The following is a 72,089-nucleotide window of genomic DNA, read 5'->3' as shown; positions in this document are numbered from 1 at the left end:
AAGCATCAGGGAAGACTGAGATTTAGATGCACAATGAATTACCCTTGATCTGTAACCTAAGTTTACAGTGAAACATACCCTAGGAAGGTCTGGCAACTAGAAGGAATTCTTGAAATCTAGCTTAATGCTACAGCTGCTTTCTCCACCCAGTAATTAGGAGGCAAAGTCAGACCAACAGTTTGGAGGGAGAAAGGAATCAAGAAAAGGGCACTTGCTTTTTTCTTAAGCCCTCACACCTTGCTCTAGCCCCACCATACTGGAACAATCAGCTCACACTGATTCTTGCACTGCGAATCACATCTCTCCAGATGAACAACAACAAAATATTAACCCCTCTGGTCGGGCGCAGTGGCTCACACCTGTAATCCCAGCACTTTAGGAGGCCAAAGCAGGTGGATCACTTGAGGTCAGGAGTACGAGCCCAGTCTGGCCAATATGGTGAAACCCCATCTCTACTAAAAATACAAAAATTTGCCGGGCGTGGTGGTGCACACCTGTAATTCCAGCTACTCAGGAGGCTGAGACAGGAGAATCACCTGAACCCAGGCAACAGAGGTTGTGGTGATCCAAGACCACGCCACTGCACTCCAAGCAGGGCAACAGAGTGAGACCCTGTCCCCCTCCCCCACCCCCCAAAAAATTAACACCTCACTTAAAATAAAAATATTCTATTTTTAGGCAGATACAGACTTACTCCCTAGGCAAAGTCATCCAAAATTTAAAGTTTGGCTTTTATTGTTCCAATACAAGAACATATTTTTATTTTTACCTTGAAGCCTCAGTGGCTTGTGTCATGTATCCTCTTCTCCATTTTGAAACACTTTGGAAAACCTTCCTTTTACAGTGACGCCCTCTGACTGCTGGCTTCCTTAAACATCAAGCCTAGAACCTTGTTCTACTCTGTTCTATAATCTCCAGCTATTCCATACTCATGAATCAGTGACAAACTCTCCAACTCAAGCCTCCCCCCACCAACTCTGTGACACTGTTCATTTCAACTGCAGCTCTTTTCCTAAATGAGTGCAGCAACCACATGGAGCATCGATAAGCCTGACTTGCCCTATCTCCTTCTAAGAACTCAGTGCCTCACTTATGACAGTGGAAATGAGAGGGAACTGGGGGGAGAAAATTTCAAGATGAAATTACTTTTTGTAGAATCTGCCATCAGATTTTAACTAGAGAATTTCTAGGGCCCAATAGGCTAGGTCACTGGCGATATATGACAGACATACATGGCTATGTCCTAGATTATGAGGCCATGATGAAGCCCAAAACCCCCAACACACGACAATATGGAAGAGCAATGTTTGCTAGACTCTTCATCCTCCAGTACACCAGAGATGACAGTAGACAAAAAAAGAAAGGTGAAAAACAGAGGCCTGGATGAGAGGCAGGCCTGGTGCCTATGCTCCTGGGGAGATGGTTTGTTAACAGATGGGGAAAAGAAGCAAGTCCTGCAGGACCATGAGCCAACAGAATTATTTCCTGGAATCTCTTCTTGACCAGTGTCTCCACATCTCTGCAGCCCCCGCAACACACCAAGCTCACAAGTGCTGCCCTTGTGTCTGTGGGAACCAGGTAGAAAACGAAACCCCTATACATGGGAAAAAAGTCCAACCAACCTGCTTAATAAGCACACTCACCTTGATCCCATTAAAATTGTCGACAGCCAGAATTGTGCTCCTCTGGTCTTCATAGCAGAGGAAACAGAATCCTTTGGATTTCCCAGTTTTCTTGTCCCGCACGAGATTAATGTTAACAATCTCCCCATATCTATTTATTTTATAAAAGAGTAAGACACTATTGACTTAAAAGGCAAAAACTTGCAGATAAGGTAATTAAAACAAAATTCAAATAATATAGTGTAAACAACAGATGCATCTAGAACAAGATGACATAGAAAGGTTGCAAAGAAAAAGTCAGACAAGAACAGGAACCCCCAATTAAAAAATGGGTGGCAATATCCAGAGCAAAGACTAATTCAAGGCCAAAATAAAAATATCACGAGACTAAGAAGATTATTTTACACTGAAAAAGGCCTAAATACACAACAAAGGTATAAACCAGGAAAACTTTATGAGACAATTAAGAAATCAAAAATTTTAATTAAAAAAGCTATTAGAAATGCAAAAAGAAACTAATAAAGAAAGTTATGGGAGAATTTAACACATCACTTTGAAGTTTATCACGCACAAAGTGGACAGAAATAAACTAAAATCAGATTAATTAATACACATAACTACTCTATTATAACAAATATTAATGTAGGACTATTAGATACATAGATATCTTTGACTCCTACAAGATGACATTTTCAAGAATCCATGAAGCACGTATTAAAATTGACTATGGATTAGGTCTCAATGTAAACCTCAATAATTATACTACAAAAGACAGAACAGACCATGTTTCCAGTTATAATGTTATAAAGCTGGAAATGATATTTTAAATAAAAAACATGTTACCTAACTAGAACTTGAAAGCTACTCTCCTAACAACTGCATGAAAGAGAAGACGAAGCAAAATTAAAAAAAAAATCAATGGCAGACTATTTAGAAAACAGCAAAAATGAGAATATATACCAAAACTTATGAAATGTGGCTAACGTCATACTCAGGAAAAGTTGTAATTTTAAAAGAATTTTATTGTGAAGAGAAAGGATGAACATAAAAGAAGAAAGCAAACCTAATGAAAGCAGACGGCAGTTAATAGAAATAAAAGCAGAAATTAGGCTAGGCATGGTGGCTCATGCCTGTAATCCCAGCATTTTGGGAGGCCAAGGTGGGAGGGCTGTTTGAGGCCAGCAGTTCGAGACCAGCCTGGGAAACAGAACAAGATCCTGTCTCTAAAACAAACAAACAAACAAACAAGGCAGAATTAAATAGAAAAAAAAAGGCCAGGCATGGTGGCTCACACCTGTAATACCAGCACTTTGGGAGGCAGGCGGATTGAGGCCAGTAGTTCGAGACCAGCCTGGGTAACAGAACAAGACCCTGTCTCTAAAAAAAGCAAACAAACAAAAAGGAAGATAGAAATAGGAAAACAAAAAGGAAATAGAAAAAAAAGATCAGGCACGGTGGCTCACGTGCATAATACCAGCAATTTGGGAGGCCGAGGCCATAGGATCACTTGATGCCAGGAGTTTGAGACCAGCCTGGACAATACGGCCAGACCCCTGTCTCTACAAAAAAAAAATTTTTTTAATTAGCCAGGCATAGTGTGCACCTGTAGTCCCAGCCATTCAGGAGGGTGCGTGGGGCGGATCACTTGAGCCCAGGAGTTCGAGGCTGCAGTGAGCTAGGATCATGCCACTGCACTCCAAACCTGAGCAAGAGAGTGAGACCCTGTTTCAAAAAAAAAAAGAAAAAACATTAGAAAAAAAAACTACCTTACTCCTTACAAAAAGATAAATTCCAGGTAAGTTAGAGGTTTATAAATTTAAAAATAAAGTCATAAAAATAAAATAGGAATTGATAGATATGTTACATAATCACATACAAACACTTCAGCCCAAAATCCAGCATCCTGCTTAATGAGAAATACTAGAGCCAATTCAACTAAGTTTAGGAACTATTTAATACTAAATTGGAGGTATAGGCCAATGCAATTAGATAAAACAGATACAAGAAATGAAAAAAGGAAGTAACACTACCTTTTTGTAGATTACATATGACAGTAGCCCAAGAGCTCAAGGCTACAGTGAGCTACGGTCTTAACACTGCACTCCAGCATGGGTGTCAGAGCAAGGCCCTGTCTCACAACAATCAATTAAATTAAAATGCTAACAGCTGGGGGATCTGGGTGAAGGAGATACAGGTATTCTTTATACCATTTTATAATGTTCCTATATTAAGCCTGAAATTATTTCAAAACAAGAATTTAAAAAAAAAAAAGAATACAGGCACTGGCTTGAAGGAACTCATGTTGACCCTCAAATAGGGAAAATTTGAGCATCAAGAAAGAATAATGATAAGTATAACATATCAAATTAAGAAAAAATAAGTCCATAGTACAGGCTGAGCATCCCTAATCTGAAAATCCAAAATTCAAAATGCTCCAAAGTCTGAAACATTTTGAGCACCAGCATGATATCACAAGTGGAAAATTCCTTATCTGACACCTTTAATTTCTGATGGTTCAATGTACACAAACTTTGTTTCACACACAAAATTATTGAAAATATTGAGGGTATAAAATTACCCTCAGTCTATGTGTATAAGGTGTATATGAAACATAAATGAATTTTATGTTTAGATCTGGGTCCCAGCCCCAAGTTAACTCATTACGTTTATGCAAATTGGAAACACTTCTGGTCCTCTGGTCCCAAGCATTTTGTTCTTTTTTTTTTTTTTTTGGAGACAGAGTCTCACTCTGTTGCCCAGGCTGGAGTGCAATGGTACTATCTCAGCTCACTGCAACCTTCACCTTCCCAATTCAAGTGATTCTCCTGCCCTGGCCTCCAGAGTAGCTGGGACTACAGGCACCCACCACCACACCTGGCTAATTTTTTATATTTTAGTAGAGATGGGGTTTCACCACATGGCCCAGGCTGGTCTCAAACTCCTGAGCTCAGGCAATCCACCTGCCTCGGCCTCCCAATGTGCTAGGATTACAGGCGTGAGCCACCGTGCCTGGCCCCAAGCATTTTGGATAAGGGATTTTCAACCTGTAATACAATACACAACAAAGTACTATAGCAAAGAGTTAATATCCTTCATACATGAAGGGCTCATGTAAAATCAACAAGAAAATAAGGAAAATACTTCTAGAAAAAAGTTGGCGAAGGATATGAATAGACAATTTACAAAGAAAAATAATGGGCTGCAAATCTATAAACAGATGTTCAACCTCACTGATGATAAAATAAATGCAAAGCAAAGTAATAATGAGAAGCCCTTTGGCAAATATTTTTTTAAATAGTCACTGTTAATCAGGATTCAGAAAAATGGGCATTCTAATGAGTGTGGAAATTGGTACAACCTTTTGGAGAGCAATTTGGCAATGTTTATAAAACATCTTTAAAATGCTGACGTATTGATCCATATTCCTCTTTCACTAAAGAGACCATGAGGGGTGCATACAAAAATTTATATACTATAATGTACATTGCAGTATAATTCATAATAGCAAACCATTGGAAATAATGTCCAACTTTTTTTTAAAAATGATAAAGAGATATGCCAAAACATTAAGGTTTTCCTTAAGAGTATGTTCTATTTTCTTCTTTATACTTTATTTTGCCAAATGTTCTATAATGACTATATATTACCTTCAAAATCAGAAAACAAAGTATTTTTTTTTCTTTCTTTTTTTTTTTTGAGATGGGGGAGTCTCGCTCTGTCCCCCAGGCTGGAGTGCAATGGTGCGATCCTGGCTCACTGCAACCTCCACCTCCCGGATTCAAGCAATTCTCCTGTCTCAACCTCCTGAGTAGCTGGGATTACAGGCGCGCACCACCATGCCTGGCTAATTTTTGTATTTTTAGTAGAGACGGAGTTTCCCCATGTTGGCCATGCTGGTCTCAAACTCCTGACCTCAGGTGATCCGCCCACCTCAGCCTCCCAAAGTGCTGGGATTACAGGCATGAGCCACCGCGCCCAGCCAACAAAGTAGTTTTTTGAAAGGCACTGTTATCAGCGGCAAAGGCAATCGTCACGGAGAGCAACGTGCGTAACCAGAATAGAGAATAGATAATTAGAATAAGCAAACACGCACACATGCTAGCTGATCATTACTCAATGCAAGTAGAACAGCTCCAAGATGGAAGGCTGAGTAGAAGTACCACAAAGGGGTAGAAATTATAGGCTGCACCTGCTGTGAACTTCCCACCATCCAGAAGTTGGAGGAAGCAATCTTTGTCCCTGCCAGGACCCTCCACCTGTGTGGGTTGCCCAGGTTCTCTATCACAGCCTTCTTCTCACGGGTATTGCCCAATTCCCTTCCCATGTCTTGCTGCCCCAAAAGTGGCCCAACCACTCAGCCAGGGCCCTCTGTCCATGGATGGTCCCATAGCAATCCCTCTGCCAGTGTATGCTACCTGTGTTCACTTGGCCAGCCCCTTTTGCCATGGTCCGCTACCTGTACATGCTGTCCAACTTCTCTGAAACAGTACTATGCTCCCAAGGCCTACAAAACCCAAACGTAGTCGTCCTCTGCACCTATGCCAAGGTCCTCTGGCTCTGTGGACTAACTGTGCTGTTTAACTCTGGGGTTGCAGGCCAGCTGCCCAGCCCCTCTCCTACCAGCTGCTACTACCAGTATGAGCTGCCAACACCCTCTCCCATGAAATGCTGCTGCTAACACCTCAGCAGAATGAAGAATATACAGGTCTCCTATTCATTCTTGTTCCCTTCGGGCTGTGATTCTCAGTCTCCAGGTAGAGATTGCCTTTGCTCACTAACGTTACACTCATCGAGAAACAAAGAAAGCAAACTACAACCTTCTGTTTTTTACCCCAATTCCTCCGTGCTTTGCCCCAATCGTATGATGCCACACAGGTAAGGGCCAGAAGGGCCCTGTGACCATGGGTTACCCCTAGTTTGCAAGAGCCCAAGGAGTCCAGTCTGTTCCAGTCTAGGCCCAGGCTGAACGAGCCTTAGTGAAAAACAACAGAAATAGACTAGAATCCCCAAGATGCCCTCCCAAATTAACAAATCTCTTGGATCTCCCACAGGAGAACATTCTAGAACCATGTCCTGGGACTGATCTAGAGCAGAAGCTCCAGCCCTCCCATGCAGGGATGCCATTCAGCCTAGAGTGAAAATAAGTGGTTTTTGTGATGCCACAAAATGTATTACAGAAACAAAGTACTCTGTTGACTCAGGAGGCAGGAAATGAAAGGATACTTACTGTGAGAACACACAGATGATGTCCCCTTCAGTCAGTTCATAAGGAAGCCCTCCTAGAAGAGAAAACCACATTTCAGTTCCACCAACATTTACCAAGTGTTTACTACATACCATGCACTAGGCCAGGCACTAGGGGTGGGAACAGTAAGCAATAGGCCCTGCCCTTAAAGAAATCAAGTCTGGGCTGGGCACCGTGGCTCACGCCTGTAATCCCAACACTTTGGGAGGCCGAGGCAGGTGGATCACCTGAGGTCAGGTGTTCGAGACCAGCCTGGCCAACATGGCGAAACCCCGGCTCTACTAAAAATACAAAAAAAAATTAGCCAGGTGAGGTGGCGGGCACCTGTAATCCCAGCTACTCAGGAGGCTGAAGCAGGAGACTCGCTTGAACCCAGGAGGCAGAGGTTGTAGTGAGTCGAGATCGTGCCATTGCACTCCAGCCTGGGCGACAAGAGTGAAACTCCAACTCAAAAAAAAAAAGAAAGAAAGAAAGAAATCAAGTCTGATGCTATGACAGAAGTACATGTAAGGTGCCAGTAGTACAGGAAAAGGAGTGATGAATTTTGAGTGGAAGTCGGGGTCACCATTAACGAAACTAATCTGATCACTCAGTCGTCCTGGCACCCAAAATACTATGGACAAAGCAGATAGTTTCCATCACAAACCTCTGCTTCCACAAACATGTTGAATTCATCTGCTCATTACCCACAAATTTACAGCTATGATACAAAATCAGTCTACATATGTCATGATTAACCCCACCTACACATAGACAAAGGTTATAAAGACACTGTTAAGCACTTCCTAGGGAATAATTTCCCCTCCAAATGTTTCTTTCCTCATTTGTAAGATGGGGATATTAGCATGTAACTCGCAAGATTATTATAAGAGTTAAATAAAACAATGTATATAAAGTGCTTAGCACAATGTTTGGTACAATAACCTCTTTGAAGCATCAAACTTGTACAATTACTGATTGTGATATAAAGTGAATACAGTAATGGTAATGTGGCCATGGACTAGAAAGCAGGAGCTAGAGGAGCAAAGTGAATTCTGGAAGGGAAGGGGAATGGGGGAGGGTGGTGGTAGCAATATGGGGCTGTGGCTAAGACCATGAGTTCTAGAATGCTATAGTTCTGCCTGTTGTGCTTACTAGCTATGTGACCTTAAGGAAGTCCCTCAACTTCTCTGCACCCCAATTTCCTCAGCTGTATAATGGGTCAGAGAGTGAGAGAGAAATAACAACAGTCCCTGAACCTTAGCACAGCAAATGGCAAACAGTAACTCTCATGAGCACTGATTTGGCAGGGAAGGAAAACTAAAAATGGGGCAGAAAAGAGATGGAACACGGATTCCCGGGCAGACAGCAGATGGATATAAAGGTGGGCGATGAATGTAAGCAGGAGTGAAGGGTGAAAATGCTGAAATAGTCGGAAACCGAGCAGGAGAATCTGGAGAGCACTGCGGAAGAAAGATGTGGACCTCACCCAGGAAGATCCAGGCGCTGTCCTTGTACTCGGAGTGCCAGGACACCTTATCGGCCACTCCAAGCTGGACCTCTCGTTCATTCAGCTCGTTGATCAGCTTCACCTTAGTTAAAGGGCTTCACGGTGGCGGGGTGGGGGGAGGGGAGAGGAGGCAGAAAAGCAGACAAGTAAGTGCGAACCGGCCGGAGCTGAGGAAGAGCAAAACTAGGGGACGAGCTGTTCTAGTCCCCGCGCCGCTCCCGCCCCTCGGCCCCGCAGACGCTCTACCACCCCAGCCCCGGTGGACCACCCCCAGCGGCCCGCTGCTCCTTCCTCAAAAGGAATCTGACGCCTTACTTCATCTCCTCGGGTTCGCGCTCAGCATTCAGGAATCAGCGCCCGGGAGAAGCAGCGCAGCGCATGCGCGGCCCCGGCGCCAGTGGCCAGTAGATTCGGTGACCTCGCGCCGGAAGAGCCGGGGTGTACCGGGGCATAGCGCCTGCGCACTAGCAGCCTTCCGCGCTCCGTGCGGTTACGTCTTGTAGAGATGGTTTTTCTCTAGTTTTTCACTTTTTCTTCTCTGTGAAATGGGATAAAGGCACAAGCCTGGGCTGTTGCAGGACCCCCAGCTCTTGAACGATATCTGAAACTGGTTAGATTAGCTATAAATATTTGCTGAGTGAACGGAACAAGCAGCCTGATGTGGCCATTTTAGTCTCAGCCCTCGCTCCCAGTCCAGAGTCCCACTTGGACCTTCGCTCCTAGTCAGTTGCTAACGCACAGACCCATCAAAGCATCCCTGTCATGGCAGAAAAGTGAAGAAGATAGGTGAAAAGGTAAATCTTCTGTTGTCCTTATCCCAATACATAGGCAACAGACCAGTGTGCCTCTATAGGCTGAATCGAATACCTACACATTTGCAGGAGAGCTGCTGCACTTACTCTTTTCCATAGGCTCTCTCCTAGTTGAGCAGGAGGCGGAAATTAATATTGTTAAATTAATAGCTAACAATTGAGCAGATGATGTACTATACGATGCTAGAGTATGTACTAAGCAATTTACATGTATTGTCTCTCCACCCTCACAACAACCAAATAAAGCAGATAAAATTACAGTCCCTAGCGGGGCACAGCAGCTCAGCCTGTAATCCCAGCACTTTGGGAAGCTGAGGTAGGAGGATTGCTTGAGCTCAGGAGTTTGAGACCAGCTTGGGCAACATAGCAAGACCCTGTCTCTAAAATAAGGGAAAAAAAGGGGGAGCCAGGTGTGGTGGCTCATGCCTGTCATCCCAACACTTTGGGAGGCTAAGGCGGGTGGATCACCTGAGGTCGGGAGTTCAAGACCAGCCTGGCCAAGATGGTGAAACTCTGTCTCTACTAAAAATACAAAAATTAGCCAGGCATGGTGTCACACGCCTGTAATCCCAGCTACTCAGGAGGCTGAGACAGGAGAATCACTTGAACCTGGGAGGCAGAGGTTGCAGTGAGCTGAGATCGCACCACTGCACTCCAGTCTGGGCAGCAGAGTGAGACTCCTTTTTATTTAAAAAAAAAAAAAGTCTCAAAGGAATAAATTAACTTGAAAGGTACTCTACCTGCACCCATCAGGTCAGGTTGATTTAATCAGTCCTTACTGAACATCTAGATTTGTCCTGTACAGCTAAGGTCTGTAGACAGGAGTATCAGGGTGGGTCCTCTGCCTTCAAGGAGCTAATATTATAATTAAGGGGACAAGATATATTTGCTTGATAGATTTCAACCAGAAATATCTAGAAACCAGTGGAAGAGATTATTAACATATAATATGTGATTTAACCCATATTGACAGTTTGAATCCATTTTGCACGTGTCCAAATCAATACCTGCTCTTGGACCACGATGTTCTAAAAGTGAAAGTCCAGAGCTGTGCGGCCTAGCTCAGAGCACCAGATATTATGTCCTTCATAAAAGCATTTTGATGATGATAACAACTGTACCCTCAAGTGGCCCACCATGTAACCAATGTCCTGCCAAGAAGGAGAACAGAGGCTGCCCACCAATGACAGTTCCTCCTCATTCATTCTGTGTCTGTTCCCCCTTCCCCATTCCAACCCAGCTATTCATTAACTTTGTAAAATTATCTTGGCAATGAAAGCTAAACAGTGACAGATTGCACATGGGGTTTATCTGCTCCTAGGAATCTCAGGTTGCTTAGTTGTGGGTTGAAGTAGCCATTGCAGAGTGGTAAACTAGCATGCAGCATTATCTTGCTGACTTCTTCAAATGGCTGTGAAATGAGAGAGTTAAGACTATACCTGGGGATTAGTCATCAGTGTTCCGAGAGAAGCTGGAGCAAAAGAGTAGAATAAGACCAATTTAGATTGAGAACATGAGAAGGCTATTATTACTATGCAGCTGGTAGGTTCAGCAGAGGTATTCTGAAGGTGAGAGAGCTGAATATTGCTCCAGTTTTCCTGGAACTGAGAGGTTTCTGAGACTTCTGACTTTTGGAGCTAAAATTGGCAACCCCAGAACAAACCAGGATGGTTGATCACCCTAGGAGATCCTGAAGTAAATAACGAAGCAAGGAAGTCAGATTTTCCATAGATGTACTTGCATTTGGCAGGAATTGGTAGGTAAGATGATGCCTAGAGATATCCATAAGTCTGAGTTGAAAAGAGGTGGGGATTCAGAGGACCCTCTGAACCTAACATCTGAAAGTAGAACCAGGGTTTGGCATCCAAGGTGGCTATAAGTGATCTCCACCAATAACATCCATTTAGCAAATATTCTATGCAGTATTTAGTTCTAGCTTCTGAGGGTAATGCTAAGGTAGTCAAAGGCAGTCCCCACATTCAAGGAAAGGCTGAACTATCTAGCCAGAGTCATCTCCCAACTTCCCACCACCACACCACACCCCCAAACAGTTTTTCCTCCAGACTTCCCTATTTTGGGCAATATTATCACCATTTTCCTGGTTGCCCATGCTCAAAAACATGGGTTTCACATTTCAGTCTTCCCTATTCTTCACCTCAACATATCCATTCACTCACCAAGTCCTAACAATTATACTATTGAAGTATCTATAAAATGTGTCTCTTCCAGTCACAGTCCTATCTGAGCCATTAGTACATGCCTCCTAGCTCTTTCAGTACTCTTCTAGCTGCCCCAGCCCCTATTCTCCATTCTCTTCTGTCACTGCTCCCCCACTAAAAAACTCAACTTAAGCCGGGCTCCACTTCTATCCATTCCCTCGAAGGCCCCTTTCATCATCCCACCTAGGCACCTCTGCTGAGAGAGCCTCATACCCCTGGGCCACCCTCCTCTCTCTCACTGAAATCTGCCCAAGCCCCAAGCCCCCAACAAGTCATTCATCATGCAGAAAACCTTTCCTGATCTTATGTGCCCACAGTGATGGCTCTCACTTCTGAACTCTGTAACACTACAGAACTCCTTTATGTTCTTCTCGCAGAAAGACTATGAAATCCTGGAAGGTAAAGGCTCTGCATTTATAAGCCCCTCAGAACCTCAAGCCTCGAACATTTTCCTACATACATAGAATGCAACCAATATACTTACTGGTTAATGAAATTGAAAAATCACACAACTATGATTACCTTTAGGAAAACAGATGAGGGTAGGGGTAGAGAAGACTTTATTTTATTTTCCCTTTGTTCTTTTCTATATGGTTAGAATTTTCCTTTTTTTATTTTTATTTTTATTTTTATTGATTTATTAATTTATTTTTTGAGACAGAGTCTCACTCTGTCGCCCAGACTGTAGTGCAGTAGTACAATCTTGGCTCGCTGCAACCTCTGCCTCCCAGGTTCAAGCGATTCTCCTGCCTCAGCCTCCCAAGTAGCTGGGACTACAGGCATGTGCCACCACAGGAAGACAGCGAGAAAGCCATGTGAGCGTCTGGGAAAACAGTATTGTTCTGAGACACTCTTTTGAGTGTATTTCAGAAACAGCAAGGAGGCCAGTGTGGCTGGAGAGGAGTAGGCAAGGGGGAGAATGATAAATTTTTGTTTATTTGAGAAAATCTTACTTAGTACCTACCATGTACCTGACACTGTTCTAGGTACTTTACATGTATAAATTCATTTACTTCTTGCAACAACCCTATGAGGCAGATATTATTATCTTCATTTGGTAAATGAGAAAACAGAGGCACAGAGAGGTTAGGTTGCTTGCCCTAGGTCACACAGCTGGTAAATGGTAGAACCAGGATTTGAATCCAGGTCATATAGCTCCAAAGTCTGCACTCTTAACCCCTATCACAGGATAAGTTGAGGTAAGGAGAACAGATCAAACATGGCCATGTTGGGTACTGGCTTTGGAATTTACTCAATGTGAGGTAGGGAGTCACCAAAGAACTTTGATCCGATGTACATTTTAGTAGGTTCACCTTAGCTGCTGTGTTGATAACAGACCAGGGAGGGGGCAGGGGGTGCCTACAGTAGAAGCAGGAAGACCAGTTTGGAAGCTCTACAATAAATCAGACGACGGATGATGGTGATTTGTCTCCAGGTGACAGCAAAGAAGATGGTGTTCCATGCTGGTATTGTTCCAAACTAAAAAAAAAATTGTATTTTTAAATAAAAATAAATAAGAACACACATGGCACCAACATAAAGGCACATCCTATGTTTTTCAGTGCCCAGACACTGGCCTAGATGCTGGGGATACTACAGTGAATAAGACCACAAGACCCAGTACCTGCCCTTGAGCAGCTCACAGTGTTACAAGATAGTTACAGATATAAATAAGTACTTTGTATTCAAGGTGATGAATGTCATATTGAATGTATGAGTGAAATGCCTTTAGAACCAGCTGAGGGATAATTAATTCTGATGCTGGGGGTCAGAGAAGCTGGGGGTAGAAAGTAGATTGTCAGAGAAAGTCACATAGAATCAGGTGACTGTTGAGTTGGGCCTTGAAGGCAGTCACATGTAGATGGAAGATGCGGGATGGGTACCACACAGAAACAGCATTTCAAGCAGTGGAACCACCAGAGGCAAGAGCATCAAAGTGTGAAAAGCATATGATGTGACCAGAGGATGGGATGGGGCAGAGTGGTGATGGCTGAAGATAAGGATGGAAGAGTTCTGGCCATTTTGTTAAGGGCCTTGTAGATGAAGCCAAGAAGTTCTGATTCTAGCTAGCAGGCAATGAGAAGTGATCATATAGCTTAATCATTCAGTCATTCAACCAGTCAACCAGCTGACCACTTTTGTTGAGGACTTGCTATAGGCAGACACTGCTTTAGGTGCTGAGAATATAAAGGTGAACATGCTCACCCTATAAGGAAAACATATATGTGGGGACAAAAACATAATCTGAGCATGTTTCTTTAAGCCTGGGAGTGACATGGTCAATTTTCTCTTTGATCACTTTGGAACCAGTGTGGGGGATAGATTGAAGGCATGCAAGTCTTGATGCTGGGAGATCAGTTAGGATAGAAGTTGGCTGTGATGAGCAGGAGCAAACAAAGTCAACAGATTTCATAGCCACAACATGCTGATTCAAGTAGATGTGGGTAGTGAGGAAACATCTAAGGATAATGCTTAGGTTTCCAGCTTGAGACACTAGCTGGGTGTGACACACTTTGCTAAGGTAAAACAGGCAAGAAGACTGGTTTGAAAGAAAACTAATGAATTCAATTGGTAAATCAGTTAAAAATACCGGAGGAGTCAATAAAGGAGACTGAGAAGGAGGATGACAGAGGAAGATGAAAAAGCAGGAGAACGTGTATTCTAAAAGAAAAGGGGAGGAGCCCGGTTGTTCACATCTGTAATCCCAACACTTTGAGAGGCCAAGGTGGGAGGATTGCTTGAGGATAGGCATTCGGGACCAACCTGGGCAACATAGTGAGGCCCCCATTTCTACAAAAAATAAAAAAAAAAAAATCCGGGCATGGTGGTGTGAGCCTATAGTCCTAGCTACTTGGGAGGGTGAGGTGGGAGGATCACTTGGGCCCAGGAGGATGAAGCTGCAGAGAGCTGCGATTGTGCCACTGCACACCACCCTGGGTGACAGAGCAAGACCCGGTCTCTAAAAAAAAACACAAAATTATATTAAAGTAAAAGGAAGTGAAAGGTGATCATTATTGTCAAACACTGCAGAAAAGTTCTCTTGGTAGAAGCACCTTTAATTTTTCAGTGTTTTCACCCACTTATTTCAATTGATCCAAAACAACATCACCATCAGGAAAACTGATTTGAGAGGACCCATAAATCTAACCAGCATGCCATCGTGTACTTACCTTCTCCCATGCTGAAGACTTAAGTGTCGGATGGAAGCAAAACACAAGTCTAAAAGAGTGGATGTGGGCCATTAAGAAAGCAGATGAAGTGTATGTGTTTATAAGGTCTGTTCCTTAATTGTAGGTTGCCTGGGAATAAGAAAATAAGAAATGATGCATTGTATTAACAGAAGATCTTATCAACTCTTCCAGGGATATTGACTTAGGATACATGCATGATCTTTAGGGAGTCTGTGAGGACCCTGAATTTGTGTGTACGATGTGTTTACATGTGAACATGTGCATTTTTTAGAAAGTCCATAGCTCCCATAAGATTCTAAAACAGTTCCGTAGTTCTAAAACAATAGCTAAGGACAATTGATTTAGAGCATCTAATGATTACCTATGAATTACTGTCATCCACAGATAACTGAGAGCAGTTTGCAAAGCTTAGCAACCTGGTGTTGTAGTAGAATTCTCATGAGTTATGTGAGTCAGAGATAGATAAATTGGAAGCACAGTTGCACTGCCTTGAGCTCCCCCATGGCTAAGCACAGCTGCTTGCTCCCAGCAATTTGATGCTTATGTAGACTCTTGAGGGATTGGAAAAAGAATCCCAAACTCTTGAGGAGGAGGAGGCCAAGTTGCCTCCAGGGGTGAGTATGCCTTCTAAAAGACGCACAACAGATGTCTTTTACCACCTGCCTGTTATCGTTCACCTTTCCTCCACTGCCTAAGCCAATGCAGCGATTTTCCATACCTCAAGCAGCACAACTTTCAGAAGCTGCCAAGATTCTTGATGAGCTGATTAAAAAGCAGAATCTAGTTCCAGGGAAGAAAGGGAGAAAGTAGAGAAAAAAAGTGCTGGAGGAGCATATGACTCTAGTTCTGGTAGAACCCACCTGTAATCACAAATCACATTTACTCTAAATTCATGATGTGAAGTTCCCATTGGCATGCAGGCCTAAAGGGCATGCTAGCTGGACTGAACCAAATGGGACAATCAGACCCGGTGGGAGGAGAAGTAGCACTGGGCAGATCTAACTGGAGCTGAATGTAAAAGTATTTTTCAGGGATAACAGGAACCTACCTAGAGCAAGAGTTTCCCAAATGGTCATCACAATTTCACCTAGGCAGGTCAGTCCCCCCAAGCCAATGACTAGTGCCCACTCCCTGTTCTCCAAAAGATTCCTTGCATGGGCAGCTTTTACTCTCCTCTTATTCATTTTCACTGTTCTGAGCCAGAGTTTTCCTGGGGTGCTCTGTTGCCTGAGGTGAAGAAGCCAGTTACAGGGAGTGCTAGATGAAACACTGATCCAGGATATAGGAGATGGTCTACAAATTAGGGAAAGGAATGAGTGGGCCACAGCTCAAAGAAGCCAGATCACCGAGACATGACACTGTAAAGACCAGAGCACATGAGTGCTTGGGGACAAGCTGACGGACAATGCTAAGCTTCTAGAGAAGAAGCACAGGATGGGTCTGTCTTGGCTCAAATCACAGTGATGTTGCATGAAGGCTGGCAGCATTCTACCCTGGAATGGCAGGAGGTGGCATCCTTCTTGAGGGTGGATGCAGGTTTTCAAGGCTATAGGATGATGCCACATAGCTTGCATTCCATCTCTGGTCAGCAACTTACATTCTGGAGAGAACAGATGGGACACATAGAGCTTGGCAGACCTGAGTTCAAATCCCAGTTCTACCACTTGCTAGGTATAGAAACTTGGGCAATTTAATTAGCTTCAATTAACTTTTTTTGTGGTAGCCTTCCCAAGTTATGAAATGGTGATAATATCACCTCTTAGAGATCTTGCAAGGATTGTGATAAGAGGTGAATATTACTAATATTAATAATAATATTATATTCTTTTCACATTCCAAATACTCCCAGCCATTGTTACAAACCCCCTGACCCCTTCTGCAACCCACAAATCTTACCCCCTAGTGAACGAAACCAGTTCTTCCTTAGGAAAAAGGTGGAAATCGCTTTCTGAGAGTTGGAGGGCTGCTATATAAAACTCAGCCTAGCATGACCCCCTGACTGGTGTCTTTCTTGAAGAATACACTTCAAGAAAGATTTGCAATGAAAAAAGCTAGAAACATTAATTGAATATATATTTTCTCCCCTCACCCCACCCCATTCCACAAGCCATGGACATTGGCCAAAAAGGTAGGTGTGTTTTTACTCAACTCCTATTCTACAGGGGAAGGGAGGATTTCAGCCTACTAGTTGTAACTGTATAAATCCTTTTTTTAATGGAGCAAGAAGGTTCTGAGTCCTGAGTGACAAATGAAAATGTCTTCAGGGACCATGCTAGGTCCCTGAAGAGCTACTCTGGCTTGCATGAATCCCAGCTAAGATGTAACAAATTCAGAGCAACCCAGAAGTGCGAAAAGTGTCCTATTTATCCAGCTAAACAGGAGCAGAGCCTTTCCAAGGATTACTTTCTCCCTGCAGAGTGCCCTCTGCTGGGCTTCCTGGCCACTGGCATTTTGGCATCTCAGGCCAACAATGCTGCTGTTTCCTGGCTATGTAGGAACATTTGTAGTATTGCAAACAAATGCCTCTTGGGCAGTAGCCACCGCCAAGCAGCAATATAACCAGGACCCAGTTTTTGAATTGTCTCCACATACTAACCCTTGAAACCAATGTATTAATTTCCTATTGCCGCTGTAACAAAGTACCACAAACTTCGTGGCTTAAAACAACACAAATCTATTATCTTCCAGTTCTCGAGGTCAGAAGTCTGAAATCAGTTTCACTGGGCTAAAGTCAGAGTGTTGGCAGGGCTGATTCCTTCTGGAGGCTCTAGGACAGGATTCCTTGCCTTGCCTTTTCTGACTTCCAGAGGCCTCTTGAATCCTTGGCATGTGATCCCTTCCTTGCATCACTCCAACCACTGGCATCTGTCATCACATCTCCAAAACTGCCCACTCTGATATCCTGACTCCCTGTTGTAAGGACCCTTATAACACTGGGCTCACAGGGATGATATCACTGGGCTCACAGGAAAAATCCAGAATAATCTCTCCATCTCAAGATCCTCAGCTTAATCACATCTGCAAACTAGCTTTTGCCAAGTAAGGTCATATATTCATAGGTTCCAGGGATTAGGATATAGACATCTATGCAGGGGGCATTATTCAGCCTACCACACCCGGGCTTCTGCAACATGGAATACCAAAAAGACCATTGGACCAGGAGTAAGGAGAACTGGATTCTAAATCCCAGCTCTGCCACCCGTTTCTAGTTGGGTAACCTTGGGCAGGTCCCTTTATCTCTCCAAGCCTCAGCTTCTTTACTTATGAAATGGAGATGAGATAATAACCCATAGCTCACAACATGTTATTGAATGTATGAAAAGCTCTTTCCTATCATAGTAACTAACATAGAATAGGCACTCCATAAACCTGCTGTATAGGCAATGTTTGTGTGGGGTGACAGGATGAGTAGTTAGAAGGCTACAGTAATAGTGCAGATGAAAGATAATAAAGTACTGAATGAAAGAGGCAATAGCAGGAATGGAAAGCAGGAGTGATAAGATAAATGGAGAGGTACACATGAGTCCAGATTTATACATTTCCTTGGGCTCAGGGTAAAATGAGCCGCATTTTCCATGATCATTGGACTTTATTAAAAAAGAAAGGCTTCTACTACTTCTCAGCGTAACAACCTTAAAAAAAACCCAAAGTATAAAAGTGTCAGCTTGAAGGCCAGCGGTGATAGGATGTGCAAAGGCACAGAGACACAAACTGGTAACAAAAGGGGACAAGATGTAATCTCTGTGGTTGACATGAGACGGGATGAATTCTTGGTGGCTGTCCACAGGTCTCACACAAGCTGCTGGCCTGTATGTCGATTTCCAACATCTTCCACTTACAAGTGGTGTAGCCCTTTGGAAATAAGTCACCCTCTCCGTGTGCCTTGATTTCCTAACCTGTAAAATCAAGGCATGAATAAGTACCTACCTTACAGAATTGTCGTGAAGGTTAAATGAAAATCTATGTTGTATATTTAGAACAGTACCTAGCACTTAAAGGCCCCATAAATGTTAGCTGGTATCATCCATTGCTGCAAGAAGACTCAGATGCCCCAGAAGGATAGGGCTATTTCCTCAAAGCGCCTCCCACTCCAAGAAGAGCCTCAAATACTGATTCTCCCACCCTGTCATGTCCTACATTTCTTTCAATCCACACACACCCCTCTCTTTACAGTTGTAGCCCAGGCCAGTAACAGCAATATGAATAAAAGGAAACACACATCCTCTCTGTCTCTGTCTCTCTCTCTCTCTCTTTCTCTTTCATGTATGTATGTATGTGTTATTTTAATATATATAATGTGTATACTATATAGTGTACATATGTATCTGTGTATTTTGTATATAACAGATATATTACATACATAAAATAGTGTATATATGTATGTGTATATATAAATATATACAGTTCTGTGGCACATAATGATGTTTCAGTCAACAATGGACCACGTACACGATGGTGGTCCCATAAGATTATAATACTGTATTCTTACTGTGCCTTTTCTGTGTTTAGATATATTTAGATACACAGATACTTAACCATTGTGTAATAATTACAGTATCCAGTACAGTAACAAGCTATAGGTTTGTAGCCTAGGAGCAATAGGCCATACCATATACCCTAGATGTACAGTAGGCTATACCCTCTAGGTTTGTGTAAGTACACTGTGATGTTCACACAATGACGAAATTGCCTAATGATGCATTTCTTAGAACATATCTCTATCATTAAGAGATGTGTGACTATATATATTTGCGTGGGTGTGCACTCACACACACATGCACTTTTGTGTTGTTGGAAAATCTCTTTGCAAAATGGTGCCTGGGTTGGAACAGGGAGAGGTAGTTAAGGGGCATGTTTGTTTCTTTTGAAATTACATAGATACATTCTCACTGTGAAAATATATGACAAGTTATCCGGCGCGGTGGCTTACGCCTGTAATCCCAGCACTTTGGGAGGCCAAGGCAGGCGGATCATCTGAGGTCAGGAATTTGAGACCAGCCTGGCCAACATGGTGAAACCCTGTCTCTACTAAAAATACAAAAATTAGCTGGGCGTGGTGGCAGGTGCCTGTAATCCCAGCTACTCAGGAGGCTGAGGCAGGAAAATCTCTTGAACCAGGGAGGCGGAGGTTGCGGTGAGCCAAGATCGTGCCACTGCACTGCAGCCTGGGCGACAGAATGAGACCCTGTCTCAAAATAATAATAATAATAATAAAATATTATATATTTTATATATATATGACAAGTAAAAAGTATTCAAAGCAAATCGTGACTCTTCAGCCCCCACCAATCCCATTCCCTCCTCAAAGTTATTCACTCTTTGTTAATAGTCTCTTTTCTATGCATTCTGTGCATTTACATCCACATATATTTGGGTTCGGGGGTTTTTTCGTAAGTGAGCCAAGACTCTAGAAACTGATTTGTGATTTGTCAATCAACAACATATCTTGGAAGTCTCTTTATATCAGTACATATAAGCCTATCCCATTCTTTTCACACTGCTGTACATATTTTATAGTAATATATGTACCAGTCTAGTCATTCAGGAAGAGGTATTTATTAAATGTCGCTACACCTTTGTCCTTAGGCAAGATGCAGCTAAATCATCACAGGCAGATGGCTGATCTAGGCACCATGAGAAATTAGGCCTGGCTTATCCTAGCTACCTTCCTAGAGCTCCTCTCCCAGGAGCCTGGTCCCAATGGCAGACTGTTGAAGGGGGGTTTGGGACGGAAGAGATCCGTGCAGCAGAGAATACCAGTGTGGTAGGTAGAAAAATGTCCCCCAACACAGATGTCCGTGTCTTAATCTTAGGAACCTGTGAATATGTGACTTCACGTGGCAAAAGGTACTTGCAGATGTGATTAAGTTAAGGATCCTGAAATGGAGGAGCTATCCTGGATTGTCCAGGTGGACCCAATGTCATCGCAAGGGTCCTTTAAAAAGGGAAACGGGGCCGGGTGTGGTGGCTCATGTCTGTAATCCCAGCACTTTGGGAGCCCACGGCAGGCTGATCACGAGGTCAGGAGTTCGAGACCAGACTGACCAACATGGTGAAACCCCGTCTCTACTAAAAATACAAAAAAATTAGCTGGGCGTGGTGGCACATGCCTCTAATCCCAGCTACTCAGGAGGCTGAGGCAGGAGAATCGCTTGAACCCAGGAGGCGGAGGTTGTGGTGAGCCAAGATGGTGCCACTGCACTCCAGTCTGGGTGACAGAGTGAGACTTTGTCCCCCAAAAAAAAAAAAAAAAAAAAAGGGGGAAACAGGAAGGTCAGAGAAGAAGACGTGACCATGGAGTGATGTGTCCAGGAGCCTAGGAGTGCAAGCAGCCTCTGAGAGCTGAAAAAGTTAAGGAAATGGACTCTTCCCTAGAGCCTCCCGAAGGAACGCAGCTCAGCTGACACCTTGACTTCAGCCCTGTAAGACCCACTTTGGACTTCTGACCTTGATAATTGTAAGATACTACATTCGTGTTAAGTCAGTTTGTGGTAGTTCATTACAGCAGCAAAAGAAAACTAATAGAGCTAGACACCTGAGAGTAGGAGAGAGGCAAAGATAAATGTGCATGCAGATCACCTGGAGATCTTGTTAAACTGCAGACTGCTTCACTAGGTCTTGAATAAGACCTGAGATTCTGCATTTCTTCTTTCTTTCTTTCTTTCTTTTTTTTTTTTTTGAGACATAGTATCACTCTATCACCCAGGCTGGAGTGCAGTGGCACGATCTTGGCTCACCGCAACCTCCGCCTCCCAAGTTCAAGCCATTCTCCTGCCTCAGCCTCCCGAGTAGCTGGGATTACAGACGCCCATCACCACACCCAGCTCATTTTCATATTTTTAGTAGAGACGGGGTTTCGCCATGTTGGCCAGGCTGGTCTTGAACTCCTGACCTCAGGTGATCTGCCCGCCTCAGCCTCCCAAAGTGCTGGGATTACAGGCGTGAGCCAGTGCACCTGGCCGAGCTTCTGCATTTCTAACAAGCTCTCAGGTCATAACAATGCTTCTGATACACACTTTGATTAACAATGTGTTAATTTGATTAGCAGAGACTAGAAGACACTGGATACCCGTGTAACATTTTACACTTTATGAAGCATTTTCATAACTATCATACCTCATTTTAAAAAATTTATTTTTATTTATTTTTATTATACTTTAAGTTCTGGAATACACGTGCAGAACGTGCAGGTTTGTTACATAGGTATACATGTGCCATGGTGGTTTGCTGCACCCATCAATCCGTCATCTACATTAGGCGTTTCTCCTAATGCTATCCCTTCCCTTGCCCCCCACCCGCCCAACAGGCCCCTGGTGTGTGATGTTCCCCTCCCTGTGCCCATATGTTCTTATCATTGTTCAGCTCCCACTTATGAGTGAGAACATGTGGTGTTTGGTTTTCTGTTCCTATGTTAGTTTACTGAGAATGATGGCTTCCAACTTCATCCAAGTCCCTGCAAAGGACATGAACTCATTCTTTTTTATGGCTGCATAGTATTCCATGATGCATATGTGCCACATTTTCTTTATCCAGTCTATCATTGATGGGCATTTCGGTTGGTTCCAAGTCTTTGCTATTGTGAATAGTGCTGCAATAAACATATGTGTCCATGTGTTTTTATAGTAGAATGATTTACAATCCTTTGGGTATATACCCAGTAATGGGATTGCTGGATCAAATGGTATTTCTGGTTCTAGATCCTTGAGGAATCACCACACTGTCTTCCACAATGGCAGAACTAATTTACACTCCCACCAACAGTGTAAAAGCATTCCTATTTCTCCACATCCTCTCCAGCATCTGTTGTTTCCTGACTTTTTAATGATTGCCATTCTAACTGGCTTGAGATGGTATCTCATTGTGGTTTTGATTTGCATTTCTCTAATGACCAGTGATGATGAGCATTTTTTCATATGTTTGTTGGCTGTATAAATGTCTTCTTTTGAAAAGTGTCTGTTCATATCCTTCACCCACTTTTTGATGGGGTTGTTTTTTTCTTGTAAATTTGTTGAAGTTCCTTGTAGATTCTGGATATTAGCCCTTTGTCAGATGAATAGATTGTAAAAATGTTCTCCCATTTTGTAGGTTGCCTGTTCACCCTGATGATAGTTTCTTTTACTGTGCAGAAGCTCTTTAGTTTAATTAGATCCCATTTGTCAATTCTGGCTTTTGTTGCCATTGCTTTTGGTGTTTTAGTCATGAAACCTTTGCCCATATCATACCTCATTTTATCATCCTCACAACCTTGTGATATAACTATGACTGTCCCCATGTTACACATGAGGAAACCAAGGACAGTGGTTCTCAATCCTGGCTGAATATTAGAATCACCCAAGGAACTTTTAAAACTCCCATTGCACAGGTACCACCCAGAATAATTATGTTAGAATCTCCTGGTGTGTGGCCCAAACAGCAGTATTTTTTGGAATCACCAGGTGATTCCAATGCACGGCTAAGGGTAAGAACCATTGCACTAGAGCAGTGCTTCTCAAAGTGTGGTCCCTCAGCAAGTAACAGCAGTATCTGGGAACTTGTTAGAAATGCAGATTCTGGCTGGGCACGGTGGCTCACGCCTGTAATCCCAACACTTTGGGAGGCCGAGACAGGTGGGTCACCTGAGGCCAGGAGTTCAAGACCAGCCTGGCCAACACGGTGAAACCCTGTCCCTACTAAAAATACAAAATTAGCTGGGCGTGGTGGCTGCACACCTGTAATCCCAGCTACTCGGGAGGCTGAGGCAGGAGAATTGCTTGAACCTGGGAGGTGGAGGTTGCAGTGGGCTGAGATCACACCATTGCACTCCAGCCTGGACGACAAGAGCGAAACTCCTTCTCAAAAAAAAAAAAAAAAGAGAGAAAGAAAAAGAAAAGAAAGAAAGAAATGCAGATTCTCAGACTCACCAATGACCTGAAACTCTGGGAGTAGGGCCCAATAACCTGGGTTTTAAGACACCTTCCAGGTGATTCTGATACACTCTATAGTTTGAACATGGGTTTGAAAAGGGCTAACTTGACTCCGTGGAGTCAAGAGCTGGGGAAACCCAAGCACACCTTAGGTCCAGGTATAAAATTAGGCTAGGTTCTAAGCAACTGGAATCAATCTCCTAATGGACGTACCAAAGAATAAGAACTGTTTTCAGGATGGCAACTAGAATACTGAATCCCCACAACACTGTCTTTCTGATCCTTTTTTAGGAGAGACATCTGCCAAAGGCCCTCTCAGACTGTCAAAACATCCTGGAATATATTTGCGTCCAACTCTGCACCTTGCTCTCTATTCCCTCACTTCGAACAGTAACCTTTCCCATTTGTGCTCTCACCTGAACTGAGTAAATAAGCTTCTAACCACTCTTCTCCCCACCCCTCTCTTCTTGGTATCCAAGATGAGAGTGGCAGGCGAAAGGGTAGTTCTAATGTACCCAAGCAAATGGATACACATCCTAAAACAGGAGTGACTTATGCAGCTGCCCCTCCGGAGTGCATCTTACCTGCTTCAGCAACACAGTCGCCCTTTGGTCTAACCTCCCCCCCCAACCGCCCCCACGTTCCTATTCCTGGAAAATGGAAAATTCCATAGCCAAACATCAAGCAGACACTTCCCAGAATGCAGCTCATCTCCTCTTCTCCTCCCGCAGAGATACCTCAGGTCTGTAGGATTAAGAAAGGCAAGCCCAGCAGCCACTACTTACTGACCAGGCCTGGCCCAACATGCTGCAGAAACAATCAACGAGTATACTTGAGAGACAGCAGTGTGAGGTGGCGAATGGGCTCTAAACTGAATGACAGCTGTTAACAGTTTTTGGCCCTGTTTTTCCTGTCCTGAATCCTCAACTGAGATCCTAGGGATGAGAAACGGGGGAACAGCACGCCCTACTTAAGAGAATTAGAATTTGAGGCGCTAGGAAGCAAAAGCTAAGAAACAGCTTAAATGTGTGGTAGCACTCCTGAAAGTATGCTGGGGACCCTCAAAAAGCTCACCTGCCCTCACTTCCCACTTCAACTGATTATGAGCATCTTGCTTGATTAAAAGCAATTCATAATAGTAATTGAGAATTAGTTATTAAGAAAAAGCTTAATTAAGCTGAGATTAATTATTTAAGCTGGTACTCGAGGTTTTGGAAGAAAAGTAGAAATTTAATGTCAAGGTATGGAGGAAGAAAAAAGTATGATTGGAGTCAATTATATCTTTTGACAGACAGGAGACCTGATGAATGTCCCTGTCCCTCCAGAATCCCTGAAGCACCAGTGAAGGGAGAGGGCCTGGTGAGACAGCATGTACAGGTACTTGGGAGTTGTCTAGTAACTTGGTTGTTGGAGGGGGAGGGACTTGTTCAGGGCCCAGGGGGAGGTCTATACTGAAGTTGCTGCCTTTAGAGAGCTGGAGAGGCAGGAGGCTGAGGACTGAAAAGAGAGGGTGAGTAATTCTTCATGACCTGTAGGATCCCAAAGATGGCGACCTGCCAGCCTGGACTGCCAGTGAAGGCCAGAATCGTGCTGTAGCTCTGAACCCACAGCTCCTCTTCCCCTGGCCCATGAGAATTTCAGCTGGAGAGACAGCATGCCCTGGTAAGTGAAGTCCTGCCACTTCGAGACATGGAATCATCTTTCTCATTTGGAGTGATCCTTGCTGTCCTGGCCTCCCTCATCATTGCTACTAACACACTAGTGGCTGTGGCTGTGCTGCTGTTGATCCACAAGAATGATGGTGTCAATCTCTGCTTCACCTTGAATCTGGCTGTGGCTGACACCTTGATTGGTGTGGCCATCTCTGGCCTACTCACAGACCAGCTCTCTAGCCCTTCTCGGCCCACACAGAAGACCCTGTGCAGCCTGCGGATGGCATTTGTCACTTCCTCCGCAGCTGCCTCTGTCCTCACGGTCATGCTGATCACCTTTGACAGGTACCTTGCCATCAAGCAGCCCTTCCGCTACTTGAAGATCATGAGTGGGTTCGTGGCCGGGGCCTGCATTGCCGGGCTGTGGTTAGTGTCTTACCTCATTGGCTTCCTCCCACTCGGAATCCCCATGTTCCAGCAGACTGCCTACAAAGGTCAATGCAGCTTCTTTGCTGTATTTCACCCTCACTTCGTGCTGACCCTCTCCTGCGTTGGCTTCTTCCCAGCCATGCTCCTCTTTGTCTTCTTCTACTGCGACATGCTCAAGATTGCCTCCATGCACAGCCAGCAGATCCGAAAGATGGAACATGCAGGAGCCATGGCTGGAGGTTATCGACCCCCACGGACTCCCAGCGACTTCAAAGCTCTCCGTACTGTGTCTGTTCTCATTGGGAGCTTCACTCTATCCTGGACCCCCTTCCTTATCACTGGCATTGTGCAGGTGGCCTGCCAGGAGTGTCACCTCTACCTAGTGCTGGAACGGTACCTGTGGCTGCTCGGCGTGGGCAACTCCCTGCTCAACCCACTCATCTATGCCTATTGGCAGAAGGAGGTGCGACTGCAGCTCTACCACATGGCCCTAGGAGTGAAGAAGGTGCTCACCTCATTCCTCCTCTTTCTCTCGGCCAGGAATGGTGGCCCAGAGAGGCCCAGGGAAAGTTCCTGTCACATCGTCACTATCTCCAGCTCAGAGTTTGATGGCTAAGACGGTAAGGGCAGAGAAGTTTCAAAGTGCCTTTCTCCTCCCCACTCTGGAGCCCCAACTAGATCAGCAGGAGCTAGGGGGATGAGAGCACTTGCTTCAGGCAATTGACCCCTGTCCCAGCATCCCCTACCCCCAGACTGAGAGGTAACTGAGGCAGGGTCCTGACTTTCTTCTATAATCAGTTTCCCCATTTTCAAATCGCCACTCCTCCCTGTCCTTCTTTTGAAATGAGCCTGTCTCTGGTGTACAGGTACACTTACTTAAAGCAAGAAATGTACTGCTAAAAAGATGCTTATAGATCAAATTCTGTTTTTGAGTATACCAGAGCAGCACTGTCCAACAGAAATATAATGTGAGCCACACGCATAATTTTACATGTTCTAGTAACCGTGTTATAAAAGTAAAAAGAAACAGGCAAAACTAATATTTTATTTATCCCAATGTAACCAATATATTGTTTTCAACATGTCATCAATATAAAAATTATGCTGGTTTTTTTTTTCATACTAAGTCCTTGAGATCTGGTGTGTATTTTGCCCTTACAAAACATCTCAATTTAAACTAGCCATATTTCAAATTCAGTAGCCACATGTGGCTAGTGGCCCCCATACTGAAAAGCACTAGAGAAATGAGGTTCTGTTATTTTTAAGTGTTTACTATAGTGACTTACTACAGTAATTGCTTTGGCAAGGTAAGGAGTCCCTCCTCCTCCTGCCCTTACTGATATTAATCAGAGATCTTATATGGTGAATGTGCCTAAAAGGCAGAAACCTCAATTCCTCTAAAGCTTGTCTTTTCGCACACCTCATGATGTTTAAAATAGGCTATTTCCCAAAGAAACACTATCTTGTGATTATTTCTGCTGTTACCGGTCCCAATCCACCACCTTTTAACTCTCTGCTGCCCCTTCCCTTAAGATGGCCTCATATGTCACTTGTGGCTACTTGCTGATGACAATGCTGGATCACAAATTCTGAGGCACTGGGAGGCAAGAGAGAGAGAAAAAATGTGGGTACCAAGGCAGGCACAGCCAAGCTCTCCAGACTGGAGCCACTTTGCTCCTCAGGGCTCCTTCCACTTACTCCCAATTTTGCATTTTCCTAAGAAACTGTTGCACAGGAGACCAGCTGAGGAGCAGGTGCCTCATCCTCCTTTCTGTGGGGTACAGAAAATGACAAGGTTGGCAGATGGGAACTATGCTCAGTTTCCCTCTGGGCAACCTGGCAGCAAAAAAATCAAGAACTGAATGGCGAAGACACTCAGGAACCACTCTCTGCCTTTCTGAGTTTCCCTGTAACCCTCTCCAAAACCTCCTGATCTCCACAGTGGATTGCTAGAGAGTTTGGCTCTCAAGACCTTAAACTGTAATATTGCCCCAGAAAGCTGCCGAGTTGACAACAAAAGAGGGCAAGAAGAAACCAAAACAGTATGGATTAACTTGCCTAGGATTTGGTACTGAATTAGGTACCAAATTAGGTACCAACCTTAGGTTGGTTAATCCCTCAATATCCCTAAATTAATGACCTGAGGATGCATTTGAATCCAACGTGTAATGGCTAATTCCAAGAGGCCCTTGAAATTTTTCATTCTAATCACAAATTATAATGTTTAGACCTGGATGGAATCCAGCCACCCTCCTTTCAAAGGATGTCACCACACCACTATGCTTTGCACTTGGATTTTCTTAATTCCCCTTAGTCTTAGATTAACGCCCAGCTTTCTTTCCTCAGTCATTCAGAGGATAATGATTATCCCTTTCAGTTTCCCTACTCTTGAAAATTTCCTTCTCCCTACCTTCACCCTATATCTTCTTCAGCCCAAATGGTCTGTTTCTCATTGATCTATTCTACTACATACACATCAACCCACTTTTGGTAAATTTTTTGCAGTCGCTTTCCTTACCAGTCTGGCCCAGAGGAGAAACATGCTTGCTTTCACCATAGCAAGCATCGTGTTCCTACAACTGAAGAACTTTTTGACTCTCAAGTGGATGATGGAACCCAATATGCCTTGAAATGCTGAGCATCTGGCAAGTACCAGGCCAGCAATAAGGCACATTCTTGGATTGTATTGTGAGTTACTGGGAACTAGGTAAAATACGAATAACTGGATTTTGGACAAAATTGAAAGCAGGGTCAAACCAATGCCCTCCTTACTGGTGGTTCAAAGCTTAAATCCTGGCCTTGCTACAAAGGACTGATCTTGCCAAGGTAATATAAGCAAAGTGGAATGGAAATTAAAGTTAATTCTGAAGCCAAGGTCCTTTTAGAAAAAAAAAAAAAGTAAATTAGCCTGATTTAATCATTCCACATTTTAAACATATATCAACATCACATTGTACCCCATGTAATATATACAATTATTTGTCAATTAAAAATAAAATATATATATTTTTTTAAGTACAGAAAAGCAGGAGGGGAGGGGAGGCCAGGTGATCAGTGTGTTATTAGGTTCAATCTAAGAAACTCTGCTACCCCTGGGAGTCAGTATGTGCAGTGGAAAAATCACAGATCTTGAAATCCAACAGACCAGTGTTCAAATGATGATTCAGTCATTTAAATTCTCAAACTAGATCTCTCATTCATCAAACTGGGGTAATGATGCCTACTTTACATGGTTATATTGAAGATTAACTGAGATAATGTATATGTAAATATCTAGTAAACTACAGCACATTGTTAGTGCTCAAAAATGTCAGTTCTCTTCCTCTTCTTTAAACACCCTGAACTAAACAGTCAGTTGACCCATTTAAGGGAGTCCCTCATATTCAGATATTGTGACATATAGGACAAGGACAATTGGACTCAGAACTGTAAATTCCTCAACCCCTGAATAAGATTTTTAAAAATGAGTGATGAGAGGTGATTCAGGTTGAAAAAGACAAACAATAAATCTAATACCTTAGCAGTATCAAGACAGAGCAGATACAAACAAGGCACGGGCACTAGTATGGTAATTGGATTTAAGAGTAATCACAATTAAAAACACTGTGTTTGGCTGGGCACAGTGGCTTACGCCTGTAATCCCAGCATGTTGGGAGACTGAGGCAGGTGGATCACGAGGTCAGGGGTTCAAGACCAGCCTGACCAATATGGTGAAACCCTGTCTCTACTAAAAATACAAAAATTAGCCGGGCACGATGGCAGGCGCCTGTAATCCCAGCTACTCAAGAGGCTAAGGCGGGAGAATCGCTTGAACCTGGGCGGCAGAGGTTGCAGTGAGCCGAGATCGCGCCACTGCACTCCAGCCTGGGCGACAGAGTGAGACTCCATCTCAAAACAACAACAACAACAATAGCAACAACACTGTGTTTAATAAGCCACCAAAAGCAGAGATACAGGATGCTACACAAAAGTCTAATGGCTTTCTTTGATGCAGGCTCCTTCACAGATAAGGGAATGTACTGGAAACGTTTAGATTTCATTCATACATCTGATGTTGTTTCCTGATAGGCTTACCAAGAAGCCAGATTCCGTTCAGCAAGGTGATCAAAACATCCCAGATATTAATACCTTGTAGAATGCAATGTAGGCCAATCAGTCCCATTTATTATTTCCATGAACAGCTTACTGTGAATTTGTGGTGTTTTTGTTTTAAGAGACAGGGTCTCGCTCATCACCCAGGCTGGAGTGCAGTGGTGCGATCATGGCTCACTGTAGCTTCAACTTCCCAGACTCAAGCAATCCTCTCACCTCAGCTTCCTGAGTAACTGGGACCACAGGCACATGCCACCATGCCCAGCTAATTTATTTATATTTTGTAGAGACAGGGTCTCCCTATGTTGTTCATGATAGTCTTGAGTGATCCTCCCACCTCAGCCTTTCAATGTGCTGTGATTACAGGAGGAAGCCGCTGCACCAGGCTGAATTTGTAATTAAAATTGTAACATGACTAAGTTTTATATTAATTCCTTAGGTAGGAAAGGTTATATATATCAACACCTCAATTTCAGAGGACTATTCTCAAAGAACATAAGGATACTATATGCCTCTGTGCAGAGGTGTTTTAAGTGGTTTCACAAGTGTTAGAGGCAGGTTGCCCTGACCAACACACTCCTGCTTGTCCATATGTCCAGTGTCAGCCAGAGATAGCCTTGGGATATCTTCTCCCTAGAAGGAGAAGTGTTAACTGGTTCAAATGGGAATTGAACTCATGACCTTGATTTAATTCCCACCATGCTCAGTCACTGGCCAAACTGAGTAGAGACCAGTGAAAACAGCAGGCACAAGATACTTAAGGACACACATCGAATCAGCAAAAACAAGAATAGCAATGGACCCAATGACAGACCACAACTCCTTGGCTACTGTCAGCCACTCAATTCTGTGGCCCCTTCAGTATTTTCCACGTCATCCTTCAAACTGCTGACAGGTCTGGAATTTTCTCCTTTTAATTAAAAAATCTTCACTTGTTATTTCTGCAATCTTATAAATTCAATGATGTTGCCTACAAATGCCAATCGTCATTCATTCATTCATCTGTCCATCCACTTACCTATCTCACAAACATTGAGAGCTATGTGCTAAAATTGCCCCAGCTTTGCTGGGATATCTTCTAAAGGTATAAATTGATATATAAATGATGTTTACTATTTCTTTTACGATTATAAAAACAACTTTTGTTCATTAAAAAAATTTTGCAAACATAGGAAATCACAAAGATACCCATAATTATACTATCCAGAGATGACCACTGTTATTCTCCTTCATCTGTTTTTTTCACTTAACATTATATTGTGTATATTTTCCTATGTCATCAAGTCTTTTTCAAAAACACAACTTGTAATGGTTGCATGTTTTTTCAACAAATGGCATAATACTTTAACTATTTCCCTATAGCTGTGCTAAAACTTAGGTTATTTCTAATTTCTGTTATAATAGCATGATAAATATCCCTGTGTATAAATCATTGGCATGTCTCTGTCCCATTCCTTAGGATAAATTCACCAAGCAGTATTACTAGATCAAGGAGCATTAAATATTTATAAGTATTTTTTTTTAGATGGAGTCTCACTTTGTTGCCCAGGCTGGAGTGCAGTGGCACGATCTCGGCTCACTGCAACCTCCACCTCTCAGGTTCAAGCGATTCGCCTGCCTCAGTCTCCTGCGTAGCTGTGACTACAGGCACACACCACCACGCCCAGCTAATTTTTTGTATTTTTTAGTAGAGATGGTGTTTCACCATATTGGCCAGACTGGTCTTGAACTCCTGACCTCGTGATCCGCCCACCTTGGCCTCCCAAAGTGCTGGGATTACAGGCATGAGCCACTGCACCGGGCCAAGAATTTTGATTCACATTTGTGCTGGCATTTCTTGAAGTGTAGTATTTCCCTGAGACACCTGCTAAGAGAAGTCATAAGTGAGCCATAAATGAACAGACCACACTGATAGGAACATCCCAAAGAGATAAAAGCACACAGCTTCCTGAAAGAATAAACCATACTGAGGAAGTTAACCAGTTGCTTTTTTTTTTTTTTTTTTTTTTTTTACAAAAGGAAACTTTTTGATATGGCCTACTGCTGGGGTTCATCTGCCTTCTGCAAATTCAGAAATCTGAACTAACAGAACACAGTAGTTTAAGAATGCCTCTCACAGAGTACAACTCCATCAATACAGTGCAGTGTGATATCCAGATATCGATTTCAGTGTTTTGGCTCTTAAAATTTTCAGACGTAGTTGCTCCATAAAATGCTAAATAGACATGAGAATAAGAAAACATTTTCACGCAGAGCTAGGAAACCGTTCTTGAATCTGCTGAATGAAGACTTGAAGCCATAGTCTTGCAGTTTGCTGAAAGGGCAAGATATGCTTCACCTAATGGATCAACCATGGCAGGGTAAAGTGCATGAGAGCTTAACATGCTACTACTCAGCCATATGTTCCCTGCATTTACAAGCTGTTGGGACCATAATCAGCCACTGGGCTCAAAGAGCCCTCTCATGAGGAGTCCTAGAAACGACTGATGCAGCTGCTAAGAGCCTAAGAGTCTGTTTTAATGCACAAAGCAGTTCCTGTTTCTTTCAAAACGCCTTGTACACAATGGGGCAGACGGGATTCAGTTGCTACTAAGCACTGGGGAAACTAAAACCCCGTAGGGCCAAGAGCCTGAGGGGCTCTCTTCATCTGCTTAGGTTTGTTTTTATTTGGTGTATGTTGCCCAACAATCCCATGATTGAATCACAGTTCCCATTTACCATGATACATCCCTATCAGTTCCAGTTCTGTCTCAATTGTGTTGACATTAAGGCACTAAAAAGCTGATAAGCTTGCTGAGATAACAGTCACAGGCCCAGTAAAATGCCATGCTGTATAACAAAACTGTTCAATGTGCTTTTACCCACCAACCCCTCCTTAGTATTTTTGCAGATGTGTCCATTGAGCCATTAACAAATATGAAAGCATTTCCTATAGAAAAGCAAATGGGTATCATATCATCTCAGAAGTAGTTAAAAAAAAAAGGTGAGAAAACTAAGAAATTGTAGCTGAATGGCTCTGAGATTATTTCAAATATGAAAAACAGACTCATAATCCAAACATTTCTTATCCAAAATTCCAACCACCACTTTAATATTGCTAGGTCCCTTAGTAATCTTATACAATGAAAGTGTTAAATGGTTTTTCTTATTTACAAAATAAATGGGAGAGACAAGGATGCATGAAGTGTTTATGGTAAGTAAAGCACAGCCCAAAATATAACTGAATTCTGATGCTGAGACACTGAATAGAGAGAAGAAATATCCTTTAATAGTGAAACCTCAGAAATAAAAATTATTGGCCGGGTGTGGTGGCTCACGCCTGTAATCCTAGCACTTTTGGAGGGTGAGGTGGGTGGATCACCTGAGGTCAGGAGTTTGAGACCAGCCTGGCCAACATAGTGAAACCCCGTCTCTACTAAAAATACAAAAATTAGCCGAGTGTGGTGGCGCATGCCTGTAATCCCAGCTACTTGAGAGGCTGAGTGAGACAGGAGAATCACTTGAACCCGGGAGGCAGAGGGTGCAGTGAGCCAAGATTGCACCACTGCACTCCAGCCTGGGTGACAGAGGGAGACTCCATCTAAAAAAAAAAATATATATATATATATATACACACACACACACACATATATACATATATATGTACGTATATATACATATACGTATACATATACATATACATATATGTATATATACATATATACGTATATATATATAGAGAGAGAGAGAGAAATGGCCATTTTGAGAAGACATGAAGATATTTATTTTTTAATACCCAGCAATTTTATTACTTTAACCTATATGCAATATCCTGACTAGATTAGGCTAATTAAAATATTACCCCTTAAGTGACATGCTTTGGTGAATAGAGATTTAATTTATAATCAGGTTCATAGTAATCCTTCCTCCTATAAATTTGTTTATAAGTGTAACAAAATTCTTCTTTCCATTGGAGGAGAAAGAGTGGAAAGCCTAGCCCCATGTCCAAATTACTAAATTTCAAACTAGTGGCATCTGTATCAATAATTCCACATTCTTCAACAAATGGTCTTACATACAACAGGAACAAGTTCATGTTGTTCTGGTGTGCCATCTCTGACTGCAAGACCCTCTTTTTGAACACTGTTGTGCTACCCCTAGTGAACTGTCCTCAGACTGGAGGAAGAAGGGAGTGGAGAAGTGATGAAGGAGGTCACAGAGAAGAAAGGCCAACAAACGGAAGAGGGAGAAGCGGGAGAAAGTGGAGAAAGGGGAAATGATGTATTTGCAGTCACAGGTCTCCAGGAAAATAATCTTAATCCAGTGTTACTGTTAAGTGATAAAGAGTGACCAACCACAAAAACTATTGACCTTCTTTCTCCCAGGGCGCTATAAAGATAGGGGAATTAATGAAATCAATATTCTTTACTGCTCACCTGCCATAAACTTTAAGTGACTCTGGACAAGGTTAAGTCAGTACACCTCAAGCATAGTGATTGTAAGTATGGGATCATGAGCCAGACTGCCTGGGCTAGAATCCTGACTCTGCCATGTTTTAGAGGCAGAAGTATTTCACCTTTCTGTGCCTCAGTTTCTCATCTGAAAAAGGAGAATTGTACCTACTCTCATAGGGCTGGTTGTAAGGATGTAGACAGAGTATAAACACAATATACTTAAACAGTACCTGGCACATAATAAAACCCACACTCTGTATTACCTATTATTAATAGCTAACAATTATTAAGCTAATTATTAATTAGCTATTATTATCTGGGTTGCTTCATTCTCCAGCCTCTCAAAAAAAGGGGAAAAAAGTGGAAAGTTTTCGCATCTTACAACCTACAGATTTTGGTTATCATTTTATCCCTTCAAATATGACTTCCTAGGGGAAAGGATGTGGGTTGTGGAAGAGAGCAAGCAGAGTCAAGGATTACTTCAAGGCCTGAGCCACTAAAAGGGTTTTTAGGGGCAAATCCAGAATTTTGTTTTGTGAAGTGTCTTTCAGACTTTATTTTTTAGAGACAGGGTCTTGTTATGTTGTCCAGGCTGGCCTTAAGCTCCTGGGCTCAAGTGATCCTCCTGCCTCTGCCTCCTGAGTAGCTGGGGCTACAGATGTCTGCCACTGAGCCCAACTTGTGCCTATTAGACTTTAAGAGTGATGTAGAATAAGCAGTGCGACATAGAAATATGGAGTTCAGGGGAGAAGTATAGGCTGAGGATGTATATTTGGAAGTCACCAGGAGATATATGGTACTAAAACCATGGAAAACACTGCCCTGCTACTTGGTCATACCTTTAGTAATCCTTAGCTTACAGCCATTTTCCTAATAATTCAAAATTTATTTTATTTTATTTTTGAGACGGGGTTTTGCTCTGTCATCCAGGCTGGAGTGCAGTGGCACCATTGTAGCTCACTGCAACCTCTGCCTCCCAGGTTCAAGAGATTCTCCTGCCTCAGCCTCCCTAGTAGCTGGGATTACAGGCCACCACACCCAGTTAATCAAATTAATTTAATTCAATTTAAATTCCACAGTATTTGTTGAACCTTTCCTATGTTTTAGGCATTTAATCAGATCCTTTGGATACAGACCAGTTCATTTACTCACTTAACAAATGTGTACTAAGTGCACATAACTGTATAAAGCACTGAGAACCCAGTAGTGAACAAAACTGACATAATCCCTATTTTCATGGAGCCCCAAATGATGCGAGATACAGAAATTAGTGAAATAATCACACACATATAGTACATAGATATAAATTCTGATATGTGGTATATGAAATTATAATGAGGAAAGTTATTTACATTGGGGGAGAGGAAATCACTGGAAGTTTTTTCTGAAGGAATAATATTTAGGTTGAGGTGAACTAAAGCCATTTTGCAATATATATAAATCCTTCAAGAAACTATTTTCAGGCCGGGCGTAGTGGCTCACACCTGTAGTCCCAGGACTTTGGAGGCTGAGGCAGACGGATCAACTGAGGTCAGGAGTTCGAGACCAGCCTGGTCAGCATAGTGAAACACCATCTCTACTGAAAATACAAAAAAAAATTAGCCAGGCGTGGTGGCAGGCGCCTGTAATCCCAGCTACTCAGGAGGCTGAAGCAGGAGAATCGCTTGAACCCAGGAGGCAGAGGTTGCAGTGAGCCGAGATCACGCCACTGTACTCCAGCCTGGGCAACAAAAAAAGAAACTATTTTCAGCCTGTACTATTGTGAAAAAAAAAATGTGTTCCCTTTTGCTAATTTGGGGATGAGTAGGGTATCTGATGGATATAGTAAATGTTTTTTTAAAAAAATAATATAATGATTGCCATTCTAACTGGTGTGAGATGGTATCTCATTGTGGTTTTGATTTGCATTTCTCTGATGGCCAGTGATGGTGAGCATTTTTTCATGTTTTTGGCTGCATAAATGTCTTCTTTTGAGAAGTGTCTGTTCATATCCTTTGCCCACTTTTTGATGGGGTTGTTTTTTTCTTGTAAATTTGTTTGAGTTCATTGTAGATTCTGGATATTAGCCCTTTGTCAGATGAGTAGGTTGCGAAAATTTTCTCCCATTTTGTAGGTTGCCTGTTCACTCTGATGGTAGTTTCTTTTGCTGTGCAGAAGCTCTTGAGTTTAATTAGATCCCATTTGTCAATTTTGGCTTTTGTTGCCATTGCTTTTGGTGTTTTAGACATGAAGTCCTTGCCCGTGCCTATGTCCTGAATGGTAATGCCTAGGTTTTCTTCTAGGGTTTTTATGGTTTTAGGTCTAACGTTTAAGTCTTTAATCCATCTTGAATTGATTTTTCTATAAGGTGTAAGGAAGGGATCCAGTTTCAGCTTTCTACATATGGCTAGCCAGTTTTCCCAGCACCATTTATTAAATAGCGAATCCTTTCCCCATTGCTTGTTTTTCTCAGGTTTGTCAAAGATCAGATAGTTGTAGATATGCGGCATTATTTCTGAGGGCTGTGTTCTGTTCCATTGATCTATATCTCTGTTTTGGTATGCTGGAGAGGATGTGGAGAAACAGGAACACTTTTACACTGTTGGTGGGACTGTAAACTAGTTCAACCATTGTGGAAGTCAGTGTGGTGATTCCTCAGGGATCTAGAACTAGAAATACCATTTGACCCAGCCATCCCATTACTGGGTATATACCCAAAGGACTGTAAATCATGCTGCTATAAAGACACATGCACGCGTATGTTTATTGCGGCACTATTCACAATAGCAAAGACTTGGAACCAACCCAAATGTCCAACAATGATAGACTGGATTAAGAAAATGTGGCACATATACACCATGGAATACTATGCAGCCATAAAAAATGATGAGTTCATGTCCTTTGTAAGGACATGGATGAAATTGGAAATCATCATTCTCAGTAAACTATCGCAAAGACAAAAAACCAAACACCGCATATTCTCACTCATAGGTGGGAACTGAACAATGAGAACACATGGACACAGGAAGGGGAACATCACAGTCTGGGGACTGTTGTGGGGTGGGGGGAGGGGGGAGGGATAGCACTGGGAGATATACCTAATGCTAGATGACGAGTTAGTGGGTGCAGCACACCAGCATGGCACATGTATACATATGTAACTAACCTGCACATTGTGCACATGTACCCTAAAACTTAACGTATAATAATAATAAATAATAATAATATAAACAATGAGATACCACTACACACCTATCAGAAGGGCCAAAATCCAAACCGATGACAGCACCAAAAGCTGGAGAAGATGTGGAGCAACAATAGCTCTCATTCATTGCTGTTGGGAATGCAAAATGGTGCAGCCACTTCACAAGACAGTTTGGCAGTTTCCTAAAAAACTAAACATTCTCTAACCGTACCATCTAGCAATTGTGCTCCTTGGTATTATATTTACCTAAATGAGTTGAAAATGTCTACACAAAAACCTACACACAAATATTTATAGCAGTTTGATTCATAATTGTCAAAACTTAGAAGCAACCAAGATGTCCTTCAGTGGGTGAATGAATAAACTGGTACATCCAGACAATGGAGTATTATTCAGTGCTAAAAAGAAATGAGCTATCAAGCCACGAAAAGACATGGAGGAAACTTAAATGCATATAAGTAAGTTAAAAAAAAAAGCCAATCTGAAAAGTATGATTCCAACTATATGACATTCTGGAAAAGGCAAAACCATGGAGACAGTAAAAAGCCTCAGTGGTTGCCAGAGGTTAGGGGAGAGGAAGGAATGAATAAGAGGAACATAGAGGATTTTTAGGGCAGTGAAACCATTCTATATGATTCTATAATGATAGATACATATTACACATTTGTCAAAATGTATAATGCCTTATCCTCATGGTGACATAGACTCTTCCTCTGTCTCACCTCGAGTGTCATTTCTGCTATGAAGCCTTTGGCAAATCCTCTAGGTAAGGCTGTTCCTCCTCTGTGCTCCCACACAGCATTTTGTTCATCTCTCACATAGTAGTTAGGTCCTACTGTAATTATTTACTTACAAATCTGTTCTTCCCCTATAATGTGAGCTTGAAAACAGACACTATGTCTTAGTCATTTTATAGTCCTAGACATAATAGATACATAATAAATGTTGAACAAATTAATGAATGGATAAAGATGAAGAACCATTAATTCCACAAATATTTGAGTGCCTACAATGAGCCAGGCTCTGTTCCAGCACAAAAAAAGTAGCCAGAACTTTGTACCTGTAAGATGATTAGAACCCTGGGAACAGGCTTCTATTTTAAGCCTTTTTTTTAGCTTTTTACCTGTAGAAACTTCCAAATGAGCCACTTGCTTGTTTATTCATGTTTAAGAAAGAACCACCTGCCCAACGTTTAGCAGTGGCATTATGACAATGAATGGCAGTGGGAAAGCACAATGCACTCATCCTTGTCTCATAAAAGTACACTTTAAGAGTCCAGTCTCAATTTCATAGTTATCTTCTCTTTATTACTCTCTGGAGAATGTAACTTCAAGAGTTGGCAAAGGAGAAAATAGTAAATGAAGACAAAGCCAAAGTGATTCTGCCAATAAATACTTTAATGAGAACCGAGGTCTGTAACACATATAGCAATAACCACCCTGGCCTATGCCTTCTGCTCTAGCCCAAGTCTGGGGCTAACCAATTACATTTAACCACATTTGGAAAGCAGGCCATTTTCAACATCACCCATCAGTATCCATCTTCATAGAAGATACCAATCTGGGGCCAGAGTCTCAATGTTAACACTTTCTCTCGGGGAAAAGTTAACATGGTAACACAAACATAGAAATAACTTTGGACCACCCCACTGTTCTTCCATCAGGAGGCCCTTAGGAGACCAACGGCTTGGTAAACACTTACAACATTGTCAAAATACATTAGAACACGGGAAAAGGGAAAAGGAGTAGAAAGGCTGGCAGGGCTGGGCTCACATATAATTCAGTTCTTAGATTTGAAGCCTCTTTAGCTGCTCGTATGTAATAAAAAACTGAGGAGTAAGTCAAGGAAGATCACCAGGTTGATATTGAAAGCCAAAGCTAGTTCTAAAATCAGCATTGCATTCTCTTAAATTAAGGTAGTCTATGCTATTCTAAGCTGCATTTGCTTTAAAATCTTTTTTAAAACACCACCTGTCAAATCGAGCATGCGTTGAGTGCCTACCATGTGCCCATTTAGATCACTGGCATCGAACAACATAAACAGAGTAAAACTCTAATATATTTATAGTCTTCAGGGGGAAACACGACAAACACACACATACACACACGCACACACACACACACAGTAACCAAGAACATCAGTGACGACAGATAATTAGATGATCGGAGTGATTCCAAGAGGGAACAAGAAACCCTCTCTCTGTCTACAGACCCCACAAGGGCAGGGAATTACTTTCCAACCCTGTGGTGCTTACCATTATACACACAACACCACACACAGTATCCAATACATGGCTCTGCACTTAGGAGGCACTCAAACACAACTGAAGGAGACAGATTCACCCATGAAGAAAGAAGCCTACTTGGCTGTGGATTCCTTCACCCCATGAATGTCTTCTGTCCTGTTTTTATTTCCCAGCTATTTTGGTCCTATAGTTAGGGGTAGGAAATCTGAACCACCTCAGCATGGACTTTCCTGTAGGCTTCTTCCATCAGGGTTTCTAAAAACTTCATAGCCCCTTCCAGATTAGCTGTGTTTGTTGTCATTTTGTTTTAAAGAGTAAAGTTTGACCTATCTTTTCTATCCCCTTTAGTTTGTATTAGCCTCCAACTGAAAGCTGTTTCTCTACTTAATTTGATTCTCAAGGGTCACCAATGGGATGCTTGAGTTTCTCACTAACCTAAAAGGCTTTAATAATCAAATTTTCCTTCCCATAGCCTAGAATTATCTGGGAACTTGAAGCACTTGCTTTCATTCTCTCAAAGGATACAATGATGTTCCAGGGTCCAAGCCGAAGCCAGTTTGGCCAAAATCCTTTATAGAGTGCAAAAAAGCCCTCATGTTTCCACATCTGCAGGAAAGATACAACCAAAAACAGAGTGAATTCACCTTTCTCTACATTTGACATCACCTTCCACTCCCAGCCCAGGGCAACTTATGGCTCCATGAATAGTCTTTTCTCTAAAGGTCCATTTTAAATTCATCTGTAGTCTAAATCCATCCACCCACTTAATCAAATATTTACCTACCATACATATGCAAAGCACCATTCTTGATGTTGGGAATATACTAATAAACAAGACAGAAAAAGTGTCTATGGTAGCCAGCCTCCAAGATGGCCCCCAATGAACCTTACCTCCAGTTATTTGTACCCTTGTGTAGCCTCCACCCCATAGTATTTGGTCTGTGTCACCAACAGAATATGGTAGTAGTGAACATATGTCACTTCCATTGCTACATTATAAAATATATTTATATATAATAAAGCATCTGCCTTATTCTCTCTTGGATTCATTCACTCTAGAGGAAATCATCTGCTATCTCGTGAAGAGAGGACTACATGGTGAGGAACTGAGGGCTCCAGCCAACAACTGCATGAGTGATCACTGAAGCAGCTATCCCAGCCTGTCAAGGCTTTAGATGGCAGAAACCCTAGTTTCCATATGAACTACAACCTCAGGAGACAGCCTAAGCCAGAATCAACTCAGCTAAGCTGCTTTGCAATCCCTGGCCCACAGAAACTGCAAAATAACAAATGGTTTAAGGCAATGAGTTTTGGAGTAATTTGTTACACAGCAATAGGTAACCTATACAGCAGTTTCTACCCTCATGGAGTGTACATTCTAGTGGGGCTGACAAATACACAAATTGATATATATTATATCCAAAAATCAGTGCTACAAAGAGAACTAAAGCAGGGTAAGAAAATAGGAAGTTGGGCAAGTCATTATTCTTCTCTGAGTCTGTTTCATCATTATAAATTCTATATAATGCCATGGCCTACCTCGTGTGAATGCTTTGAGGACTACATGAAGAAAAATGTGAAGTGTTTTTTGAGTTTTGGTTTCCTACTTTACACAACAGGGATCTTATATACATGGTTATGAGAATTAAATGATAAATTATGCATAAACGTTGTAAACTTGGTGGCATGTGCTGAATTTAGCCAGCAGAAACGGTTCATATATAATGGACAAATATCTATTAAGTAACTACAGTGTGTTAGGCATTGTGTTAGACATTGAAAAAAGTTATTTTGCCTTTCTAATAGTGAAGTGAAACCCACCACAATTCTAAAAAAATGATATATTTGGATAAGACAATAATATGAGAAGCCAGAGTTGTAAATATCCTTTATCCCATCCTGTACATTAAGTATACTAGAGATAATTATCCTTACTACTTTTGGGAACAAACAGTAAAATAATAAGCACAATATTTATGAAGATATAGCGGTAATATGTTTCCCCCAATGGATCTTCAGCAAATAGTAAAGGTCTGAGACCAAAACTGATGTTGGAAAATTATGAAAATCACCCCAAATAAAGCCTAGATGTGAATAACCTAGAACCTAGACTGTTAAATGACAAGAGACCTCTGAAAGGCCATCCAATCTCATAATCTCTTACCTGGACTACCACAATGGACTTTTAATTGGTCTAAAATCTCTACCTAGAAGCTAGAACAATCTTTTAAAATTATAAATCAAAGCATAACATTTCCTGCTTAAAGCTCTCAAATGGCTTCCTGGTGGATTTCATTCTAATTACAAATTCTCTGCAAAGACCTATAGGATCCTACATGATTTAGCTGCTGCCTTTCTCTCCAGTTTCATTTCCTACTAGTTTCTCCCTTCATTCACCACACACTCAGCCACACTAGCTTTCTTTCTAACCCTTGAACATGTCCAGCTTATTTCCAACTCAGGCCTTTAGTAACCTGTTCCCTCTTTATGAAATGGTTTTCTCCTGGCTCTCATGGCCAACTCATCATCATTCAGATCTCAGCTCAAATGTCACCTCCTCAGAGGCTTTTCTTGACCATCCTTGCTGAAGTAGTTCCCCACTACTGAGTCACTATTGCAATATGCTGTTATTTTCTGCATAGCATCTATTTCTATCTAAAATTATACTGTGCATTGTGTGTTTATTGTGTCTCCCTCAACTAGAATGAAATCTCCAAGAGATCAGAAACTAGCTTTGTTTGTTCACCATTGTGTCACCACCACCTAACACAGTGTCTGGTGCAAGAAATTTTCCCGTAAGTATTTGTTGAAGAGGTGAACACAAAAACAGTAAGGGTCTCTAACACTCTTGTGAGCCATCTGGATTTTTTTTTTAAATTAAGAAACATGGTCTTGCTCTGTCGCCTAGACTGGAGTGCAGTGGCAAGACTACATAGCTCACTGCAGTCTCAAACTCTGGCTCAAGCGATCCTCCCGAGTAGCTAAGACTACAGGATGCAAGCCACAGCACCCGGCTTGAATCTTTATAAATTTCCAAAAACAGTGACCCATTTCTTCAAAACGTGACAACTGGGAGGCACCTTTTGGCATAAGGCAGTTGTGTGAAAACAAAGAACTTCTATAGATAAGCATAGACAAAATAAAAAAGTCTGATGCTGTTACATATAATGGCAAAATAGAACAAAGTCATTTTAAAAAATGACTGCTATTAAAAATTTTTAGTAGCAAGTGAGTAAATCAGTGAGCAAATGTAAGTACTTAAAGGTTACTACCAACATAAAAACATGTTTCTGCAGATTCAGAACAGCATAGTGGTTGTAAGTACAAACTTTGGAATCAGACAGATTGTGGATTAAGTCTCAGATCTGCCTCTTATTAGCTGTGTAATCTTGTGTAAGTTATTACTTAGCTACTCTGAACCTAAGTTTCTTCCTTTATAAAATGGGAAAGATAATATCTACTCCACAAGGTCGCTGTGAGAGTGAAAGGATATACTCTATGTACAGTGCCTGTGACAGAATAAGCATTCAATAAACATTAGCTATTACTATATTATTGTATAGTAAATCTTATAGTAAATCTTTTAGCCAATCTTCTTGAAAGAGTGCTTTACACTTGTCTATTTATCATTACTTTCTGTGTTTATCTCCTTCTATTAGAATCTAAGTGTCATAAACACAGGGACATTTTGGTTTACCAATACATCCTCAACAACCTAGAACAGTGCTTAGCACATAAGACAAACATTTCATTCATTTTTGTGGGGGGGGGGCTCTTCAAGAGTCAGCTTGATTTTTTCTTTTTTATTACTTGAATGAATGATCAAACATATTCCTCAATGCATAGCAATTGGCTTTTGCAAACACCAATTCACCAAACCTTCTAAAAGATATTAAATCCAACAGACTCTTTGCAGTCCTTATCATATTAGATCGCTATTGCATGTGACATTAAGTAACCACTCATTCCTTCTTGAAACTCATTAACTTCTTTGGCTCCCATGACACTACTCTCTAAGTTTCCTCATCTTTGGTGTCTTTCCTAGGTTCCTCATCTGCCAAGACCTTAAAAATTGGTATTCCAGGCAGGGCACGGTGGCTCACGCCTGTAATCCCAACACTTTGGGAGGCCGAGGCGGGTGGATCACGAGGTTGGGAGTTCGAGACCAGCCTGACCAACATGGTGCAACCCTGTCTCTACTAAGAACAAAAATAAGCCAGGCGTAGTGGCGGGCACCTGTAATCCCAGCTACTCAGGAGGCTGAGGCAGGAGAATTGCTTGAACCCGGGAGGCAGAGGTTGCAGTGAGCAAAGATCACGCCATTGCACTCCAGCCTGGGCATAAATAAATAAATAAAAATTGGTATTCTGCAGTGTTCTTTCCTTGGCCCAGTGCTCTTCCCTCTACACCAGTGATTGTCAAATGCAGAAATACCAACGGGGGCTTTTGCCAAACTATACTTTCCAGGGTCTGAGAATTGCTGCCTCAGTCAATCATTATTACGCGGAAGAATTTTATGGTACTCCAGTATGCTGGGAAGGCAAAAAGGTTGTGAACTCCTCTACCTACTCTCCTTGGTCAACTCTCTCCACAGTTATATACCACCTGTGTGCTAATGACTCCATGGGCTTTTATCTATATCCATTAACCTTCTCTTGAGTCAGGGCTAGAATATCCAAATGTATCCACTGGATTTTCCTCATGCACATCAAACTGAGTATCCAAAACTATGATGTCTCCCCCAAGACGTGCTCCTCTTGTGATGCCTCTGTCAATGAATGTCACCACCTGGTCACCAACTCCAAAAACCCAGAACTTATCTTTGACACCTCCTTTCTCCCACACCTCTCCACATCCAGTCAATCAAATCCTGTTGACTTTATCAACTAATTCTTTCTTGACTCTGTCCCACCTTCTATATCTCCATTATCATGCTCAAGTTCAGGCCTTCATCCCCTCTTTCTCAGATTACAAGAGCCTTCTAATCAGCTTCCCTATCTGTAGGTCAGTGGTTCTCAAAGTGTGGTCTCCAGACTAGCAACATCAGTATTACCTGGGAATTTGTTAAAAATGCAAATTTCCAGGTCCCACTCCACACTTACTAAATCAGAATCTGGAGATGGGTCCAAGTGAACTGCAGTTTAACAAGCCCTCCAGATGATTCTGATGCATGTTAAACTTTTAAGAACCACAGCTCCAGGCTTATCCCCTTAGTAGTCTTCAACCTTGGGTGAACATTGCAGTCACCTGATATAGTGTAAAATATTGACACCTGGACCTTACTCCCCAGGTTCTGAGTTAATTGGTCGAAGGTAGAGGAGGGAGCTGCGAAAGTTCCCCCAAGTGATTCCAATGTGTACCCAAGATGAGGAACCACTGTGGTAGATCCAGTCTCCACAAAGCCAAAGTGATCTATTTAAAATGCAAAGCTAATCTGATTAAAAACTTTCAACAGCTCCCTGACAAGTTTAAAAAAAGTCCAAGCACCTCAATATAGCATTCAGTATCCTTTATAATCTAACCCTTAGCCACCAATATGAGGAAAGCACCATAGTGGAGAGGTAAATGTCAGTTTGAGGTCAAACGATCTGAGTTTAAATTCCAGTTCTCCCACTTAGTAGCTGTGAAATCTTAGGCAGCTTACTTAATCTTTCAGTGCTTCAGTGTCCACCTCGTGGAGTAATGGTGAGGATTCAATGAACAAATACACAGAAGTCTCATAAGGACAGTTGCTGACACACAAAAAAGCACTCAGTGGATGTGAGTTATTGTTATTCAAGATGCCACCATCTACAGGGAGCCTACCTCAATGCTTCCAAATTGAGAACTCTGAGTTTATCACTTATCAGTCTGTACTGATGATCTGTTTGTATACCTATAGTACTTTTGTAACAACTGTAATTTCTCTCTAACTACTAAAATGGTGTCTAATATGTAATAGTTGTTAAACAAAACTGATAACAGGAGAGAAACCATATGGCTACATCATATTTTAGCCTCCATTTGTTTTCAGTAGCAATAATATCACCAGTAATGATGTAATAGTTTTAGAATATTCAGTTCCCACAAACACAACAGCAGGAACTTTCAAAGCCAAAGTGAACAACAGCATAACCCTGAACTGAAATAAAATACAGGCTTTTTTCCTTAAGTATTGAGCTTTCTATTGCAGGGTCTCTGTGTTGTATGAAGTAGGCAAATGGGGGATATACTGTCTTTTCTATCAATAATTCTACATGATACTATTAATAAAAGTATCCTGTATTTTAAAGCATTCAAATGGGAATCATTATATTAAGTACCACTGCAAATTACCAGATTGCTAAGGAGACAGCTTTTCTACCTGGGAATAACTGAGAAGCCACTAAAAAATATGATTCTTTCATCTTCAAAATGGTATGTAGCAACTAATAATAAGAACTGAAGGAAGGTCTAAGACATCAAAGAAAGCCAAATTGTAACCCAAATCCACAATGTACTTACCTTTAAAATACCATCAACAGTGCCCTTATAGAGATCCACATGTCCCACGATTGCCCTCTGGTTCATCATGCGAGTTCGAACCACATCAACCGGGTTGGAGGCCAGAGCCCCAGCCAAACCACATGTAAAGCTGGAACTAAGAGGAAAAGTTTAAGTAGATTGACCCCACTTCCACTCCCTGCCCACTTAAACAGAAATTAGGCCAAACGTAAACTGTACAATATAACTCAGACCCATCAGATAAAACCTGGCACTTGGCCTTTCATTACAATCTAAAGAGACAGGAAATTTTTCTAAAGAGACATCATTCAAAGGCTGTCCCTTCAGTTTTCAATCTGAAACTCAGCCTTTTTTTTAAAGGAGAGTTTCTAAACCTAACAAGATTCCTAAGTAGAAAGTATCATGCACCATCTATTAGTTACATAAATTTTTCAAACCACAGCATCACATGCCAAATGCATTTGAGTAACAAAATTATCATAAAGGTTGCAAGACAAAGAAAATGTGAAGTGAGATCAGCAACAGTCTTTAGCCAAAAAACTGTGCTGTAGTTTCACAAACCTTATTTACCCCTTTTTTTCTGATTCCCACTGAGAAAAGTTTGCTTTCTCAAACAAAATTAACCAAAGCAAATAATAGATGTGCTTATTAGATATAGAAGCTGTGTATGGATAAATGTAAATCAAATAGACCTCTGATAGGCTGCTGTATTAGACAATGTTCCCAAGTACTCAAGCCCCCATAGCACCTGGCATTTCTGTGAAGTATAAAGTGTTCATAAGGCTTGAAGTTCTGATAATAGGAGAGACAAGAGTATTTAGGCCATACGTACCAGTTATCAAATTCCACCTGAGGATTTCAGTAAAAGAGGCTTTTTGTGCTCCAAATGCTGGAAATAAAATGAGCACATCCCATCCTACTTACACGAAGTGAGTTAAAATTGTATCGCCCATCATTCCTGACAATATTAAGTGCTTCTTAGTAATATCATAGACTGGTAGCTCTACTCCCACAACGATGGCAGCACGCTGAGCAGTTGGAACCACACCCTACAAAACACAAGTGACATTAGGCACCAAGGAAATACAAAGGGAATGATGTCTTAGAGTGAACAAAATAGGTCAGGAGTTGAAAAGCAACAGAAAAATACAAGTCTGAAGTACAGAGGTCACTCTTTCAAATCAATGACTAATAACAGAACATATACAAATTTCCAATTCACTTGCTATACTAAAAATAAAATAATTGATATGACACCCAAAGCACAAAAGACAAAAGAAAAAAAAAGATCAACTGGACTTCATCACAATTAAAAACTTTTGTGACTCAAAAGACACCACCCAGAAAGTGAAGAGTCAACACACACAATGGAAAAAAACATTTGCCACTCATATATCTGATAAGGGACTAGTGTCAAGAATATATAAAGAACTCTTACAACAAAAAAGGCAAACAATCCAATTTTAAAATGGCCAAAAGACCTGAAGATATTTCCTTCAAAAAAGATACACAAATGGCCAATAAGCACATGAAAAGATGCTAAACATCATTAGTCACTAGAGAAATGCAAATCAAAACCACAAGGACATATCACTTCATACCTACTAGGATGGCTATAACGATTTTTCTTTTAAGTAAAAAAAGGCCAGGCGCAGTGGCTCATGCCTGTAATCCCAGCACTTTGGGAGGCTGAGGCAGGAGGATCACTTGAGGAGGAGTTCTAGACAAACGTGGGCAATACAGTAAGACTCTATCTCTTAAAAAATTTTTTAAATTAGCCAGGCATAGTGGCATGTGCCTGTAGTCCCAGCTACTTGAGATGCTGAGGTGGGAGGATCACCTGAGCCTGGGAGGCTGAGGCTGCAGTGAGCCATGATTGCACCACTGCATTCCAGCTTGGGCAACACAGCAAGATCCTGCCTCAAAAAAAAAAAAAAGAAAGAAAGAAAAAGTAAAAGAGCAAGTGTTGGTGAGGATGTGAAGAAATAGGAACCCTTATACACTGTCAGTGGGAATGTAAAATGGGGCAGCCACTGTGGAAAACAATTTGGCACTTCCTCAAAAAGTTAAACACAGATTGCCATATGAGCGAGCAATTCTACACCTAGGTATATACCCAAGAGAACTGAAAATAGATGTTCATACAAAAATGTGTACAGAAATGTTCATAGCAGTATTCATAATAGCCAAAATGTGCAAAGAACCCAATGCTCATTAATTGATGAAGGGACAAATACAATGTGGTATATCCACACAATGGAATTAATATTCACCCATAAAAAGGAATAAAGTACTGATACATGCTGCAACATGGATAAACCTTAAAATCAGTATGCTAAATGGAAGAAGCCAGTCACAAAAGTCTACATATTGCCTGATTCCATTTACATGAAATACCTAGAAGAGGCAAATCTATAGAGACAGAAAGTAGAGTAGTGGTTGTCTACAGCTAGGAGGGCTGGGGGAAATGAGAAGTGACGGGTAAAGGGTAAGAGTTTCTTTTTGATAATGAAAATGTTCCAGACTTAGACAGTGGTAATGGCTGCACAAATCTGTGAATATACTAAAAACAATTAAATTGTATACTTTAAAGATGGTGAATTTTATGTGAATTATCTCAATAAAGAATTTGGGAATTATCATTATAATATGTGAATTTTCCCAATAAAGCTGTTATAAATAAAATCATGAAGCAAAAATCAGTGGGGAGAAGAGAGCTTTCAGGTTTAATTCACAGAATTTTCAGATGTGCAGAAAGGACAATCACTAGGGTGACAGCAAAGGTATGAAGAAGCAAGAGGAAAAGCCAACGGAAAAGTGGTCCTTTGCTTACAAGTCCTGCTGTGGTAACATTACCAGGGTTTCACTCACTAGCACGATGCTCCTATCACAGCCCACATTACAACACAGGGTTGCTAGAGCATTAAAAGTCACATTTTTGAAGAATATTAATGACACAAGAAAACGCTTATGATAGCATGATAGCATGTTAAATAAAGCAAGGCATAAAATTATGTATAGTATTATTCTATCTTCAGGGGAAAAGGTATACACACACATGCCAAATTCTTAGAAAGGATTAGAACGAAATACATCAAAATATTTTTTTCCTCTGGTATTAGGATAAGAGATGTTACTTTTCATTTTTATGCCTATTTCTTTTTACATTTTCACAATGAATGTTTTACTTTTATAACTGTGTTAAGGTGTCAGTTAAAATTGAAAATAACATACCATGGGGACATCTGCTTTCTGGGATAACTACTATATTAAAAAGTTTTCAGTTATCTCTAAGTTCCCAACTCAATTTATAAAGTGGGGCTGCTCCTTCTATGGAGTAGCCATTCTTTATTCCTTTACTTAATAAACTTGTTTTCACTTAAAAAAATAATAATAATAATCCCAGCTACTCAGGAGGCTGAGGCAGGAGAATCGCTTGAACCCAGGAGGCGGAGGTTGCAGTGAGCCGAGATTGCGCCACTGCACTCCAGCCTGGCAACATAGCAAGACTCCGTCTCAAAAAAAAAATAAATAAATAAATAAATAAAATGAAGTGGAAGTGACACAGCTATGCCAAGATGCTTGATTGTGCTGATATGGCTGGCTAGCCGAAGGGTGCCTTCCTTGCTGGCTCTTTGACCTGCTTCTCATAAAGAGGGTACCCTTCACAGAAGACTGCTTTGGTGAACAGTAAGGCCCCAAACTGGAGCCCACAGGCCAAAACCAGGCTATAGACATGTTTTGAGTGGCCCACAGTGTTTCCAAAAGACTGAATTGGCTGTTAATATGTACAAATCAGGATATTTCACACAGAAATGCAGATTTCCAGCTTCTCTTGAAAGGCCAGAAAATTTGACCACACTGGGCTCACCATCAACGCATGGCAGCAATGGGCTAGAGCTAAGGAGTAGCTGTCCTCTCTCAACGGGGACTGTGCTCTCCGTGCTCTCCAGGACCACAGTCCTCACCACGCTACTCTCTCTCCAACTCTGTGGTAAGTGCTAGTTATAATTTGTTATTGTGCTTGTGCTATTTTTTCTTACAATGAAGTTAGGAAGAAAGTGAAATGTTTTCAGTATTCATGTTACAATCAGAGCAGGAAGATAAACAAAGATGAGCACATGTTTGAAGAAAAATGCAAACATATTTTCTTGTTGAAATGAAAAAATAAGTCCTGTATTTTTAACATGCAAATAAAACATGTCTGTCTCAGTAGAATACATTCAACAATGTACTTTGCTTCTTTATGTTAGATGCCTAGATCATGTAAGCAGCCTGGATCATAAAAACAGTTATGTTCAGTTTCTCAAAAAATAAACATAGATTTATCACATAATCCAGCAATTCCACTTTTGGCTATATAACCAAAAGAATTGAAAGCAGGGTCTAAAAAAGATATTTGCACACCCATTTACCCAGCAGCATTATTCACAATAGGCAAAAGGCAGAAGCCATTCAAATGTCCATCAATGGTTGAATGGATAAACAAAATGTGGTATATACATACAATGGAATATTATTCAGCCTTAAAAAGGAAGAAATTCTGACACATGCTACCACATGGATGAACCTTGAGAACATTATGCTAAATAAAATCAGCCAGTCACAAAAAGATAAATATTGTGTGATTCCACTTACATGAAGTACCTATAATAGTCAAATTGATAGAGACAGAAAATAGAATGGGGGTTGCCAGGGGCTAGGGGAAGAAGAAATGGGGAGTTGCTTCATGGGTATAGAGTTTCAGTTTGATAAGACCTAAAGAGTTCTGGAGATCAGTTGTACAACAATGTGAATGTACTTAACACTACTGAACCATCAAAAATGGTTAAGATGGTAAATTTTATGTTATGTCTACTTTTTACTACAATAAAAAATAAAGTAGCTATGCTCCTGTGAAAAAATCTCCCATTCTATTTATTCCTGTTTTTGTTCCTTGTCATCAGTTTGTGAGAAAGTTCTAGTTAGTTCTATTTTCTGGCTTTAAATTAGACATATCAAGCAAGTGTACCCTGCTGTTACCAAAAAGCAAACCTCAAGGACCATTAATGGATGCAAAGACCATTAGTTAGATGAAAGGTGATTAGATATTAGGATATATGCATATTACTAGAATATTATCACCCCACAGATTACTTGCTAATTGCAAAGGAGGGGAAAAAAACTTATGTTTTACAATGGCGAGATCTGGTGGACGTCATCTTACCAAATAATCAAACTTGGCACCACTAATCACGGAACAAACTAATATTATGTGCCTCCTGCTGTGATGCAGTATGAAATACACAGCATCACCTATGAAGCACCCTTACCAAAAATGTTTAACATGAATCTAATCAAGCCAATGGACCCTATTTACAGTTTATAGGAAATAAACTGTAAATATAAAGATATTTTCTCTATAAAGATAGAGAAACAAGTTAAACACAATGAGGAAACACTTTATAAGAAAACTAGCCTGGCCAGGCATGGTGGCTCACATCTGTAAGGCCAAGGCCAGAGGATCACTTGAAGCCAGGAGATCAAGACCAGCCTAGGCAACAAAGCCAGACCCTGTCAAAAAAAAAAAAAAAAAAAAAGGAAGGAAAGAAGGAAGGAAGAAAATAAATTATAAATTAGCCTGGTCTCATTAACAGGAAATTCTAATATTGGCTAGATATTAGGTATTAGGGACTTGTTCATTTTCTTAGATATGATCATGGTATTGTTATTATGTAGAAGACTATCCTTATTCTTAGGAGATGCACAATGAAGAATTTAATTGAGTGCCATGATGTCTGCAACCTACTTTCATTTAGCTTAGCTAAAAAGAGTGTATGTGTGTATACACGTAAACAGATAAAGCAAATACGATCAAACTTTAACAGCCATCAAATCCAGCTCATAGGTATGTATTTCATAGTTCTATTCTTTCAATTTTTCTTTATGCTTGAAATTTTTGTTATGAAAAATTATAAAGAAAGAAAAATAGCAAAGCTCTCATTTTTATTTAAAAGTCTATTAATAGATTTCCCATTCCACTCTCTCTGTATATTCTACTAATAATATTAATATTACAATAATTAGGGATTAAAAATTTAGAGCAACAATGACGAAAAGCAAAGTATAGATAGAAGACTGAAAGATAATATGACAAAAAGTTTAACAGAAATTATCTCTAGGCAGTGGGACTACTGGATTTTTTTTCTTTTTACTTTTCCATATTTTCTCAATATTTTACAGTACATGTTATACTTTTTAGGTTAAAAAATTGTTTAAGGTAACAGCTTTTTTTTCTTATTTTTTTTTTTTCTTTATTTTTTTTTGAGGCAGAGTCTCGCCCTGTCACCCAGGCTGGAGTGCAGTGGCGTGATCTTGGCTCACTGCAACCTCCGCCTCCAGGGTTCAAACAATTCTCCTGCCTCAGCCTCCTGAGTAGCTGGGACTACAGCCGTGCACCACCATGCCTGGCTAATTTTTGTATTTCTAGTTGAGATGGGGTTTCACCACGTTGGCCAAGCTGGTCTCGAACTCCTGACCTCAAGTGATCCACCCGCCTTGGCCTCCCAAAGTGCTGGGATTACAGGCATGAGCCACAGCACACGGCCGGTAACAGCTTTTGAACATAAGCACTACAAAGACATACATCATCGTGTTAGTACAGAACTGGCAAAAAAAAATACACTGAACAAATACATTCACTGTGAATATGATCGAAACAGCCATCTCAAATAACGTAATAACATTCCCCACCTATATAATCCCCAAACATTATGCAGAAATAAAAGGCCAATGATAAGTTTTGGGCCTTTCAAGGGAGATGAGGAGTTTCTTACCTTAGTTTTTGGATTATAATTCACGATTTTATGTCTTCATATAAAAAAAAAATTCTCTGCAAATTGTAGGAATTGAGAGGGTAGGATAATAGCAGGAAAAGAGTACTTACCCTCCACAGACCCCTGGTGCCTTCTTGTTGGTATATATCGATAAAGCTTCCAATCATGCTCCCTTGGAACAAGCTTCCTTGAGCCTGCATTCGAATCTAAAATGAAAAGAGGTGAACATTTTATTTTTTCAGAGAGAACCAAAATGCTAAATTCATTTTAATTTCATCTAAAATTTAAAAAGTAGTATTCAGGAATCCCAGAAAAATATCTGCTATTATGATAAAGTTAATTAGTTAAACTGTATAGAAAAAGAATTTGTGTCAAAGTGTATTTTATGAAAATGATTTTCATCGGCCTCACATTCCTCACACTAAGTCTATTATTTCTGGAGCTAGAAGAAAATTTGGAGAAAAGAAAGAACAAGTACTCAGCGGGACTAAAAAATGACTCATTTAGTGAAAAATTAGAAACTACTTAATATCCAAAAACAACAACTACACAGATTGGTTACAGAAATTATATATTCATTTAATAGAATACTATGGAGCCATAAAATTTTGTTGTACAATGGTATTTGCTGACACTGAAAGATATCAAAAATTAATTGCTAACCAGAAAAAAATATTGCAAAGTATTGTATCATTTTTATAAAAAACATGTAAACTTAAAAATATCCAGAAGCACAGCAAAGAGACGAGGTGAACATATAAAACTAAATACTTACAGTGGTTTATGTCTGAGTGGTGAGGCTACAAGTAAGCATTTTTCTCTTTTGTGTTTTTTCTGCCTTCCATATTATTCTACATTAAACATGCATTGCTTACGTAATTATAAAAATGAAAAATGTTTTAAAATATAATTTTATGTTTATGAGACCTTAAGTTGAGTTCTATTTATAAAAAGCATGATATTATATTCTGCCAAGTGGCCTTTGAGAGCTGCAAGAAAGGAAAGATAGCATTAAATGGCCATGTAAAAGGTTTGGTACAATTTCCCACAGACTCTGCACACATACAATCCTAGTAGTCAGTCACTAAATACTAGTGGCCCAAATGTAGGCCTGATTTTTATGAAGCACCATGCTACCATTCTAGGTTTCAACAAGTGTCTTTAGTAAGTCATGTAATGGCAACATGCTTTTATGCAGAAAGTTAACTGTTACTACTAAGAGTTTTCAAATATTATAATTATAAAAACCTAAACCCATTAAATCAAGATACAAACTATCACAAAGACAAATGAAAACTACTAATACACTGTGGTAAGTAGAACACTTCTTTAAGGAGGTGATTCCTGAGCAACAGAGGGGCTAGCATGAGGCAAGTGAAGTACTTTTCTTAGGCATGAAATGTAAGGGAGTGCAAGAAAAACTCAGTAATCAAGATAAATGATGTCTCAATATGATATTTTTTAACCAAAATTAAACCACAAAAAGCCAAGATGAATCAAATATCAAATTTAACTAAAGCTAGGACTCAACAGGGCCAGGATTAGGGTAAGGTGAATGAGATGAGTTATGTGAAATTTTGGTATTTGGTTCATCATGAATTTTTTGCATTAATTTTGATTGTTTAAAAATACTGCATACAAATGTTGTTTATATTGATTACTGAGTTTTGTGGCACCTTCTTACATTCTGCATCAAAGGGGAATGCCTCACTTGTTTTGTCCTAGTCCTGGCCCTGTTTATGAGCCTGGTCTTGAAGGACAAATTCACCAGGAAAATGAGAAAGACGTTTCAGGAAGAAAGTGTTACATGCACAAAGGCAAAGAAGCAGTACATAGTAGATCAGATATGGATTTAGATAGATCTCTCCAGCTTCATCTGGAGATGGGTTGAGGGAGTGGAGTACACACTAGAGTGAAGGGACAAGTTAGGAGGCTACTGAGATGAGGCCCTACAACAGGAATGGTGGGGAAAGGACAAAGTTGAGAAATACAGATGAGGCAAAATCTGTAGAAACTTGATACCTAATCCAACACTAGAAGGAAGCAAAGATATAGAAGAATCAAAGATGATCTAGGTTTCTGGTTTAGATGACCCAGTAGGTCTGGGTAGTGTGGTAGATTATTGTCTCCCAAAATCTACTCTCCTTTCTTGAAGCTAGATGTAGCCATGGAACTAAGTCCTTCAGAATGGAATGTGAACAGAAATAATGGTTGAAACTTCCCAGTGTCTTGCTTAGAAGGAAATTGCCTGTATTTCAGAACAGCCAAACAGCCCTACTAAATGAGAAAAAGTTGTCCTTGGCCAGGCACGGTGGCTCACGCCTGTAATTCCAGCACTTTGGGAGGCCAAGGTGGGCGGATCACCTGAGGTTAGTAGTTTCAAACCAGCCTGGCCAACATGGCGAAACCCCATCTCTACTAAAAATACAACAATTAGCCAGGCATGGTGGTGTGCACCTGTGTAATCCCAGCTACTCGAGAGGCTGAGGCAGGAGAATTGCTTGAATCCAGGAAGTGGAGGTTGCAGTGAGCCAAGATCACGCCATTGCACTCCAGCCTGGGCGACAGAACGAGACTCCATCTCAAAAAAAAAAAAAAAAAAAAAAAAAAGATTGCCCTTGCAGAAGAATTCTAGCTAAGAAACATGGATGGAATGATGGAATTAGAAAATCACCACTTTGCGACCTTAAATGAAACAATTGATTCAGGTAATGGCCACCAATGGATGAAACCATTAGATGAAGGATTGACAGGAAAGTACAAAGGAGAAATCGGGCTGTCACGCCTGAACCCACTGATCAATCTTAACATCCCTATATTGGGACAACCAAACACTGTGTGCCTCCTCACATGACTCGGTATGACCTTTACAGAAACCTTCCCTTTTACAGAGAGAGAAGATTTAAAGGAATAAGTTAAATGATATCACAAGGAAGCAAAAAGACAAATCCAAAACTTGGGAATTCTAAAGGAGAGCTGATCCCATTTACTTGACAAGTTAATGGCAAAAAGCAAATAAATAAATAAATAAATAAAAGGTATATGGACAGGAGTGGGGTACTCTAGAATAAAAAGGACTTAAGAAACATAACTATTAAATATAATGCATAGGCTTTGGAACCCAAGTTAAACAAATCAACTGTAAAATATAAGACAGTCTGGAAATGTGAACATAGATTATTAGATGTTACTAATGAATAAATGTTAATTTTGTTAAATGTAACAATAGCACCATGGTTATATTGAAAAATATTCCTTTTATGAGATACACATTGAAGTATATGGGGGAAAATGACAATGTCTGGAATGTGCCTTAAAATAATTCAGAAAAAGGGAATAAAAAAGCACGTGTAGCAAAATCTTAGCTACCTCCGTGATGTGTACAAAGACGTTCACTGTACTATGTTATTTTCTACTCACGCATACGTTTGAAATTGTTTATCAAAAACTACATATTTAAAGATTTAAACTGTTAAAGATAAAAATGGAGGCAACAATTGAGATAAACCCCAAGACCAGCCACCCATCATCAGGTAACCAAAACTTAAGTCATCCTGTTTCCTCGGAACTGCTATCTCTAATCATAAACACAAAACATAAGCTTTACATCTTTGTCAGAATGCTTCAGTGAAATGAAATCAATAACTATAGACAATCACTTTAAACAGCTGCTTGCCTTTAAAAGAAGGATAATTTATAACAGCCAATCACAAAAAAGGTCAAAATGTTTCTGCCCTTCTGCTTTATAAACTGTACTGTAAGATAAGTTTGTTATCACTTGGTTTGAAGTATCCTGGATCGAGATCTGTACTTTCTCTTATTGCATACAATAAACTTTAAAATTTTTCCTAACTGATTTTATTTTTGACAAATCGAAAGGAAACTGCTTTCCCTTGACTCTCTTCCCATGGGCTGGAATGTAGGTTTGATAGTGGTCCAACTTCAACTATACAGATTAAAATAATACCATAGGACAGGGGTCAACAAATGTTTTCTGTAAGGGTCCAGACAGTAAATATATTAGGCTTTGCAGGGCTTATGACCTCTGTTGTGACTACTCAGCTCTGCCACTGAAGGACAAAAGCAATTATAGACAATAAATAAACAAATGGGGTGGCTGTGTTCCAATAAAACCTTATTTACAACAGGGCGTGGGCCAGATTTGACCCACAGACAGTAGTTTGCCAATCCCTGCCCTAGGAGATGGCAGTGCAACAAAAATGAAGAAAGCTGGATCCTGGATGACTACATGAAGGAGTTCTGCCTTACCAGCATTAACTGCAGTCCTCTAGATGGTTACATGAGAGAGATATCTATTGTATATGGAGACCTTTTATTTTTGAGTTTCTTTGTGACAGTAGCTTAGCCCATAACCTAACTGATATAGTGAGAGCTAAAGTATTAAGAATGAAAAAGGCGGTTGGGCACGGTGGCTCACACCTGTAATCCCAGCACTTTGGGAGGCCGAGGCAGGTGGATCACGAGGTCAGGAGATCGAGACCATCCTGGCTAACACTGTGAAACCCCGTCTCTACTAAAAATACAAAAAATTAGCCAGGCGTGGTGGCGGGTGCCTGTAGTCCCAGCTACTCAGGAGGCTGAGGCAGGAGAATGGCATGAACTCGGGAGGCGGAGCTTGCAGTGAGCCGAGATAGCGCCACTGCACTCCAGCCTGGGAGACAGAGCAAGACTCCGTCTCAAAAAAATAATAATAATAATAATAATAAAAAAAGAATGAAAAAGGCCACGAGGGAGAGACTGAAGAGGAGAAAAGAGCTAAAGATGGAACCTTGGGTGGGAGAAGAAAAAGATTTAAAGTATATGCATAAAAAGGAAGCCCATGAATGAAACTAAGGAATAGGAAAACTAGAAGCAGAATCTAAACAGTGTAGTAACAAAACCAAAAAAGAACTTCTAGTAGAAGGAATTAGTCAAAATAGGTTAAGTAAGATGAGAACTAAAATGTTCACTGGATTGGATAATGAGGACATTACTGCTGACCCTGCGGAGAGTGATTTCAATCAAGTAGCAGGAGTGATTATAGCAGGTTATGAAGGAAATGGAATGTAAAGGTTACTCTTTTGTAAAATCCGGATGAGAAGGTACGAAAAGAGATAGCATGGTGTTTTGAGGTCAGAGGGTCAAGAAAATATTTTAGGATAGAGAGATTTGACCATATTTATCATTTGAGAGCAGATAACCGGTAAAGAGGAAGACACTGAAGATAAGAGAAAGAGGACAAATGATAGAGAAAGGTCTCTGATGAAACAGAAGTGAATAAAAGTAACCAGTTTTTTTTAAACTTGAGCATGTATCAAAATCACTTGAAAGCCTTGTCAAACCAGACTGCTGGGCCCCATCCTACCCTTTCTGATTCAGTAGGTGTTGGATGGGGCCTGATAATTTGCATTTCTAACAAGTTCCCAGGTAATACTGGTCTGGTATGGAAAACCACTACAGTAAGACAAGATAAGGATGGGTATAGATGGAAGTAAGTTTACACCTGTAAGGCAGAAAGGACACGAAATTGAGAGGTATAAGGCCAGGCCATAGGAGGTGGGGTTGTCTGCTGAGAGTAAGAGGTACAAGGAGCTCTTCAATTAAATTCTCTTCATAAATACCTGTTCTAAGTCAACAAAAATACGCATGAGGAAAGGACTCCCTATTCAATAAATGGTACTGGGACAGCTGACTAGCTATATGCAGAAGAATAAAACTGGGCCCCTACCTTTCACCATATACAAAAATTAACTCAAGACAGATTAAAGATTTAAATGTAAGACCTCAAATTATAAGAACCCTAAAAGAAAACCTAGGAAATGCCATTCTGGGCATTGGCCTTGGGAAATCATTTATGACTAAGTCATCAAAAGCAATTGCAACAAAACAAAAAATTGACAAGTGGGACCTGATTAAACTAAAAATCTTCTTCACAACAAAAGAAACTACCAACAGAGTAAAGAGACAACCTACAGAATGGGAGAAAATATTCACAAACTATGCATCTGATGAAAATCTGGTATCCAGCATCTATAAGGAATTTAATTCAACAAGCAAAAACCAAATAACTCCATTAAAAAGTAGGCAAAAGACATGAACGGACACTTCTCAAAAGAAGACATACAAGCAGCCAACAAACATAAAAAGATGCACAGTATCACTAATCATCACAGAAATGCAAATCAAAACCACAACAAGATACCATCTCACACCAGTCAGAATGGTTATTATTAAAAAGTAAAAACAACAGATGCTGGCGAGGCTGCAGAGAAAAGGGAATGCTTAGACACCATTGGTGGGAATGTAAGTTAGTTCAGCCACTTTGGAAAGCAGTTTGGAGACTTCTCAAGGAACTTAAAACAGAGAGCTACCATTCAACCCAGCAATCCCATTACTGAGTATATATCCAAAAGAAAATAAATAATTCTACCAAAAAGACACATACACTCCTATGTTCATCACAGTGCTATTCACAATAGCAAAGACATGGAATCAACCTAGGTGCCCAGCAACGTTGGATTGGATAAAGAAAATGTGGTACATATACACCATGGAATACTATGCGGTCATAAAAAAGAACAAAATCATGTCCTTTGCAGCAACATGGACTGAGCTAGAGGCCTTTATCCTAAATGAATTAATGCAGGAACAGAAAACCAAATATAGCATGTTCTCACTTATAAGTGGGAGCTAAATATTGCGTACTCATGGACAAAGATGGCAACAATAGACACCAGGGAATAATAGAGGCAGGAGAGAAGGAGGGGGACAAGGGTTGAAAAACTGTTGGGTACTGTGCACACTATCTGGGTGATGGGATCATTCATATCCCAAACCTCAGCATCATACAATATACCCATGTAATAAACCTGCACATGTACTCCCTGAATCTAAAATAAACGTTGAAAAAAAAAAACTTGTTCTGTAAATCTAAAATGATATAAAAATTCTGTAAATTACTATCATTTTAGTCCAGAAAGACTGTCTCATATTTTTATCCGTCAACCACCAGTGGCTTATTTCATGTGTGTTGTTTTGCATGTCTTTCTCTCAGTTCTCAAACCCCTCTCTGAATTGCAATAAACAGATCTCTCCTTTGCTAACCTAGCCACTTGTGGTTTCACTAGTGGTCAAATTTAAAAAAGCGTGTGTCCTCTTACTTTTTTCTCACAATCCCCTTAAAATAATTTTTTAAAACTTTGGGTTCCCCTCACTTATTTTAATCCTATATTTAGTGCTTTTAACTAATCATAAGTTTAAATACGTTAATAAGTAGAAAATATTTACCATTTTATGAAATAAGATGAAAATTTATATTAAAAGAAATGTTTCAGTCTGTGACTTGAAAAAACCTTAAAGAAATCCAATTATACTCTTAACAAGTCAGCACCACCAACCTAAACTGTTCTGGTTCTGAATTCAGAATATTCCAATACAGGCCAAAATATACCATTTTTAAAGCCAAATCTCACACTGAATAGAAATATTAATAAGACAGGGAAAGACAGAGGCATTACAGACTTAAGATACCCAAATTGGTTACTAAAGTAGTCTTCTCCAAAAACTATATTTCAATTTACCCCTCTGTTTGGCATCCCAGGTTATACCACAGGTCAACATACCATACCAAGATTTAGAATAGGTGGGGACGTACCTTTCTTCTGTAAAATTGAGTAAGGGCTATTATGAACAGATTCATTCTCATACCAGTTTTAGGATGGAGTACAAATGGATGTAAGAGATCTGGAAATTGATTCCTATAAAACTGCATAGCCCTTGGAAAGAACCTATAGGGTCTTGCATACTCCAGTGTGAGGACCAGTGGATTAACGCATATCATAATAAATGGACTGCCATTTATTGAGCATCTACTACACCAAGTACAATGACAGGCAGTTTATATATATATATTTTCGCTAATCCTTTACAACTCTATGTTATAAACACTGTATTATATTCGTTTTTCAAATGATGAAATTGAGGCTTAATGCAGTTAACTGATTTGCCCAAGGTTCTACAGCTGGCAAGTGACAGAGTGGGAATCTGAACCCAAATCTGACTCAAAGCTTATGCTCCTTTCAAATCACACTGTATCTCTCTTACCTTTAGAACATCGGTGGGATTGGCTATAGTGGAAGATATCACTCCTGACACTACCCCACAGATCATATTAATTAAAAGAGTTTCATCTGTGAAAAGGAAAAGAAAAAGAAAGGTCTGCTTGTATTAGGCACCAGTTTGAGAACACAGTACTGACCTACTGGAGGAAGGGAAACTTGGTTAGAGAGATGACTTTAGAAATAAACCAAAAAGCTTAGGAAAATAAAGAAACTCAAATATTTCTAGATCTCAATTCAGTGCTAAAATATATTAAAACTTGTAAAATATAAATCATTTCTAAAAACATCATTACTTCTAAAGGACACTGGAACACGTCCTTTTTTTCTACAAAACTATCAGTATCCCACACACGAATTCAAAAGGTGGTATTTCCCCTTCGACCTTTTCAAACATCTAAAGAACATACTTTTTAAGTCTTTTTCTGGGTAATCATCAACTCTAAAGATTCAGGAACTGAATGTTAAAAGAGAAAATCTTATGTCTAATACAAAAAACTTACCTGAATATTAATTTTGATAGGCCTGAGATCTCTCCTAGCCTCTGTTAATTTACAAAAGATTTCTGTAGTCAAATATGAAAAAGCAATCATTTAGAACTAAATCTCCTCAGTGAGAAAAAAGAACAAAGAAACCACAGAGCACATTGCTCTATAGTGAAATTCAATCTTTACCGCTCCTTCACACCATGAAGACCCCACAAATAGAAACTAAACAAACCCAAGTGAAGAATCTATGAAAGAAAAAAATTTCAGAAAGAGGTGGAAGAGAACCTTCACAATCCCCAAAAAAAGGCTTCAGAAAAAGTTGACTTCAGGACAATAAAGTGATTCAAAGGACATTACTAACCGAAAGGCTTTCCAGCTGTCCCCAAACATCCAACAGCCCCAGGCCTGTGGTAAAATAACCATTTAGTGTAGTATCATGATGGAAAATGCTACAGCAGCAAACAGACATATGATAATGCTGAATATGCATAAGGTAGCCATAGGTACATCAGAATTTAGAAAACAGCCTAAAATTATTCCGCCTAATAAAAGCTTATCAAAATTGCCAGCTAGAAAATGCCTTACAGTTGAAGTCCTCTTATTGATGAAGATAGCATTAATTTTCTGGACAAGATTGTTCCATGTTTCTTTTGGGATGATCACGTGCCTTTTTTGTTGATAGGAAAAGGGACAAATTTGAAGAACAGATCTCTCTAATTCATATATCACCTCTGCAAAGATTTATTCCAAGTTAAAACAAACTCACTTTGTCTTTGCAGTGACTCTCCTCCATTCTCAGGCACCTCATGACCAACATTTCTCACTAAGCATGATTTCAACAATCCCTTTGGTATCACCTCAAAAGAGGGTGAGTATACTGACCTTCTAAACGTTCTACGAATAAGCGCTTCAAGCTTTGGTAAATCCCAATTTTAATGGTGCCATATGATGCTTGTCTTAGCAACGCAGGAGCAATTCTGAAAAAAAAAAAAGTAAAAAAGTTATTCTCAACATTTGCAGATTATACATATCTAGACAGCCTACTTATTTGCACTACCCATCTCATTCCACCCAGCAACAGCAGAATATGATTTTTTTCAAGCACTCATGAAACACTCAGCAAGAAACTGAACATTCTGGGTCATAAAACCAACCTCAACAAATTTAAAAGAACTGAAATCATATACAATATGTTATCTGACAATAATGGAATCAAACCAGAAATCAATAAGAAAAATCCTCAAACATTTAGAAATTAAACAACATATATCTAAATAATCTATTGGTCAGACCAAGTGTCTGTCAAAGGAAATTTCTTTTAATTCACAGGTCTAAATGACAACAAAATTCAACCTATTAAAATGTATGAGATGCAGCCAAAGCAGTGCTGAGGGAAATTTACAGCATGAAATGCTTACATTTAAAAAAAAAAAAGCGGAGGTGGGGGGAGAGTCCCAAATCAATAATCTATGCTCCTACCTCAAGAAACTAGAAAAAGAAGAGCAAAATAAACCCAAAGCAAGCAACGAAAATAATAAAAAGCACAAATCAATGAAATTGAAAATAGGAAAATAGAGAAAAATCAGTGAAACAAAAAGTTAGCTCTTTAAAAAAAAATCAACAAAATTGATAAACCTCTAGCAAGACTCACAAAGATAAAAAGACAGAAGATGCAAATAAGAAATGAAACAGGGACTAGCACTACAATTCCTGCAGCCATTAAAAGGACAATAAGAGTATGGTATAAACAACTTTATACTCATAAATTCAACGCCTTAGAAGAAACGGACAAATTCCTTGAAAACCACAAGCCACCAAAACTCAACTAGATAAAACAAATAATCTGAATAAAACTCATACCCTTCGCAATGGACTGAATGTTTGTATCGTCCCCAAATCAAGATCTTAAAATCCTAACCCACAATATGATGGTAATAGGAGGTGATTAGGTCATGAGGGTAAAGCCCTCATGAACAGGATTAGTGCCCTTATAAAAGGGATCCCAGAGAGCTCCCTCACTCTTTCTGTCATGTGAGGATACAATGAGAAGTCTTGGCAGTCTGCAACCCAGAAAAGAGACCTCAGCAGAACCTGACCAAACTGGCACCCTGATCTCAGATTTCCTGCCTCCAGAACTGTGAGAAATAAATTCCGATTGTTTATAAGTCACCCAGTCTATGGTATTTTGTTACAGCACCCCAAACTATGATAACCTTAAAGAATTTGCATTCTGAATTTAAATGTTCCCCAAAAAGAAATAGTCAGCCCCAGATAATTTCACTGGGGAATTCTACAAGACATTTTAAAAATTAACACTAAGCTTACACAGTTCCTTCCAGAAAACAGAAGAGGGAATGCTTCCCAACTAATTTTGGCTAGTATTACCCTGATACCAAAACCAGACAAAAACAGTACAAAAAAGGAAAACCACAGACTAATGTCTCTCATGAACTTAGATGCAAAACTCCTTAAGAAAATATTGGTAAATTGAATCCAGCAATGTATAAAAAGAATAATATATATACATCATTGCTCACCTAATAAAGATTTTTTTTAAAAAATCAACCTCTACTTCCTAACAGTTGCAGATACGTCTTTAATCACATCAACAAGGAGGTACTAGAGCCAAAATTCCACCCTATTTAAGTTCTCCTTTAAACTGGAGACATTCTCATTCATACCTCCTTTGGGATTCTTCCAAATTGCAGAACTATACTGTAGGAGGTATAAATAGAAAGACAGCAGCAGCTCAAATGGTTAGGATTTTAAAATGATGACTAAATATGCATATTTCTGACTTTATTGCTTGCTATCAGAAAATATCTTGTGATGATCCATGCTGATGAAAGAACAAGGTGAAACAGATGATCCACAAATCAGGATGGTGGATCATCTTCAGGATGCTTCAGGATACACTACTTGATTTTTCCCCCAAGAAAATTACCTTTTAAATTAAGTCTAACATAGTTTAACGATGTAACATAGTTTAACGATAAAATTGATGTCTATTCTCTGAGTAATAAACTGGTAGCCTAGATGCAGGAGTGGCCTAGGAAACTGGCAACAGATGAACTACAAACTAGACAGTAAACCACAAAATTATGGCTAATCAAAAGGTGATGATAAAGATGGGTCTCCCTCTCTCTCATTATGCACTTTCTGTTTAAACTGCAAGAATAATATTTTTTCAAAGAGGAAAATTTTAAAGGAAGTCAGAATTTGCCAACTCAGGAGGGATATCATAAAAATATATATAATTAATTGGTGCTGTTATTAACAGTGGCTATTAGTGACTCTCGGGAAATCCACAGAAAGTCTATGCTGCAACGACATATCCATTTTAAAATGTTATTATCACTTATAACCAAATGAACACAAAATCCAAAGCTCAAGACTTACAAGCAGGAGAAATATAAACTGGCATATCAATACTGAATTACAAGTTGAAATGGTGAATATGAAACAGACACAAACTATCAGACAGCTGAAAACTATGGCTTCTTTAAAAAGCATTTCTGTTAATGATATAAGGAAAGAACCAGTCTCACCCTGAATAGAGAGCCAATACACCTTCCTCTTTACAGATGCGAAACAGCGCATGGAACATCCCTCTATATTTTATCTCTTTGAAACGGGCATCAATGCTTTGGCCTTGAACCTGAAGTCGTGTTTTGGTAAGGTCCACAGGGAAAGTCCCTATAAAGGAACATACTCATTTATAAGTATGTCCAAAGAATCACAGTTAAGTTGTTGCTAAATATAAGCCAAGGACAATATTTGAATCCTAAGACAAAGTCCTTTTTATAACACATAGAAGAGCTCTAGTAGAATACCACTGTCAGAGGACATGAGTTGCATGTGGTAAGTGAAATGCATTATACTATACATAGGCAGCACCAATTGACCCACAATATACTTCAAACTGTAATATAATAAAATGCTTACAGATTGCCCTATTATAAATGCAAAATAAATGTTGTTTTTTATTTCATCTGTAACATATAATCTGGCATTTATCAGTCTCCCTCCTGCCCCTTCCCACCCCAAGTCTCCCCACCTCTGTGTCTCATAAAATCTCCCCAAATTTTCACAAAGATAGGAAAGCATGGGATTGCTGCTCCAGATGCTCTTATATAGTGTTACAAAGTTTTGTGGGGTTTTTCTTTTATCTGTTTACAAGAACAAATAGTCCCCTAATATTACGAAAGATAATGGCAAAGTCTTATTTGGTTCTACTCATCCTGGTCCCTTAGGTAATTCAGGACTAACACCAGCAGAGTGCTTGCGGGGGAAACTTCTTTAACCAAACCTCTTACATCAACAAAGAGAAGTGGTCATCACATTGACAAAATATACTTCAGGGTGTAAAACTAACAAGGTGATTAGGTAGCTCTGGTCACTGATGACCCGAATATCACAACACCACAGGATATGCCAAGAACGTCAGTAGTCATTTATGAATAGTTTAGAAAAGAGAACATCTGGAAGATGAAAAAACGACAATCTAAAAATATTTCAAAATTAAAATCATGTAGAAGAGAATCTTGTTTGATCTTGTTAGTACATTTTCTTCTAAAATGGGACAGAGGTTTGAAAAAAAGGACTTGCAGTACAAATAAACATAAATAATTTAGCATAAAAGACTATTAATACAGAAATATAGCAAAAACCCTTATGACATATCAACTCCCTCTATATATTCATATATTTTACTTAAGCCTAGCAAATTAACAAATCACTAAACTACCAAAAAAGCTTTCCTTAGTTTGACTTTTCTTAACTCATCTGCCATACCATCAGTAGTACTTTCCCTGAAATATTACTTCATGGCTTTGAGACAATTTTCAAAATAAGGCGAGCTTCTTATTTTTTATCTAGCTTTCACCAAAAATAACCATCATCATAAGCTACCATCTATACCGTATAATGCAGATTTGTCATTTCTCACATTCTTACCAAACTCAGCCACGATAGAGGCAAGGCCGCCATATACAAAGGGTTTCCAATTCAGACCAGACATCTCATGACTTACAGTGGTACTTTTCTGGTACTAAAAATAAACACAAATCAGAACAAGGCACAAGAGTGAGGAGCATTTGTTAGCATCTGATCATATAATTTAGATAAACAAAATTGGCAAATAAAACAGATGTAGAGGAAAAACCCCACCAAGTGGAATGACACAAAATGGGGGATCCTGTTTTATGTGCTGGATGATCATGAGCTTGTTCTTTACTGACATTTTGTAGGGGTAGGCGTGTGATTCACTCAGAGATCAACCTGTGCCCTTCATTCTCTCCGGTTTCTTTAATGTTATATTCATCCCCACCCAGAGAAGAGGCTTCAGTCCATCCAGCACACCCAACTTTGACATTCAACTAGATAATTACAAACGAAGGAACCCAGAATTCAAATTATATAGGCTGAGGCATCTCATAAAAGCAGTTCATGGTATTCAGTTAGCTTGATTCAGGTGCAAAGCACAGGCTCACGCTACTACTCTCTCATATTCTTAGCCCTCCTATCTCTCCACTATAGGGTTTCTAGCTATATATAACTTTGTCCCCCCAACTAGGCCCAGGCTGAGCTAAGAACCTTTTCACTTTCCTTCTAGCGCCCAAAGGAATGGTAGCAATATGATGTCTCTCTTCCCTCTGACATTTAACGTACATCCATCTAGTGGATCTCCTTTTCCTTCCTCTTGGCCTTTTAAAACACACACTTATAAATACTGTTCTTCTTTTATGTTCTAGTTCTTTAACAACGTATTCCGCTCCCAGCCTCCCTTTTCTTCTTCCCTATCCCACCCCCGTTAGACCTGTCATCATCAATCTTTTCAGCTTTACTCTCTTTTTCTGCCATTTTCAGCTTGTTCTCTCTTGGATTTTATTTTTTCCACAGCTTTGGTCTCTAGGTTTTGCAAATTTTAGCATGTATTAGAATCATCTAGAAGGTCTATTAAAACACAGATTGTTGGGCCTCTCCCCCAGAGTTTCTGATTGGTGGTATGACCCTGAGAATTTGCAAGATCCCAAATAACGCTGATGCTTCCACACTTAAGAACCGCTCTAGGCATTGCCTACTAAATCCTGGTCCATCTGAAAGTAGTATCTGTTCTTAGCATGGACTCTCAGATTTCTTTCAAATATTCCTGTTTCAGAGCTTCACAGTATATATACTTCTGAATTTCAAAAGCAACTTCCAAGTGGTTTATGGCGAGGAATGCAGACTCCTGAAGTCAGACTGTTAAAATTTAAATGCTAACTCCAGATTCATTTCCTGACTCCACCACTTACTAGTTCTGCGACCTTGGGCAAGTTATTTAGTCTCTCTATGCCTCCACTTTCTGAACTGTAAAATGGAACTAATAATAAAAACTATATCATAGGGTTGTTGTGAAAATTAAATAATATATGAAAAACACCTTTAAAAGTGCCTGGCACTTAGCTCAATAATTGTTAGTTAACTATCATTATTACATTTTTAAAAATTTAAGTACCCAAATTTACATCTTAACAGATAGTACTTGCGGCCCACCCCTCCCTCCCATTGCCCAATCTGGGGTTAGCAGCTATGAGTCACAGTATCCCTTTAAAGGTTTTGCTTTGTTTCCACATAAGGAATTCTCTGTAACTAAGCAAAATGCAGTTTTCCAGAGAAGATAGCAAACACGCTGATTAAATGTTTTAGTTACAGGCCACAAAAATCATTATGGAGGCTTCCTTTCAAGCACAGTACATATAGAGTCTGGGATAGATAGCCCTTTTTGGGGGAAAGTTGTTGAAAAGAATTCTAATGAGCAAAGTAGGAATAGCCACTTCAAATATCAACTGCAGCTGGAAATAGGAGTCTTGAAGACTAGATACTACCTTATCACCATTTCTAGCTATGCCCACATTTTCCAATTAGAATTGACAGTAAAATATGACACATATGGTGAGAGTAGAGATGGAAAAGCAAGACCATGGCATATCCCCTCTTTGAGTTTGTGAGGAAAAAATTAACTCTCCATTCACAAATTTATCGATTGCCCCAAATAGTCTTAAAGCTTTCAGACAGCTACTTTTACTTAAAGTTGTCTCTCCAAAACTTTCTCCTTACAACTTTTTTCAACTCTTTGTATTACAGAGAAAGCCTCTATCAGAACTTCACAACCTGCTACCAGCTCTTTAATAAGGAAAATGTGCTCAGGGAGCAATGATGAATCAGTGAAAGGCAGGGAACAGGGAGGACATGGCAGGAAGATGAAAGACCAGTCGCTGAATCTTAGGCCAGTTAGCCCAGTGGTTCCCTAATGAAGTTCCCACAATTCTGGGGCAAAATGAAAAAAATAAGGGCACTTAGTCCTTTTTTTCAGCTAAATGTATTTAATTTAGGGACTGTCTATTATTAACAGATCAGATTCTTCTTACGCCTGGAGCACAGCTAACTAGCCTGTATTTGTGTACCCTCCCCACACTTTCATTTACATTTTACTGGCCCATGAAATCCAAAAATCTGGAGACCACAGGCAAAACCCAACATTGCCACAATCACGACTTCCCTACCCCCATCTGATAGTAAAATCTCTTTCACTCCAATGTTAGAAAAAAATCTTATGAAGAAATCCTGGATCATCTTTGATTAGATCTGTTTTTAGACACTCCCTCCTCATATTGAGCCAAAAGTCTGTCTTCCTCTAATTTGTACCCAGTCTTTGGAGGTAATATTCAACAAATGCATTCTTTTTTCCCTAGGCAAGCCCTTCAAATATTTAAAAGACAGCTATGATGTTCTCTTACATCTCATGTTTCTCAAGCTAAATATCCATGATCTTTCTCTTCACTTGACACATTATACTTCAATTACTAGAGCTTAAAATTGCACTCACTTTTTTGGGAGCCACATCACACTATCAAATCATTAAACTGTCAGCTGAAACCTCCAAGTCTTTTACATAAAGTAGTCTACATGCATGCGTGTTGTATCACACCTATTCTACAGGTGTGCAATATTTTTTGAACCTTCTTTTATCCCTTCTATATCTTAATCTCAGGCATAAAAATAATGACTAGGATGAGGGTCAACTTCAAGATGTCCAATGTTATTTCCTCTCTTAACTAAGTAAGATCCCCAAGGGAAGATACTATATCTCACAGTACTTTTTATAACCCCCATTATAGCTTGCATAGAATTGAATACATATCCATTCAATACTTAGTTGGTTTTGCAGTGTGACGTCCTTTACCTATGTATGCAGCCTGTATATAAAAGATTGCAGGGGAAACAAGGAAGGTAACTTGCTGAACCTGGCCAATGCTACGCACCCTGTGTATGACACTATCTTGATCCCCAGATATTCTCTGCCTACGCACCCTGTTCCCTTGCTTTTGTTGCAAGGAATTACTTATGTAAAATACCCTAAACCCTCTGAAAATTATTTTAACTTGTAGGGGCTAACCCCAGATATGGGTAAAAGTAGTCATATCTAAGGTAAAATAAAAATATAGTACCCTAAATATTTTTACTGTATAAAGAAACCAATGAAAATTGTCTTCAAAATGCCAACATTTATTCTGAAGAGCTGACTTCGGAGAATTTGATAGACTAATGAGTGAAAGTAAGAATGTCCTACAATACAAGTTACTTTGCCCTATACTACTCCCAAGTTCTGGTCAGGAAACTCTGGGTGCCTCTCCTGCTTTCCCCTTTAAGAAAGAGTAGAAATTAGAGATTCTCAGATTCAGAAGGTAACAATGGAGAGCCAAGCAGATATTTATTGAAGGCGTGCTAAATGCCCAAACCTGCAATGCACTTTGGGTATAATCATATTTGAAAAACATAGATATTCGTTCTAGCACCAAGACAATATTTACCATTCAACCTATCTTTTCTGAATAACCAATGAGATGGGACAGGGAAAAAAGTACAAAATACAGTACTTGCCTTTCAAGAGCTTACAATCTGGTGGAAGAAATCAAAGTAGTGCATTAGAGAAAAATTAAGTGCTAAACTGTGTAGTACAAACTTTAAGAGCAAGAGGAGCATAGAAAAGACTACAACCAGCATGGGATTGACTAATTTGAAAATTGCCGAGGTGAGAGAACCTAAATTGAACCTTGAGAGATGGTAGGTACAACCCGGTTAGGGAAGAGACAGAATGAACAGAAACACAAATGTGGGAACAAGCACAGCATGTAGAAGCAGGCGTCAGTATGGTTTGTGCTAAGAAGAAAGGAACCTAACTGGAACAGAGAATTCCCTTGTTGACTGAAACAGTATCAGACAAGAAGTGTGATAAGGAGCATGTTATGCTGAAAGGCTTGAAACCAAGGGGTGGGGGTGGGAGGTGTAGGAGGGGGCTGCATGTTTTGTGTGTGTGTGTTTAACAACGAAGTGACTTGAGGAAGTCCACCACATTTTACCCTATTAGGGCTGCAGCAAACACAGTGGATTACATTACAAACGGGAGAGACAGGGAGACTAGCTTAGGATGGTGCAAAGTACAGCAGACAAAGATGCTTGTTGGCACTGAGGTTAGAGATAGACTTCCCCAATGAAGACACAAAGAACTCGATGATGTAGGGAATGAAGACGAGGGAAGAGTTCATGATAACGCTAAGCATCTCTAGGCTGGGGGGAAAAACAACAACAACAAGGAACCACTGACAGGAAACCATAAATGTCCCTGCTGTTATCCTGTCTGAGAAACTAATTCATGTTGATAACAGCTGTCATGCCAATCAAGTAACTGAACTGCATTTTAATAGATGCCTTCAATGCCTTGACCTCAGGAGTGACAGGGGGTAGAAACCGAAGGGGAGCATCTTTCAACAGTATCCCTCACACTAATACAATGGAGGTGTTTGCTTACTCCGCTTACAATCACGGCCGCCGTTGCAAACTTCACCCTTAGAAAAATTAGGATTATTCCGGGAAAGATACCCATTCACCCTCTGGGTAGCAGGATCTTGCCAGTTCCTCAGCTGTCAGAGCGAGCTCGTGGAGAGAAGGGAGGCGCCTGAAGGAGGCGGCCTCCCAGGGGGGTCGAGGAAGCAGGGTTCAATCGAAGAAGTAAAACCACCGATGCCAGAAGAGTGAAAGACAGGGAAGGGACTCAGCTGAGGGGAGAGAGAGACCAGAGGACCGTTAAGCCCCTCCCAGGCCGGGAACCAGGCCAGCCCGGCCCCGCGCGGCCTGGCGCGGCCCAGCCCCGCTCCCCAGCCTGGAAGTCCAGGAGCTCCCCCTCACCTGCTCGGGCTCATCGGACGACTGGGAAGCTGAGGCTCCCACAGTCGGAAACGCCACTGCAGCGCCAACCCGGAAGCATTGAAACCAACGGAAGTAACCAAGGCGTTGCTTCGGCAACGGCGGCGCAGCCATTTCAACTCCGCCCCTTCCAAAACTAAAAACAAAGGCGCGAAATAAGAGGCGGAAGAGGCAGGGTTCTAAAGGCGAGGGTCAGAACCACTGCAGGCGCAGAAGCCTAGAGGGGCAACTGGACTTGCGGGAGGTGGAGGCAGGGCAGCTAAGGCGTGAGAATTTGGTAGCTTCCCCAGTTAACGTGCTCGCCAGAGGGGAAAGAGGTGTCGCCTCGTCACCGCGAAACCCACCCACCTGGCGCGTGGAAGGACTAGAAAAGGAAGGGGCCTCGCCCCGGTATCAGGGCTTGAGGAGTGGGGCAAGGGGAG

At 40.5% G+C, this 72,089-nt stretch overlaps 3 protein-coding genes across 6 annotated transcripts in view; 1 reads left to right on the top strand and 2 right to left on the bottom strand.

The window, feature by feature from the left end:
* The window catches only part of RBMX2 (RNA binding motif protein X-linked 2), an 11,405-nt gene extending 2,640 nt beyond the window's left edge, over positions 1–8,765 (bottom strand). The window contains exons 1-4 of the mRNA XM_024241080.3: positions 8,672–8,765; positions 8,336–8,451; positions 6,850–6,901; positions 1,644–1,773 (exon numbers count right to left, since the gene is read on the bottom strand). Of these exons, the coding sequence (XP_024096848.1) occupies positions 1,644–1,773; positions 6,850–6,901; positions 8,336–8,451; positions 8,672–8,676 (303 nt within the window). The 5' untranslated portion in view covers positions 8,677–8,765. The remainder of the gene's footprint in view (positions 1–1,643; positions 1,774–6,849; positions 6,902–8,335; positions 8,452–8,671) is intronic.
* Positions 8,766–24,943: 16,178 nt separating this feature from the next.
* Positions 24,944–31,171, top strand: GPR119 (G protein-coupled receptor 119). The gene is made up of 2 exons (XM_002832098.3): positions 24,944–26,182; positions 28,068–31,171. The coding sequence occupies exon 1, from the start codon at positions 25,171–25,173 to the stop codon at positions 26,176–26,178; it is 1,008 nt and encodes a 335-aa protein (XP_002832144.1). The 5' UTR covers positions 24,944–25,170; the 3' UTR covers positions 26,179–26,182; positions 28,068–31,171.
* Positions 31,172–38,650: 7,479 nt separating this feature from the next.
* Positions 38,651–71,800, bottom strand: SLC25A14 (solute carrier family 25 member 14). 4 transcript variants are annotated; one of them, XM_054545055.1, is made up of 11 exons: positions 71,650–71,727; positions 71,273–71,519; positions 66,376–66,469; positions 64,968–65,115; positions 62,302–62,396; positions 60,918–61,003; positions 52,925–53,020; positions 46,924–47,048; positions 46,000–46,135; positions 40,042–40,122; positions 38,651–39,099 (listed from the first exon to the last, which is right to left on the bottom strand). In XM_054545055.1, the coding sequence occupies exons 2-11, from the start codon at positions 71,345–71,347 to the stop codon at positions 39,058–39,060; spliced, it is 978 nt and encodes a 325-aa protein (XP_054401030.1). In that variant the 5' UTR covers positions 71,348–71,519; positions 71,650–71,727; the 3' UTR covers positions 38,651–39,057. The 4 variants fall into 4 exon arrangements, with proteins under 4 accessions (XP_054401030.1, XP_054401031.1, XP_009233518.1 ...); XM_054545056.1 differs by having other exon boundaries at positions 71,282–71,519; XM_009235243.3 differs by lacking the exon at positions 71,273–71,519 and having other exon boundaries at positions 71,650–71,800.
* Positions 71,801–72,089: the final 289 nt, after the last annotated feature.

This window comes from Pongo abelii, chromosome X, assembly GCF_028885655.2.
Source record: "Pongo abelii isolate AG06213 chromosome X, NHGRI_mPonAbe1-v2.0_pri, whole genome shotgun sequence".
Taxonomy (NCBI): Eukaryota; Metazoa; Chordata; class Mammalia; order Primates; family Hominidae; genus Pongo; species Pongo abelii.
The sequence above is the reverse complement of the archived record's forward strand: the minus strand, read 5'-3'. Positions and strand labels throughout refer to the sequence as shown.

Bases quoted from the DNA above. Each gene is read 5' to 3' on its own strand.
- SLC25A14 (XM_009235243.3), bottom strand. From the start codon at position 71,781: ATGGCTGCGCCGCCGTTGCCGAAGCAACGCCTTGGTTACTTCCGTTGG. The intron at 62,397-64,967 runs GTGAGACTGGTT...TTTTTTTTTCAG, and splicing joins GTATTGGCTCTCTATTCAGG to AATTGCTCCTGCGTTGCTAA. The intron at 61,004-62,301 runs GTCAGTATACTC...TCCTTTTCACAG, and splicing joins ATTCGTAGAACGTTTAGAAG to ATGAAACTCTTTTAATTAAT.
- GPR119 (XM_002832098.3), top strand. From the start codon at position 25,171: ATGGAATCATCTTTCTCATTTGGAGTGATCCTTGCTGTCCTGGCCTCC.